This window comes from Oncorhynchus tshawytscha, linkage group LG03 (assembly GCF_018296145.1).
Source record: "Oncorhynchus tshawytscha isolate Ot180627B linkage group LG03, Otsh_v2.0, whole genome shotgun sequence".
Classification (NCBI taxonomy): domain Eukaryota; kingdom Metazoa; phylum Chordata; class Actinopteri; order Salmoniformes; family Salmonidae; genus Oncorhynchus; species Oncorhynchus tshawytscha.
The window spans coordinates 76,539,104-76,598,950 of NC_056431.1; the positions used below are offsets into that span (position 1 = coordinate 76,539,104).

General features: G+C 41.9%; 1 protein-coding gene across 3 annotated transcripts; it reads right to left on the minus strand.

Annotated features, from left to right (window-relative positions):
* Window positions 1-5,452: 5,452 nt before the first annotated feature.
* LOC112243504 (glycerol kinase-like) lies at window positions 5,453-31,703 on the minus strand. 3 transcript variants are annotated; one of them, XM_042320018.1, is made up of 20 exons: window positions 31,462-31,703; window positions 24,823-24,896; window positions 21,157-21,263; window positions 19,380-19,457; window positions 18,726-18,805; window positions 17,990-18,127; window positions 17,574-17,683; window positions 17,374-17,440; window positions 14,167-14,202; window positions 13,927-13,994; window positions 12,811-12,853; window positions 12,645-12,725; window positions 10,825-10,903; window positions 10,649-10,745; window positions 10,345-10,429; window positions 10,052-10,172; window positions 9,649-9,792; window positions 8,723-8,825; window positions 8,605-8,653; window positions 5,453-6,242 (listed from the first exon to the last, which is right to left on the minus strand). In XM_042320018.1, exons 1-20 carry the CDS (start codon window positions 31,546-31,548, stop codon window positions 6,201-6,203), a joined length of 1,689 nt encoding a protein of 562 aa, XP_042175952.1. In that variant the 5' UTR covers window positions 31,549-31,703; the 3' UTR covers window positions 5,453-6,200. The 3 variants fall into 3 exon arrangements, with proteins under 3 accessions (XP_042175952.1, XP_042175951.1, XP_042175953.1); XM_042320017.1 differs by having other exon boundaries at window positions 5,453-6,243; window positions 8,585-8,653; window positions 31,462-31,702; XM_042320019.1 differs by lacking the exon at window positions 8,605-8,653 and having other exon boundaries at window positions 8,737-8,825; window positions 31,462-31,702.
* Between the last annotated feature and the right edge of the window lie 28,144 nt (window positions 31,704-59,847).

Here is a 59,847-nt window from a genome sequence, read left to right on the forward strand (position 1 = left end):
GGGGCCCCCACCAGATGCATATGAATGTGTTAATTGGGTGCCCCCTGGAGGTGTCCCCTGACCCCTTTGGGAGAAATTATGTACATATATGGATAAACAAATATACTGTGGCGCAAGAGAGAGATACATTTATAGAAGTACATTTGCCATTCTGGTAAAAGGCATTGTCTATTGTATAGGACAGGAAGCCAGAGTGGGGCCTTGGGAGAGGGTCCCACATTGGGCGCCAGGATAGCTGGACATACAAAGGTCAGAGGGATATACAACGGAGGGGGTCAGCCAAATGACCAACTGATGGATTACAGACATAGTTCACATATTCTTAAGACATGGAGATGCTGAAGGAATGACAGGGGAGACACAGTCTGCTGATTCAAGATAAAGACAACACATTGAGCTAAGTGCAGGGACAAAGCAAGCCTATAGCATAGAGGAATGTATAGTATTTTTAGGACAGCTGGACACACTAAAACTAGGAGACACACAGTCTATTGATCCGAAATAAAGGCACACATACAAAGGAACAGATGGAGCTAGCTACAGGATCAAAGCCTATAGCATAGAGGAATGTATATTATCTTTAGGTCAAAGCAAGGGCCTTGTCACCGTTAGGATCTAATGGAAAGCAGATGGGGCGTTATTGGGCTGAACAAGCAGGATGCACGGATTGGGATGTAACTTCATTTGCATATGGGAGGGACTTATATGGTATGTGTATAACTCAGAGCGAGGGCTCTGAAAAAAGTGTGTGTGCTCCGCGGACCGCTCCGGCTTGCGATATCTTTTTATTAAAAGCCTACTGAATTTCACAGAGTTCTTGATTGTGTCATATTTGAACCAATTTTCCACGACACCCCCATGACAAAACCTGTAGGGAATTAGCTTTAAAATGTCCAAGTTGGCTTGCAACAAAATGTCCCCATGGGGACAATAAAGCAAACTATGTTAAATCCACTTCAATCAGTGTAGATGAAGGGGAGGGGACAGGTTAATAGAAGGGTTTTTAAGCCTTGCGACAATTTAGGATTTAAAAAAACAATTTTTTTTATCCCTTTATTTAACTCGGCAAATTCGTATTTACAATGACGGTACTACCCAATTGTGCGCCGCCCTATGGGACTCCCAATCACGGGGCGGATGTGATACAGCCTGGATATATGGATTGTGTATGTGTGCCATTCAGAGGCTGAATGGGCAAGACAAAAACATGTAAGTGCCTTTGACTGGGGTATGGTAGTAGGTGTCAGGGGTACCAGTTTGTGTCAAGAACTGCAACGCTGCTAGGTTTTTTACGCTCAACATTTTCCCTTGTTTATCAAGAATGGTCCACCACCCAAAAGACATCCAGTCAACTTGACACAACTGTGGGAAGCATTGGAGTCAACACGGGCCATCATCCCTGTGGAATGCTTTCGACACCTTGTAGAGTCCATACCCTGACGATTTGAGGCTGTTCCTAATGTTTGGTGTACTCAGTTGTGGAGTCTGTTGGTGAATGGGCAGGGACTGACCAAAAGTACCCAAAACATTCCTTAACAACCACAAACAGGTACCCAAAACAACCCAAAAGTACCCAAAACAACCACAAATGGTGTTTGGTGTAATCTCTCTCTTAGCATGTGGTGTAATCTCACTGTTAGCATGTGGTGTAATCTCTCTGTTAGCATGTGGTGTAATCTCTCTGTTAGCATGTGGTGTAATCTCTCTGTTAGCATGTGGTGTAATCTCTCTGTTAGCATGTGGTGTAATCTCTCCGTTAGCATGTGGTGTAATCTTTCCGTTAGCATGTGGTGTAATCTCTCCGTTAGCATGTGGTGTAATCTCTCCGTTAGCATGTGGTGTAATCTCTCCGTTAGCATGTGGTGTAATCTCTCCGTTAGCATGTGGTGTAATCTCTCCGTTAGCATGTGGTGTAATCTCTCCGTTAGCATGTGGTGTAATCTCCCATTAGCATGTGGTGTAATCTCCCGTTAGCATGTGGTGTAATCTCTCTGTTAGCATGTGGTGTAATCTCTCCGTTAGCATGTGGTGTAATCTCCCGTTAGCATGTGGTGTAATCTCTCCGTTAGCATGTGGTGTAATCTCTCCGTTAGCATGTGGTGTAATCTCTCCGTTAGCATGTGGTGTAATCTCCCGTTAGCATGTGGTGTAATCTCTCCGTTAGCATGTGGTGCAATCTCTCCGTTAGCATGTGGTGTAATCTCTCCGTTAGCATGTGGTGTAATCTCTCCGTTAGCATGTGGTGTAATCTCTCCGTTAGCATGTGGTGTAATCTCTCCGTTAGCATGTGGTGTAATCTCTCCGTTAGCATGTGGTGTAATCTCCCGTTAGCATGTGGTGCAATCTCCCGTTAGCATGTGGTGTAATCTCTCCGTTAGCATGTGGTGTAATCTCTCCGTTAGCATGTGGTGTAATCTCTCCGTTAGCATGTGGTGTAATCTCTCCGTTAGCATGTGGTGTAATCTCTCCGTTAGCATGTGGTGTAATCTCTCCGTTAGCATGTGGTGTAATCTCCCGTTAGCATGTGGTGTAATCTCTCCGTTAGCATGTGGTGTAATCTCTCCGTTAGCATGTGGTGTAATCTCTCCGTTAGCATGTGGTGTAATCTCTCCGTTAGCATGTGGTGTAATCTCCCGTTAGCATGTGGTGTAATCTCTCCGTTAGCATGTGGTGTAATCTCTCCGTTAGCATGTGGTGTAATCTCTCCGTTAGCATGTGGTGTAATCTCTCCGTTAGCATGTGGTGTAATCTCCCCGTTAGCATGTGGTGTAATCTCTCCGTTAGCATGTGGTGTAATCTCCCGTTAGCATGTGGTGTAATCTCTCCGTTAGCATGTGGTGTAATCTCTCCGTTAGCATGTGGTGTAATCTCTCCGTTAGCATGTGGTGTAATCTCCCGTTAGCATGTGGTGTAATCTCCCGTTAGCATGTGGTGTAATCTCTCCGTTAGCATGTGGTGTAATCTCTCCGTTAGCATGTGGTGTAATCTCTCCGTTAGCATGTGGTGTAATCTCTCCGTTAGCATGTGGTGTAATCTCTCCGTTAGCATGTGGTGTAATCTCCCCGTTAGCATGTGGTGTAATCTCTCCGTTAGCATGTGGTGTAATCTCTCCGTTAGCATGTGGTGTAATCTCTCCGTTAGCATGTGGTGTAATCTCCCGTTAGCATGTGGTGTAATCTCCCGTTAGCATGTGGTGTAATCTCTCCGTTAGCATGTGGTGTAATCTCTCCGTTAGCATGTGGTGTAATCTCTCCGTTAGCATGTGGTGTAATCTCCCCGTTAGCATGTGGTGTAATCTCCCCGTTAGCATGTGGTGTAATCTCCCCGTTAGCATTCTGTAATAAACATTACCTTTGTCTTTATATCATTGTTCAATCATCTCTTATTCTACACTTCACACCTGAAGCTGAAAATTCCCAATAAATGTTTTAGGGTGCCATTTTCAAGCAACGCACCGACCTTCATGTCCAGAACAACGATGCCTCGGAGAAGAAGTGCAAGGCCATTTCTGGAGAAGCTGTCTGCTACGATGGCTCAGGGGGTGAAGGATGGGATCTACGCCACACCAGGAAGCTTTTGCTCTTTACAAAAAGGAATATGGAAACATTATGGCACAGTACCGGGACGAGTTATTAAGGTACGAGCTTCGAGTAGAAACCAAACACGAGCAACAACAACAGTGCATTAATCATTAGTCACTAAAACATTAATCATTAGTCACTAAAACATTAATCATTAGTCACTAATAACCAATTAAGTATTTCAGTCAGCTGGTTACGGTTTAAATGAAAATTGAAAAGAATGTCTTATTCAGTACATTTAGTAATAACTTGCTTTTTTAAAGTCTAGCAACCATGCCAGCTAAGATAGTAAGACAAGCTTCTCCAATAGCGCATTTCCACACATGATTGACCCAAAAGCCTCCGACTTTTATTTGTCCATCTACGCGGGCCGGGACCTGCGTCTCACTGGGCCATGACTCCGGAGGACCTGCTCGGCTTTTATTTACATGACGATGGCTAACTGTCCACCACACCTTTTCACAAAGCAACGGTTTTGATTATGCCGAGGTTGTAGATTCAGCTCTTCACTGTCAGCCCTAAACTATAGAAACACAATTTCCCCCAGTATAACATAAGGGTGTAAACACTAGGTGTCACACTGGTGTTGCAGTCAAAAAAGCAGCATAACTTGATTGATAGCCTGAAAATGGTAGCTCGTTATGAGGTAAGGAGATGTGGAACCTATCTAGCTGGCTAGCTGAAAGCAAACTTCAAAAAAAATAGCTAGGAATAAAGTTGCAGATCTTGATAAAAATTCACACACCTACTGAAAAATCATGCCAGCACATCAACCGCTGTGTCTTTGCTCCACGGCGCACCTTGGAATAACCCGACAGGGGAGGGAAATCAGTCAGTTTATGATAAAACGTGGGTTCTAAAATGAAAAACCAATGTAATACACGGCCAATCTAAAAGGGGCACGTGCTCTTGTTCCCCCAATGGGCATAACACCGCTGGCCACTTTCATTGTGTGATCGATTCGCAAGCAAGACAGGTTTATTATAGCGTTCATCAATCCCTTATGGCACCTAATGGTGAAGGAAAAGCCAGACCCAGTTTTCAAACAGTAAAACTTTATTGCAATGTGCATTGTCACATTCTTCTTTGCACAACAGAATAGAGGCACCCAAACCCATTTTTCAGGAAAAGACAAAACAAGGACAAATCAAATAAAACATTGAATCATTACAACAAAAACAATTCAAATGAAATGTGTAGTTTAAAACATCTTTTAAACAACTTTAAGATAAGTGTCCTTTCCTTTCCATACACAGAGGGCTTTAGATTTCATAGACGTTACAGAAAATCTATAAGATCATTATACATAACAAGGTCCAAACCATGCTTCTCTGTATCAATGTCTGAAAAACAGCCATTTGGGATATGAAGCACATTGGACAGATTCATTTCCTCTTTACAACAATTTTACAGGTTGACATCTCAGTAAATTAATAACCAAAACAGATCATCTTGTACAGTTAACATTTAGATTCCTCTGTCACTTTGTTATTTCTGGCCATCACATTGATCCCCCCAATTCAGGCCTTCACATTGATCCCCCAATTTAGGCCTTCACATTGATCCCCCAATTCAGGCCTTCACATTGATCCCCCCCTTCAATTCAGGCCTTCACATTGATCCCCCCCCCAATTCATTATCAATTGATAATACATCTTGCAAAAAGCATTACTGTTAATTGACATTTACATTAGAGCATTGTACCCATACCATGAAGTCCACATGCAAATCAATCATTATAAAGTGCTGTAAGGACAAGACAATTCATGACCAAAAATTAATTAGAAAGTATATAAACTTCCACTTTTACAACTTCAGAAGTAAATGTGTTTCACCGACCTTTCATTATCCACTGATGATCCCCTTAAAGCTTTATCGGTATTTCATTATTTATTTATTTTAAATACAAAATGTCCCTTTAAAAATACAGAGCATCGTACTCATATCATGCACTCCACACGTAAATCAATCATTATAAAGTGCTGTAAGGACCCTGCGATGCTTTTCATACAGAGGTTCCTTCAAGTGGACCCACATATAACTAGGTACATCTACGATCATCAGAGTAGCAAACCATCTCTCAGCAGGTCTTCCATTCCACATTATAGATATGTAGCCTACAACATTCTCACAACACTGGTTCAATGGTGGCGCTATTACTAACCAGTGTAATTATTATTTTTTAAATTTTAAATGTACAGTGTCACCATTTGTTAAAATGACAAAATGCACAACATATGACAAACAAAAAACATTAAAATATCATCTGCTTAATAAATTCATAGAAAACAAGACACGATTGGATGTTTTTTTTTCCTTCCACAGGAGAATCAGTCTCTTCCATCACAGTTCAGACACACAGTCGACTTCCATCAGTTGATTCCATCTTTGGGCCATTCTTCCAAGATAAAGGTTCACAGGTAGGGCCCTTGTCCATGGGACTAAGAGAACGGGGCTGAGTACATGTACAGGAGGCAACAGGATGTGGACTAGGAATGCTCTCAGGAGGAAAGTCCACAGCATGCTCAAACAGCCATCAGATGTAGGTGCCATGTGGACCTATTGGAGGGACGGGTGTTACATTCTGTATGTTCCCCCTCTTCAACTCCATATGTATCCTCAACGGTTCCTAGTGTTGGCGCAGATCCTACCAGTGGTGTGCTGTGTGATGACAGAGAGATGAAGAGGATGACAAGGTTTAGATGAGAGAAAAAGGAGACAGCACATGTAATTTATAGTAGTAGCTTAAAAATATATGCATTACCATGGCATTAGTGGTACTTGGCACCATGTTGGTAGCATGTAACTAATTGTCTTTCTACATTACATTATCCCTGTGTCATCCTGTACCAGGGTCATCCTGTATGTTACAGTTGTTGCACATGTAAGAGACTCCTCATGTAAAAAGGGACTTTCTAGTTCAATTCAGGGTTTCAATCAAATCGTATTTTGGCTATGATAGTTTTAGAATGGAGAAGCATCTCCCTCAAGACAACATAAACCAACAACTCCCAGACCCTAGGGGGTCCGCCCAGACCCTAGGGGGTCCGCTCAGACATGGCCCAGACCCTAGGGGGTCCGCTCAGACATGGCCCAGACCCTAGGGGGTCCGCCCAGACCCTAGGGGGTCCGCTCAGACATGGCCCAGACCCTAGGGGGTCCGCCCAGACCCTAGGGGGCCCAGACCCTAGGGGGTCCGCCCAGACATGGCCCAGACCCTAGGGGGTCCGCCCGACCCTGAGAAGGCCCAGAGGGGGAACCCAGGGCCCAGACTGTTAACCTTCTGTCCCAACACTGCAGTTATACAGGATACAGAGAGGCCCTGAGGCTATTGCGGTCAGCCTCTATCCGCTCAGAGATGAGGCCCTGAGGCTAGACCCTAGCGGTCAGCCTCTATAGAGAGAGAGGCCCTGAGGCTATTGCGGTCAGCCTCTATAGAGAGAGAGAGACCCTGGGGACTGTTAACCTTCGGTCAGCCTCTATACAGGAGAGAGGCCCTGAGGCTATTGCGGTCAGCCTCTATAGAGAGAGAGGCCCTGAGGCTATTGCGGTCAGCCTCTATACAGAGAGAGGCCCTGAGGCTATTGCGGTCAGCCTCTATACAGAGAGAGGCCCTGAGGCTATTGCGGTCAGCCTCTATAGAGAGAGAGGCCCTGAGGCTATTGCGGTCAGCCTCTATAGAGAGAGAGGCCCTGAGGCTATTGCGGTCAGCCTCTATAGAGAGAGAGGCCCTGAGGCTATTGCGGTCAGCCTCTATAGAGAGAGAGGCCCTGAGGCTATTGCGGTCAGCCTCTATAGAGAGAGAGGCCCTGAGGCTATTGCGGTCAGCCTCTATAGAGAGAGAGGCCCTGAGGCTATTGCGGTCAGCCTCTATAGAGAGAGAGGCCCTGAGGCTATTGCGGTCAGCCTCTATAGAGAGAGAGGCCCTGAGGCTATTGCGGTCAGCCTCTATAGAGAGAGAGCCCTGAGGCTATTGCGGTCAGCCTCTATAGAGAGAGAGGCCCTGAGGCTATTGCGGTCAGCCTCTATACAGAGAGAGGCCCTGAGGCTATTGCGGTCAGCCTCTATAGAGAGAGAGGCCCTGAGGCTATTGCGGTCAGCCTCTATAGAGAGAGAGGCCCTGAGGCTATTGCGGTCAGCCTCTATAGAGAGAGAGGCCCTGAGGCTATTGCGGTCAGCCTCTATAGAGAGAGAGGCCCTGAGGCTATTGCGGTCAGCCTCTATAGAGAGAGAGGCCCTGAGGCTATTGCGGTCAGCCTCTATAGAGAGAGAGGCCCTGAGGCTATTGCGGTCAGCCTCTATAGAGAGAGAGGCCCTGAGGCTATTGCGGTCAGCCTCTATAGAGAGAGAGGCCCTGAGGCTATTGCGGTCAGCCTCTATAGAGAGAGAGGCCCTGAGGCTATTGCGGTCAGCCTCTATAGAGAGAGAGGCCCTGAGGCTATTGCGGTCAGCCTCTATAGAGAGAGAGGCCCTGAGGCTATTGCGGTCAGCCTCTATAGAGAGAGAGGCCCTGAGGCTATTGCGGTCAGCCTCTATAGAGAGAGAGGCCCTGAGGCTATTGCGGTCAGCCTCTATAGAGAGAGAGGCCCTGAGGCTATTGCGGTCAGCCTCTATAGAGAGAGGCCCTGAGGCTATTGCGGTCAGCCTCTATAGAGAGAGAGGCCCTGAGGCTATTGCGGTCAGCCTCTATAGAGAGAGAGGCCCTGAGGCTATTGCGGTCAGCCTCTATAGAGAGAGAGGCCCTGAGGCTATTGCGGTCAGCCTCTATAGAGAGAGAGGCCCTGAGGCTATTGCGGTCAGCCTCTATAGAGAGAGAGACCCTGAGGCTATTGCGGTCAGCCTCTATACAGAGAGAGGCCCTGAGGCTATTGCGGTCAGCCTCTATACAGAGAGAGGCCCTGAGGCTATTGCGGTCAGCCTCTATAGAGAGAGAGGCCCAGGGTATCAAATGGGTGTGCTTATTGCTCAATGCTCACCATTCCCATTGCTGACCGGGCCCCATTGGGCCGTTCCCATTGCTGACCGGGCCGTTCCCATTGCTGACCGGGCCGTTCCCATTGCTGACCGGGCCGACCGCTAGGCCGTTCCCATTGCTGGCCGTTCCCATTGCTGACCGGGCCGTTCCCATTGCTGACCGGGCGTTCCCATTGCTGACCGGGCCGTTCCCATTGCTGGGCTCCGTGGTCTCCCAATTCATGGCCTTCTGGACGGCCTTCTTCCATCGTGCGTACCGGAACTCACTCTCTACAGGAGAAAAAGGAGGGACAGTGAATTCCATTAGAGGCTCCTATCCTCAAGGTGACTGCAGTACATACATATAACCACTAGATGTCAGTGTTAAACTCACTACCAAAAAAAAAATGTAGAGAGTCTGTCATGTAAACCCTGACTTTAGGCAACACAGTGACTAGGGTCTGGTTTCAATGATGAACTCTTGGCCTGGAGGAACTATGTCACATCCTCAGTCGATACGGGAGGAAACATTTTCCGGGGACCCTGCCAACAAATCACAAGGCAGACATGCCAGAACGTCACGATTCAAAACTAAAGTTTCCATGCAAAACCTTGGCAGTGGTTTTTCCAGAGTGAAGGTGGTGGATGCAAATTAGCCACATGCGAAATGCACTCACTAAAAATAACCTCCGTGATGTCCATCTTGGCAGCTACTATTTAGTGTTTTATTCAAGGGGATAAGGCAGTGACCTAAAGCCTCTATTGCCCCCCCAAAAAAAAAAAAAGAGTTCATTAGTGAAACCAAACCCTAGTCACTGTTTAAGGTCGGGTTTGAGAATATTAACTGAACGGTTTTTAATGTAAGATACATTTAACCACCAGATGACACAAATATTGATACGGTTTCACAAATCATGGTGACAGGGTCAGGGGTCAATTCAGTTTTCCAAATAAGTCAATTCAAGAACTGGATTTTTTTAAATATATATATATATATATATATATTTACAAATCATTATTTTAATTTAATATATATATTTTTTTTAAATGGCATTTTCAAATCACTTTGACCCCGACCCTGGCTACTGATCAAGGTCTGACGCTGTTCTCTCACCCTCAGGATTGATCAGGGGTTGGTATTTGTCAGTGGGGATGGTTGTGAGGTTACCAGGGGTCAGACTCCAGACACCCACCCCCTCTGCTGCTCCTGCTGCCATGGCGGCGCCCAGCGCCGTGGTCTCCGACATGGACGGCTTCACTGAGGGAACACAACACAGAAATCCAATACTGCGCCGTCCTCGGGAATATGTGTATTTGGGTAAAAAAAAAGGTTCATGTTAGAGAGAGTGCACTGTGCAGCAGCTGTGTGTTTACAGAGTGCATGATGTCAACGTGTCTATGTTCTTGGAAGTAGACGTAAAATGTGTGTGGTTGAGTCAAAGTTTCAAATGAGAGATTACCGAGTGCGTGTTCTTTACCTCAATGCAGTGTGTACGGGTTGGTGCGTCCGTACTTACCCACGGGGATGCAGAGTACATCAGCTTGAAGCTGCATCAGTAGTCTGTTGGAGGTCATGCCTCCATCCACCTGGAGCTGGGTCAAAGGAACCCCATAATCCTGATTCATAGCCTCCAGGATCTGGTCAATAATAATAAATACAATTATAATAATATTAGGTTCATAGCAGAGTCTGCTGTTTGACATCTGTGATTTGAGTCTGAATGGAACTCAGAGCCATATTCTCTGAAAACAGACAGCCAGCGCAGCGAAGGCCTAGGTGAGATCTGTTAGTGAACTGAGTCTGGCTTACCTCTCTCGTCTGAAAACAGACAGCCTCCAGCGCAGCGAAGGCCAGGTGAGATCTGTTAGTGAACTGAGTCAGGCCACAGATGATACTGTCGAAACGAGAGAGAGAGAGAGATGAAATCAGTATGGAAATAAAAAATAAAATAAAAAACTGGCAGCTCTGTTGAAATGGACAGAATACACACGTTAACTAAAAAAAAAAAAAAACATCTCAAATCTAGTGACATTTTGTCACATAAAAAACCCAAGTGAAATTAATGACGTCTGAAGCGCAAGGATTGTGTCACAATGAGGTGCAAGTGGCCTACCCTCGTGCACTGGGCTCCCAGTAGGGGGCGTACAGCCCGGAGAAGGCAGGAACAAAGTAACATCCATAGGATGAGCCCACATCACCTGCCAGCTTCTCTGTGAGAGGAAGAGGATGACGACAGTCAAGTAAATATGACCATCAACCTAAAAACGTACAGTGTGTTGCAGAGCTCACCGATCTCTGCGGAGGATTGGATGATTCCCAGGTTATCTTTCAGCCAGCGTACCACCGCGCCAGCTATGGCCACCGACCCCTGGAATAGACCAATCACAGGTCAGCACCAGCATAGAGGAGCCAATCAGAACCTGACAAACATACTGCATGGCTATATTTCAGACAGGGCACAACAAGACTAGCACAGCGGCTTGCAAAAGTATTCACCCCCTTGGCATTTTTCCTATTTTGTTGCCTAAAAACCTGGAATTAAATTAGATTTTTGGGGAGTTTGTATGATTTGATTTACACAACATGCCTACCACTTCGAAGATGCAAAAATATTTATGAAAAAAACAAGAAATAAGACAAACCAAAAAAAACTGCGCGTGCATAACTATTCACCCCCCAAAGTCAAAACTTTGTAGAGACACCTTTTGCAGCAATTACACCTACAAGTCTCTTGGAGTATGTCTCTATAAAACTTGGCACATCTAGCCACTGGGAGTTTTGCCCATTCTTCAAGGAAAAACTGCTCCAGCTCCTTCAAGTTTAATGGGTTCTGCTGGTGTACAGCAATATTTAAGTCATTCCACAGATTGGATTGAGGTCTGGGCTTTGACGAGGCCATTCCAAGACATTTAAAATGTTTCCCCTTAAACCACTCGAGTGTTGCTTTAGCAGTATGCCTAGGGTCGTTGTCCTGCTAGAAGGTGAACCTCCGTCCCCATCTCAAATCTCTGGAAGACTGAAACAGGTTTCCCTCAAGAATTTCCCTGTATTTAGTGCCATCCATCATTCCTTCAATTCTGACCAGTTTCCCAGTCCTGCCGATAAAAAACATCCTCACAGCATGATGCTGCCGCCACGCTTCACTTTGGGGATGGTGTTCTCGGGGTGATGAGGTGTTGGGTTTGCACCAGAAATAGCATTTTCCTTGATGGCCAATAATCTCAATTTTAGTCTCATCTGACCAAAGTACATTCTTCCATATGTTTGGGAGTATCCCACATGCCTTTTGGCAAACACCAAACGTCTTTGCTTATTTTTTCATTAAGAAATTGCTTTTTTTTTCTGGCCACTCTTCCATTATGCCCAGCTCTGTGGAGTGTACAGCTTAAAGTGGTCCTATGGACAAGTAATCCAATCTCCATTGTGGAGCTTTGCTGCTCCTTCAGGGTTATCTTTGGTCTCTTTGTTGCCTCTAATTAACGCCCACCTTGCCTGGTCTGTGAGTTTTGGTGGGCGGCCCTCTCCTGGCAGGTTTGTTGTGGTGCCATATTCTTTCCATTTTTTAATAATGGATTTAAAAATGGTGCTCTGTGGGATGTTCAAAGTGTCAGATATTTATTTTATAACACAACCCTGATCTGTACTTCCCACAACTTTGTCCCTGACCTGTTTGGTCTTCATGGTGCTGCTTGCTTGGTGGGGTTACAGACTCTGGGGCCTTTCAGAACAGGTTTATATATACACTGAGATCATGTGAAACTTAAATAAAGTCCACCTGTGTGCAATCTAACTAATTATGTGACTTCTGAAGGTAATTGGTTTCTCCAGATCTTATTTAGGGGCTTCATAGCAAAAGGGTTAAATACATATGCACAACTTTTCCTTTTAAATCTTTTTAAACAAGTATTTTTTTTTATTCATTTCACTTCACCAATTTGGACTATTTTTGTGTTCATTACATGGAATCTAAATAAAACTCTATTTAAAATTACAGGTTGTAATGCAACAAAATAGGAAAACCGCCAATTGGGAATGAATACTTTTGCAAGGCCCTGTATAACAGTACTACAGGACCGTGCGCTACAGGACTACAGGACCTAGCCGTGTACCTCGAGAGCGTAGTGGGCTGGTGAGTCCTTCCCCAGTTTGTAGGCCAGTGTGGTCAGGAGGCCGTGATCTGATATCACTGGCTGAGACGAAAGAGAGGGTGTCATTTTAGAGCAACAGACACCATTTTGGAGAAAAAAAAATTAAAAACATTTAAGTCCATTTTACCTTGATCCCTGTGTTTCTCAGCAGGAAGCAGCCAGTTCCGTACCTTTTAAATAGAAACAAGGGCCGGTTTTAAAAGGGAGATGAGTCGGACCATAAAAATACAATCTCTATGAGAAGAACAGAGGAAGACTTGGGGACATCTCTGAAAATCGAATCAAACTTTGTCACATGCGCCAAATACAACAAGTGTAGACCGTGAAATGCTTACAAGCCCTTAACCAACAATGCAATTCAAGAAAGAGTTAGTTTTTTTTTAATTAAAAAATAAAGTAAAATAATTATAAAAATTGACACAATAACAATGAGGCTATATACAGGGGGTACAGGTACCGAGGCAGTGTGCAGGGGTACAGGTTAGTCGAGGTAATATGTACATGTAGGTAGGGGTGAAGTGACTATACATAGATAAAACAGTGAGTAGCAGCAGTAATCAATGTAATAGTCCAGTGGCCATTTGATTAATAAAGAAGTCTTAAGGCTGGGAGGGGGGGGTAGAAGCTGTTAAGGAGCTTATACCCTCCCAAATCACTTGGTGATCCGTTTACTGTGTTCATATAAAATCAAATCTCAAAAGTATTTTAGAAATCCCTTTTTTCACAAAGTGTTTTACAGCTTAAAAACCAAAGAGCAAAGTAGGAGGCAGAAGAAGCACAGTGGCTAGGACACTCACTAAAAAAAGGTCAGGAACCTAGGAAGAAACCTAGAGGGGAGCCAGGCTCGTACATAACATTCTATGAACTAATATATTCTGAAAATGGCTGTGTTTCTGAGTGATGACGACCTAAACCAGCACGTCCAGTTCCACAGAGAAGGACCATGTCTGCTAGGTCATAAACCCGTCCAAAACAGCTATACCATAGCTGTGAACACAACAAGCAGGCCACAGCCAGAATGCAGAGCTACAGAACTGTGTGGTAGGCTCCCAAACAAATGGCAGAGTCAAAGGCCACCCTCTCCTTTCATTACAACTGAAGGAATACATGGACAGTCTAAGGATAAAATGTTTACACACACAAGCACCTTTAAGTGATACGGACCTCTGAATAAAATTATATGAATATCACGGTCAGTTTTTTTTCCCAAGTAAGGAGAGAAGACCAGTCTTGGAGAACTTACGTGTTTTTAGCCTGTCCATCCTGGAAGCACATCTGACCAACCAGAGCAGCGGATTGGTCCCCGAGACACTGCGACAGCAAGAACCACAACAGCATTTAGTCATCACACACACACACACACACACACACACACACAAACTAACCTCTGTCAGTCATTACTGTCAAAGCTAGGTCATTGATTCACTCCAACACACACACACATATTATTTTGATGCAATAACAACGAGGGAAAACTCCTTACCCCGGAGATGGGAACTCCTGCCAGAGAACCAGAGTTCTAGAAGAGGATGAAATTAACAGACATGGAGTGAAGTCACTGATCCAGGACCTGTGTCAAATCTCAACAAAGTCCATAAAAAAGTCCTAAAAAATACAATTTAAAAAAAGCCACCTTTATCAAATCAGAACTAATAGTAGCAGCAACAGGATCGGGTCAACCAGGTCGTATTAAAAACACACCATCTGTCCAAATCATCTCTACAGCCAAACCAAAAATCAGCTGTTAAGGCAGTCACGAGACGCTCCTGTCCAAATAACTGGCATAGCTATAGCCACACACACTCTACGGACGCCACAGGAGTCGCGAGCATCTCAATGGTGTAATGGAAAAGAAAGGGGGGGGCCAAAGGCCTGGCATTCTCTCCACGGACCTTACCAAACCTCCATTTGGTGGATGTGAGAGAGTGAGAACATTTTGGGGACGACGGGCAGCCATTTTAGGTGACAGTGGCAGATAAGAACACATCAGAAGTAGGAGGAGCAATCAGCTCAATGAATGACCTCTGGACACCAAGGTAGTTGACAGCAGTGCAGCAAACATGACACAGTGACATGAGATAAAACAAAAACAGACAGACACTTCACGTTCTATTCATTAGAGAGTACGTAGTTCTGAATTTGACCCATTTAAATCTTCCCTCATTACAAAGACAACTGTCACAAGATGAGCGTCATTTCTCTGTATCAAAGTCATATACAGTGCAAAGGTAAAGTATTCAGACCCCTTGACTTTTTTCCACTTTTTGCTAAAATGGATGAAATAAAAATTTTCCCCCCTCATTTCAGACCTTTTGCTATGAGACTCGAAATTGAGCTCAGGTGCATCCTGTTTCCATTGATCACCCTTGAGATGTTTCTACAACTTGATTGGAGTCCACCTGTGGTAAATTCATTTGATTGTACATGATTTGGAAAAAGACACCCGTCTATATAAGGTCCCACAGTTGACAGTGCAAGTCAGAGCAAAAACCAAGCCATGAGGTCCAAGGAATTGTCCGTAGAGCTCCGAGACAGGATTGTGTCGAGGCACAGATCTGAGGAAGGGTACCAAAAACATGTCTGCCGCATTGAAGGTCCCCAAGAATACAGTGGCCTCCATCCTTCTTAAATGGAAGAAGCTTGGAACCACCGAGACTCTTCCTAGAGCTGGCCACCCGGCCAAACTGAGCAATCAGGGGAGAAGAACCTTGGGTCAGGGAGGTGACCAAGAACCCAATGGTCACGGACAGAGCTCCTCTGTGGAAATGGGAGAACCTTCCAGAAGGACAACCATCTATGCAGCAATCCACCAATCAGGCCTTTATGGTTGAGTTTGCCTGAGAAGTCACTCTTCAGTAAAAAATACATGACAGCCCGCTTGGAGTTTGCCTAAAGGCACCTAAAGGACTCAGATCATGAGAAACCAGATTCTCTGGTCTGAAAAAAAAACTAGATTGGCCTGAAAGGCAAGCGTCACGTCTGGAAGAAACCCTACTGTGAAGCATGGTGGCGGCATCAAGCTGTGGGGATATTTTTGGGAGACTAGTCAGGATCGAGAGAAAGATGAACAGAGCAAAGTAGAGATCCTTGATGAAAACCTGCTTCAGAGCAATCAGAATCTCAGACTGGGGCGAAGGTTCACCTTCCAACAGTACAACAACCCTAAGCACACAGCCAAGACAACGCAGGAGTGGCTTCGGGACAAGTCTCTGAATGTCCGAGTGCCCCAGCCAGAACCCGGACTTGAACCTGATCGAACATCTCTGGAGAGATCTGAAAATAGCAGTGCAGCAATGTTCCCTAGCCAACCTGACCGAGCTTGAGAGGATCTGCAGAGAAGAATAGAAGAAACTCCCCAAATACAGGTGTGCCAAGCTTGTTGCGTCATCCCCAAGAAGACTCGAGGCTGTAATCGCTGCCAATGGTGATTCAACAAAGTACTGAGTAAACGGTCTGAATACTTATGTAAATGCGATATTTCCGGGGGGATTACACTTGCAAAATTTTCTGAAAACCTGTTTTTGCTTTGTCATTATGGGGTATTGTGTGTAGATTGATGAGGGGGAGAAACAAAACAATTTAATCAATTTTAGAATAAGGTTGTAACCTAACAAAATGTGGAAAAAGTCAAGGGGTCTGAATACTTTCCGTGGGCACTATACATTGACCTTTAAAGTAATATCGATAATAAATAGCTGGGGTTTTGTTGTTTTCCAAATAGAAAAAGTATGAATTGTGTAAAACTACAGTAAATGAGCTTTAACTTCCAGAAAATTCCTGCCAAAAGGTGCGTCAACAAAGTACGGAATCAAAAAGAAAGGAGGACCAAGGCACTCTTCATACAATTGATTAAAATGCCTTTATTCGTATGGCATGTTCAATAAAAAAAATAAAAATAAAATAAAAACTTTTTCTAAACAGGCGCGGTTCGGCCGCATGGCCTTCGTCAGGGAGTACAAAAAAATAAAGAGGAATACAAGGTCCTCTTTTGAACAGCTTATCAATTAGCCCTAATTGGAAGAGGGAGTGGTTACACAATTGATGGGACACACCTAGTAAGCAATACTATACACATTAAAATACTGTAGCTACGCGATCATAAAAATACAACTCCAACCTAGAAGTATCAGAACATTTAGAAAGGTAGTTCTAACCTTAAATATGACTGGGAGAAGTGTCAAGAATAAGAAAGCTAAAGTACTGAATACTTATGTAAATGTGATATTAATTTTGCAAAAAATATCCAAAAACCTGTTTTTGTTTTGTCATTGTGTGTAGATTGAAACTTTTTTTTAAATATATATAATCTATTTTAGAATAAGGCTGTGACGTAACAATGTGGAAAAAGTCAAGGCGTCTGAATACTTTCTGAAAAGAAAAAAACACACTGCATCAAGTGTCTGGGGAACAAACCAAGAAAACAATATTTAGCCCTGTAACCTTGACTATTATAGTCTAATGACTCAACTGGAATCTTATCAGGTCAGCTTTGACTCAGTTGGAACTAAACACTAGTCATAAAAACCAAATGACCCGCTTCGATTGGTCACTTAAAATCACACATTTGATCATAAACATCTATGGCTACCTTCTACTGAAAAATGATAAGGACTTAACCTGGATAGGTGGGTTAATGTTTAAAACATTGGTCGGTAAGCGTTTCAAAAACATTACGCAAACATTGACTCACCATTGAACCGTATATTTCTGAGGAGCTCTTCACTTGGGGTAGAATTTCCATTGGGACATCAAAATATCTACAAAATATATTCAAAATAATGCTGGAAATACATCGTAAATTTTGTACAAATTTTTTTTTTTTTAACTCATGCAGATATGTCTATGCAAACATGTTCAACTGTGTGTGTGTGTGTGTGTGTGTGTTCCTACTTGCAGAGCTCGGGGTCCCAGTCCAGGGTGTGTATATTGAAGAGCATGGTGCGACTTGCATTGGTCACATCTGTGACATGCACCCCTCCACTCTTCCCCCCTGTCAGACACTGGGGTAGAGAGGACCACACCGCCACAGAAGATAATGAATAATAAACATGTCGATTCAGAACCACAATGGAAATAAGTCTTGATTTTAAGTCACCCCTGACAAGTTAAAAAAAAAATAATGTAGATCCTCTGTCATTTTTAAATCAATCATCTGGATGATTAATCATTTATCACAGAAACGATCTGAACAGGAACTGATCACCAACTCCGATCCAGAGTAACTGTGCAGGTTTTTGTACCAGCCCAGTATTAAAAACTAAAACCTATCACCCAGCCTGTAGCGTTCGGGTTGGGCCCAGTCTTACCCAGATAAGCCAGGAGTCCACGGTGCCGAACATGGCTCTGTGTGTCAGGACAGCCTCGGCGACCTCCTCCACGTTGTCCATGAGCCAACGCAGCTTCACAGCACTGAAGTATGTACTGATGGGCAGACCGGTCTTGTGCTGGGGAGAGAGAGAGAGAGAGATAGAGGCTGTATCACTTCCGGCCGTGATTGGGTGGCGCACAATTGGCCCAGTGTCGTCCGGGTTTGGCGGGGGGGCGTCATTTGTAAATAAGGATTTGGTTAAATAAAAAGGTTAAAATGTAAAAATGTTAACAAATAAAAAAGGGAGATGTATAGAGAGAAAGAATCAAATGTAAGGGTGAGGAGTCAAGGGGGTTGACGTCACCCATCAGAGAGTATGGTAAAGATGTGTCAATCAGATTGTTCACATCTAATATCTAATCTTCTCATCCCCACAGGTGCCTATAGACTAGGATCCATGGTGGGGTAGGGGCTATGAAGTAGGGTCTAGGGCAGGGGTGAGTAATTCCAGTCCTCGGGGGCCTGATAGCTGGGGCAAAACTGTGACACCTAACTCCAATAATCACCTAATCATGATCCTCAGTTTAGATTATTATTACTTTAAAGATTAGATTACAATTACTTTAAAGTCAGCTGTGTTTGCTACGGATGGAGGAAAAGTGTGACTCCAATGAGGGCCTGGAGGAGCCCACCACTGGTTTAGGGGTTGGTTTGGGACAGGGCTCTCCTCTTACCTTCAGATGGTTCTTGTCCTTTCCCAGGGTGCTGTTGATCAGCCTCTCCACTGTGGACTGTGTACGAAGGTCCAGCCAAACTACAGGGTTAACCAGCACACAAGGAGTTAAAAATAAAAAAATATTTAAAAAACAAAAACTTCAATTGAATAAAATCACCCAGAGATTATGATATATATATATATATATATATACACACACACACACACACACACTATCTTACAATGTTCAACAATAGACAGTGGTTGAACTGGCAGAATGAAAAGCACGACTGTTAGTATGACATCACACAGTACTTCCTGGAGCTGGGGGAGGGTGTAATGGTATTGCAACAATGCTATTGGATGATGTTATGCAATCTGGCCATGTGCTGTGTGGTTTGTCACATGACACAAGTTTAGGACATATACTAAGTTGAGTTACGGTAAGGATCTGTGTGGAGGTTTGAGGGAGAGACTGGGGGGGGCTGAGGGAGAAAAAAAAAAAAAGTGCCTCAAAGCCAATGAATTGGACTGGTTCCTAAAACCACTACTGAATTATAACTCTGATCCCCCCCCAAAAAAAGTGAACAGGCTGTTCCTTCTACTGGGGACGGTGACCCTGTACTTTCTGGCACATACGTTTGTGACTACCAATGAGCTTGGTAATACCCACCAATGGCATTGTAGAGCGGTTCCCCCGTCTCTTTGTCCCAAACCAGCGTAGTCTCTCTCTGATTGGTCACGCCGACAGCTGGGTAAATAAACAACAATGGTAAACGAACACCACAACCCCCTGCTGCATTCAATGGAATCCTGAGTGCCACTGTAGGTACAGAGTATTCACACCCCTTGACTTGTTACACATTTTGCTGTGTTACAGCCTGAATTCAAAATGGATTAAATAGATTTCTTAACACACACTCAAATCCCATAACGACAAAGTGAAAACATGTTTTTTTTTAGAAATGTTTCAATTTTTTGGAAAAAGAAAAACACATAAAATAGCTAATTCAGATAAGTAGTCACACCCGTGACTCAATTCATTGTAGAAGTATCTTTGGCTGTGATTACAGCCGTGAGGCTTTCTGGGTAAGTCTAAGAACTTTCCACACCTGGATTGTTCAACATTTGCCCATTATTATTTTCAAAATTCTTCAAAGTCTGTCAAATTGGTAGATGATCATTGCTAGACAGCCATTTACATCTTGCCATTGAGTTTCAAGCTTATTTAGTTCAAACTGTAACTCAGACATTCAGGAAGATTCACTGTCTTCTTGGTAAACAACACCAGTGTAGATTTGTCCTTGTGTTTTAGGTTATTGTCCTGCTGAAAAGTGAATGTATCTCCCAGTGGCTGGTGGAAAGCAGACTGAACCAGGTTTTCACCCGTGTTGAGCTCCATTCGGTTTATTTTAATCCTACAAGAACTCCCCAGTCCTTATCGATTACAAGCATACCCATAACATGATGCAGCCACCACTATGCTTGGACATATGCGAGAGAGGTACTCAGTAATGTGTTGTATTTTCCCCAAACATAACACATCGCATTCAGGACAAATAGCGCATTGCTTTACCACTTTTTTTGCAGTTTTACTTTAGTGCCTTGTTGGAAACAGGAAGCATGTTTTGTAATACTATGTATTCTGTACTTCCTTCTTTTCACTCTGTCAATTAGGTTAGTATTGCGGAGTAACTACAATGTTGTTGATCCATCCTCAGTGTTCTCCTATCACAGCCATTCAACTCTGTAATTGTTTTTTTTTAAGTCACCAAATTGGCCTGAGTGGTTTCCTTCCTTTTCCGGCAACAGAGTTAGAAGGGTCTTTGGATGGTGTATCAATATACCCAGTCACTACAATGTGTAATTAATAACTTTAACATGCTCAAAGGGATATTCAATGTCTGCTTTATTTGTTTAACCAATAGAGGCCCTTAATTGTGAGGCATTGGGAAAACCTCCCTTGTCTTTGTGGTTGAATCGGTGTTTGAAATTCACTGCTCAACTGAGGGACCTTAGAGATCATTTATTATTTGTGGGGAACAGAGATGAGGCAGTCATTCAAACATCATGCTATAAACTATTATTGCACACAGAGTGAATCCATGCAACTTATTACGTGACTTGTTTAAGCACATTTTTACTCCTGAACTTATTTAGGCTCCTTGCCATAACAAAGGGGTTGAATACTTAGACTCAATACATTTCAGCTTTTCATTTTTAATTAATTATGTAAACATTTTGAAAAATATAATTCCACTGACATTATAGGGTATCGTGTGTGGGCCAGTGACAAAAAGAATACACTTAAAATGTAATCCATTTTAAAATCAGGCTGTAACACAACTAAATGTGGACAAAGTCAAGGAGTGTGAATACTTTCTGAAGGAACTAATACACATACACATATATATATATATATACACACACACATACACACACCACTGTACCTTTAATGTTGGATATGTCTATGTTGAGCTGGCCGAGCTTCTCACAGGTCCTCTCCATACACTCATAAACTGACTGAAGAATCTCCTTAGGGTCCTCTTCTACCCAGCTGACAGACACACACACACACACACACACACACACACACACACACAGAGTTCAACTAAGTGTTGGAAACGGTTTTACCAGTATTAGAAAGTAGCAGTTCAGAGAACGAACATGGTGAAATGCCAAGTGTCATATTTCAGCTTAGTGTTGTACAGTGATCAGGAATAAAACACACAACAGGTACTGACACTTAAGTCTTTCAGTCATATGTGGTCCAATTCCCCTCTTTTCTACTGGTCCTCATCAGGGTCAAAGACAATTGTTTGTTTTTTTTAAATAAAAAAGTTCTGACTCGGTCAAAGAGTCTTTCCAAAAGAACCCAGGCCCATAGTGAATAGCAGCTTCTCTGTATACAGGGCGTTCAGAAAGTGTTCAGACCCCTTCTCTACATTGTTACATTCCAACCTTAGTATTGAATCAATTTTAGAATATAAAAAAAATAATCTACACACAATACCCGATAATGACAAAGCAAAAGCAGGTTTAAGAATTTTGGGCAAATGTATTGAAAAATAAAAAAATCATTCAGAAATACCTTATTTACATAAGTATTCAGACCCTTTGCTATGAGACTCCAAATTGAGCTCAGGTGCATCCTGTTTCCATTGATCATCCTTGAGATGTTTCTACAACTTGGAGTCCAGCTGTGGTAAATTCAATTGATTGGACATGATTTGGAAAAGACACACCTGTCTATCTATATAAAAAAGGTCTGACAGTTGACAGTGGATGTCAGAGCAAAAACCAAGCCATGAGGTCAAAGGAATTGTCCATAGAGCCCTGAGAAAGGATTGTGTCGAGGAACAGATCTGGGGAAGGGTACCAAAAAAAATGTCTACAGCATTAAAAGTCTCCAAGAACACAGTGGCCTCAATTCTTAAATGGAAGAAGTTGGGAACCACCAAGACTCTCCCTAGAGCTGACCGCCCGGCCAAACTGAGCAACCGGGGGAGGAGGGCCTTGGTCAGGGAGGTGACCAAATACCTGATGGTCACTCTGACAGAGCTCCAGAGTTCCTCTATGGAGATGGGAGAACCTTCCAGAAGGAAAACCCATCTCTGCAGCACTCCACCAATCAGGCCTTTATGGTAGAGTGGCCAGAGAGAAGCCACACCTCAGTAAAAAAGGCACATGACAGCCCGCTTGGAGTTTGTCAAAAGTCACCTAAGGAACTTGGACCATGAGAAACAAGATTCTCTGGTCTGATGAAACCAAGATTGAACTCTTTGGCCTGAATGCCAAGCGTCACATCTGGAGGAAACCTGGCACCATCCCTACGGTGAAGCATGGTGGTGGCAGCATAATGCTGTGGGGATGTTTTTCAGCGGCAGGGACTGGGAGACTAGTCAGGATCTAGGCAAAGATGAACAGATCAAAGTACAGAGAGATCCTTGATGAAAACCTGCTCCAGAGAGCTCTGGAGCTCAGACTGGGGTGAAGGTTCACCTTCCAACAGGACAACAAACATAAGCACACAGCCAAAACAATGCAGGAGTAGCTTTGGGACAAGCCTGAATGTCCTTGAGTGGCTCAGCCAGAGCCTGGATTTGAACCTGATCGAACATCTCTGGAGAGACCTGAAAAAGCTGTGCAGAAACGCTCCCCATCCAACTTGACAGAGCTTGAGAGGACCTGTAAAGAAGAATGGGAGAAACTCCCCAAATACAGGTGTGCCAAGCGAGTAGCATCATACCCCACAAAAGGCTTGAGGCTGTAATTGCTGCCGAAGGTGCTTCAACAAAGTACTGAGTAAAGGGTCTGAATACTTATGGTAACGTGATACCATTGTTTTGTTTTTTTTGCAAAAATGTCAAAATCTGTTTTTGCTCTGTCATTACGGAGGTATTGTGTGTAGATTGTTGGGGAGAGGGGACGATTTAATCTATTTTAGAATAAGGCTGTAACGTAACTTTCCGAATGCACTGTAAGTTCCCAAAATAAGGCTTTAGTAGCCCACAGAACCCCAGTCTGCCTAGCCCACAGTCTGCCTGGCCCACAGAACCCCACAGTCTGCCTGGCCAATAGAACACCAATAGTCTGTCTAACGTAAATAAGCCCTGGACATTGGACTCTGACAGCTCATGCATTCAGCTAAAGGGGGAAAAAACCTAGGGATCTTCATTAAAGTGTAATCTCAGTTCTTAGTACTCAGTGTTGATTCAACCCAGGGAGGGGATTTGGTAAATGTTGACATACTCATAAAGATCCTCCTTCCATATTTCCCCTCTTTCCATTCTTCCTGTCATCACTGACCAATCCTGGATCAGAATTCACCCCAGAAGGGTGGAGCCAGGTAGCCTAGTGGTTAGAGCATTGGACTAGTAACTGAAAGGTTGCAAGATCGAATTCCCCGAGCTGACCAGGTAAAAATCTGTTGTTCTTCCCCTGAACAAGGCAGTAACCCCACTGTTCCTAGACCAGTTAACCCCACTGTTCCTAGACCAGTTAACCCCACTGTTCCTAGACCAGTTAACCCCACTGTTCCTAGACCAGTTAAACCCACTGTTCCTAGACCAGTTAAACCCACTGTTCCTAGACCAGTTAAACCCACTGTTCCTAGACCAGTTAAACCCACTGTTCCTAGACCAGTTAAACCCACTGTTCCTAGACCAGTTACACCCACTGTTCCTAACCAGTTACACCCACTGTTCCTAGACCAGTTACACCCACTGTTCCTAGACCAGTTAAACCCACTGTTCCTAGACCAGTTACACCCACTGTTCCTAGACCAGTTAACCCACTGTTCCTAGACCAGTTACACCCACTGTTCCTAGACCAGTTACACCCACTGTTCCTAGACCAGTTACACCCACTGTTCCTAGACCAGTTACACCCACTGTTCCTAGACCAGTTACACCCACTGTTCCTAGACCAGTTACACCCACTGTTCCTAGACCAGTTAACCCCACTGTTCCTAGACCAGTTTAACCCACTGTTCCTAGACCAGTTAACCCACTGTTCCCAGGCCGTCATTGTAAATAAGAATTTGTTCTTAATTGACTTACCTGGTAAAATAAAAGGTTAAAAGAAATAAAAATGGGAGGAGAATAGAAGGCTCATAAAAGTATTGTTACTGGGCCTTGCAAGCAGACTGTATTTGTCACGCCCTGGTCAAAGTATTTTGTGTTTATCTTTATGTATTTGGTCAGGCCAGGGTGTGGCATGGGGTTTTTGTAATTGTGGTGTGTTTGTCTTGGGGTTTTGGTGGTGGTATTGGGATTGTAGCTTAGTGGGTTATCTAGCAAAGTCTATGGCTGTCTGGAGTGGTTCTCAATCAGAGGCAGATGCTTATCGTTGTCTGATTGGGAACCATATTTAGGCAGCCATATTCTTTGAGTTTGTGGTGGGTGATTGTCCTTAGTGTCCTATGTGTACTCTCGGTTAGTTTGCACTAGATAGGCTGTTTCGGTTTCGATTACGTTTATTGTTTTGTGTAGTGTTCGTGTTTCTTCGTTTGATTAAACATGAATCTAAATCGACACGCTGCAGTTTGGTCCGACTCTCCTTCATCACCACTAGAAAACCGTAACAGTATTGCAGTGTAAGGTGTGGGCACTCACCCCTCTTTAGGGAAACTCTGCTTTATCCCAACCTGGTGGTGACTAAGCAGCTCTGCCGTTTTAGAATTGAACACCTGAGGAGAGGAGTGACAAGAGTTAGAGTTGTTCCCACTGTGCAAGTGATCTTAAAAATCAGATTATACTGAACAAAAATATATTTTTGAAGTGACCTGCAACAATTTCAAATGATTTTACAGTTCATAAGGAAAAACAGTCAATTAAAATTAATTCTTTAGACCCTAATCTATGGATTTCACGACTGGGAATACAGATATGAATCGGTTGGTCACTTTTTTTTAATCAAAAAAAGGTTGGGCCGTGGATCAGAAAACCAGTCAGTATCTGGTGTGACCACAATTTGCCTCATGCAGCATGACACAGTTGATGAGGGCTCTTTGTGGCCTGTGGAATGTTGTCCCCACTCCTCTTCAATGGCTGCGCAACGTTGCTAGATATTGGAGGGAACTGGAACACGCGGTCCTACACGTCGATCCAGAGCATCCCAAACATGCTCAATGGGTGACATGTCTGGTGTGTATACAGGCCATGGCAGAACAGGGACATTTTCAGCTTCTAGGAATTGTGTAGAGATCTTTGCGACATGGGGCCGTGCATTATCATGAACCATGAGGTGATGGAGGCGGATGAATGGCACGACAATGGGCCTCAGGATTTCATCACGGTCTCTCTGTGCATTCAAATTGCTATCGATAAAATGCAATTGTGTCCAATGTCCGTAGCTTATGCCTTCCCATACCCATTCCTCTCCAGGACTATTCACATATTGTTAATGAACACTTATCAAAAAAATATAAATGCATTTTTAAAAAAAACAGTACTGCCATGTATGAGAAAAGCATGTAAACATATATTTTGCATGATAATCTTAGACATCATTTTCAAGAGCTTCTGTAACAGTCTGAAGAAATAACACTGTGGGACAGCTGTGAATGAAGAAACAAGCTCTGAGTTTTCAAAAAGCCATGAATATGATGGACTTGTCATAAGTGTAAAAACACTAAGTTGACTGTGCCTTTAAACAGCTTGGAAAATTCCAGAAAATTATGTCATGGCTTTAGAAGCTTCTGATAGGCTAATTGACATAATTTGAGTCAATTGGAGGTGTACCTGCGGATGTATTTCAAGGCCTACCTTCAAACTCAGTGCCTCTTTGCTTGACATCATGGGAAAATCAAAAGAAATCAGCCAAGACTCCAGAAAAACATTTTTTGTAGACCTCTACAAGTCTGGTTCATCCTTGGGAGCAACTTCCAAATTCCTGAAGGTACCGCGTTCATCTGTACAAACAATAGTACGCAAGTATAAACACCATGGGACCACGCAGCAGTCATACCGCTCAGGAAGGAAACGCGTTCTGTCTCCTAGAGATGAACATACTCTGCTGCAAAAAGTGCAAATCAATCCCAGAACAAAGGATCTTGTGAAGATGGAGGAAACAGGTACACAAGTATCTATAGCCACAGTAAAACGAGTCCTATATCGACATAACCTGAAAAGCCGCTCAGCTAGGAAGAAGCCACTGCTCCAAAACAGCCAGACTACGGTTTGCAACTGCACATGGGGAGAAAGATCGTACTTTGTCCTCTTATCTGATGAAACAAAAATAGAACTGTTTGGCCATAATGACCATCGTTATGTTTGGAGGAAAAAGGGGGATGCTTGCAAGCCGAAGAACACCATCCCAACCGTGAAGCACGGGGTGGCAGCATCATGTTGTGGGGGTGCTTTGCTGCAGGAGGGACTGGTGCACTTCACAAAATAGATGGCATCATGAGGGAGGACAATTAGGTGGATATATTGAAGCAACATCTCAAGACATCAGTCAGGAAGTTAAAGCTTGGTCGCAAAATGGGTCTTCCAAATGGACAATGACCCCAAACATACTTCCAACGTTGTGGCAAAATGGCCTAAGGACAACAAAGTCAAGGTATTGGAGTGGCCATCACAAAGCCCTGACCTCAATCTTATAGATAATTTGTTGGCAGAACTGAAAAAGCATGTGCGAGCAAGGAGGCCTACAAACCTGACTCAGTTAAACCAGCTCTGTCAGGAGGAATGGGACAAAATTCACCCAACTTATTGTGGGACGCTTGTGGAAGGCTACCTGAAATTTTTGACCCAAGTTAAACAAATTAATGGCAATGCTACCAAATACAAATTGAGTGCATGTAAACTTCTGACCCACTGGGAATGTGATGAAAGAAATAAAAGCTGAAATAATTCTCACTACTATTAATCTGACATTTCACACACTTTTTTTTAAAATATACTCTGATCATGCCAAGCAAGAATGTTGACAGATAAACAATGTCTGCTTTGTTTTGGCACGACTGTCAGGTGTTACATAACTACCTGAGAGATGGATGACCGTCCTCAGCAGTAGATACCATGGAATTTACAGGAATAATAAAAGAGTGTGTAAAAAGTGATGCTCATTTGAAATAATCACTAAAGCAAATCAAAAATGTATTGGTCACACAGACGTGATTAGGAAGATGTTATTGCGGGTGTAAATTAAACGCTTGTGTTTCTAGCTCCGACAGTGCAGTAATAAACAAATTACACAACATATGTAGTTTGCATTGTTTTACAGTTCCAGATACTGAAGGTGTGTTTTGTTCAATTATTCATTAACGTGTTATTTCATTGTTTTTACATGTTAAATAGCCAGGGACCAGCTGGACTCCTGTCCTCTATGACCATTTGAAAAAAAGGAGTGCTTGACCTCTCACCCATAGGATAGTAGTTAATGTGTAGACTACACGTTACACACATTTTGACGAGAGTTAGAAACATTGTCCAAGACTGGATGTCCAGAATGTCACGTCGCTTGGAACATATTTACATCACAACAGGACGAGTCAAAAAAAAATACAATGCCTTCTACAAAAATGGACAGCTTCTTGTTTAACCAAGACAAGTGAAACAGTAGCTCTTCACAGTTTATTCAGGTAGAGGTATAAAGAAGCAGGGATGGGGGGGGTGTTATCCCAGTGCTGCCACCAATGTAGTGATCAAGGGTGAGAGATCAGAGACCCTCTTAAAAGAATGACTATCTACATCAACCCTGCTTACAGTGGCACTAGGGTCAGACAAAGTCAGACTTGCCCTTTACATTACACACTTGTTCCATTATATTACACACAAGTCATCAGATGAGGGAGTCTTCTGTGGTGTGTGGGGGGTTTGTTAAGAGCTGCGACACTTGAAAGCTATGATCCCTTATGGAGACCACCTTCAAATCAGTGTAGATGAAGGAGAGGAGACGGGCTAAAGAAGGATTTTTTTTTTTATAGTTGAGACAATTGAGACATGGATTGTGTGTGTGCCATTTAGAGGATGAATTGACAAGACAAAATATTTTAAGTGCCATTGAACGAGGTAGGACAGTAGGTGTCAGGCACATCGGTTTGAGGGCGTCAAGAACACTAACACTGCTGGATCTTTCACGCTCAACAGTTTCCCGTGTGTATGAAGAATGGTCCACCACCCAAAGGACATCCAGCCAACTTGACACAACTGTGGGAAGCATTGCAGTAAACATCCCTGTAGAACGCTTTCGACACCTTAAATGTTTTTGCACGCGCTCAGTGTATTTCCATGTTACTACAGCTCTTGTTTACAGAAAACAGACGAATGAGAGTGGACTACCTGTGTTAATTAGCTATCTGAGTCTCTGAACACGCGTGTAAATTGGAAGACAAAACACCACAAATGTGTTGTCGCTGAAAAATACTGGTCAGCTGCAACCTACAGTAACCTGTTTAAAAAACAGTCAGCATAAAAGTGTGCTTTTTTTTTGTTGCTTTGGTGAAAATATTTTGGGACGCGATATGAAAGTAGAGGGGTTTTGTTTCTAGAACAGTACTGAAATTGAGAATCGATTCACGTTTAGAGATGGAGGATTTGGCTTCCAGACCCAATTCACCTTTAACAGAACATGTAAGGCCCTTGGACGATAAGGAGTAACTTTAGGCTTCTATAGTCCAATATTGGGCTAGGGGTCGGACAGTCTTCCTGTGTAGACACCACGGAGCAAGATATGGCTCAGAAAACAAACCTCAAGCCAAGGATGAGAAATGTGTTGTACTCTGAATTGTCCCATTATCTCAAATCAAATCAAATTTTATTTGTCACATACACATGGTTAGCAGATGTTAATGCGAGTGTAGCGAAATGCTTGTGCTTCTAGTTCCGACAATGCAGTAATAAAAAGCAAGTAATCTAACTAACAATTCCAAAAAAAAACTACTGTCTTATACACAGTGTAAGGGGATAAAGAATATGTACATAAGGATATATGAATGAGTGATGGTACAGAGCAGCATAGGCAAGATACAGTAGATGATATCGAGTACAGTATATACATATGAGATGAGTATGTAAACCAAGTGGCATAGTTAAAGTGGCTAGTGATACATGTATTACATAAGGATGCAGTCGATGATAGAGTACAGTATCAACGTATGCATATGAGATGAACAATGTAGGGTAAGTAACATTATATAAGGTAGCATTGTTTAAAGTGGCTAGTGATACATTTACATCATTTCCCATCAATTCCCATGATTAAAGTGGCTGGAGTAGAGTCAGTGTCATTGACAGTGTGTTGGCAGTAGCCACTCAATGTTAGTGGTGGCTGTTTAACAGTCTGATGGCCTTGAGATAGAAGCTGTTTTTCAGTCTCTCGGTCCCAGCTTTGATGCACCTGTACTGACCTCGCCTTCTGGATGACAGCGGGGTGAACAGGCAGTGGCTCGGGTGGTTGATGTCCTTGATGATCTTTATGGCCTTCCTGTAGCATCGGGTGGTGTAGGTGTCCTGGAGGGCAGGTAGTTTGCCCCCGGTGATGCGTTGTGCAGACCTCACTACCCTCTGGAGAGCCTTACGGTTGAGGGCGGTGCAGTTGCCATACCAGGCGGTGATACAGCCCGCCAGGATGCTCTCGATTGTGCATCTGTAGAAGTTTGTGAGTGCTTTTGGTGACAAGCCGAATTTCTTCAGCCTCCTGAGGTTGAAGAGGCGCTGCTGCGCCTTCCTCACGATGCTGTCTGTGTGAGTGGACCAATTCAGTTTGTCTGTGATGTGTATGCCGAGGAACTTAAAACTTGCTACCCTCTCCACTACTGTTCCATCGATGTGGATAGGGGGGTGTTCTCTCTGCTGTTTCCTGAAGTCCACAATCATCTCCTTAGTTTTGTTGACGTTGAGTGTGAGGTTATTTTCCTGACACCACACTCCGAGGGCCCTCACCTCCTCCCTGTAGGCCGTCTCGTCGTTGTTGGTAATCAAGCCTACCACTGTTGTGTCGTCCGCAAACTTGATGATTGAGTTGGAGGCGTGCGTGGCCACGCAGTCGTGGGTGAACAGGGAGTACAGGAGAGGGCTCAGAACGCGAGGGCTCTCAACTGTTACACAAAGAACAGTGAACTGCTGCTAGTTCTCTCCCAGTAAACTGCTGTTTTCATCCTCATGCCAGGTACCAGAAGCCACAGCAGCCATTTTAGAACGGCAGTGTCAGCCAATCAGCTCCTTTGTTGTTCAACGTGACATTCCATTATGGCTGCTGTGGCTACTGCTAGCTAGCATGAGGATGAAACCAGCGGTTTACTTTAAAAACCTAGATGTAAAGTCACCTGTGTTGTTCTGATACCGGTTTCAGATCGACATTTTCACTTCTAAATTGATCTGTGGACACCGTAGATGGAAATGGCTTGCATTGAGTAATAGCCCTGGTTCCCAAGGATACAGTAGTATATTTGTTGCTCTCCTGTCTGAACCCCCTACTTCACAGCCACTGACAAAGCACATGCCTGAAACCCTTATCGTAGCACAGCAGGAAATAGTGGTTTCATCACTATAGTACAGTCAGAGATCAATTTATAGCCATTAAATCAACAAAAAAAAAATATATATATATATATATATATATAGATTTGAAACAAAAACACTTTTTGGGGGGAGTTCAGGAAGCCACTCCAGAGCTCTGTGTGATGTTCACATTGGTGGGGGCAGATGTTTTGATCAAGAGATTTCAGACCTTCAGAAAATTTGCACATTTTTCTATAACACTAAAACATGTATTTTACAGTTGTAAGGAAGGTGAAATGTTACAGTTTGTAGTTTTATAATTTCATTATACTATATTTAGAAAGAATACAAGTAATTCCAAACCTTATTCATACAGTGTTTAAATAGGGAATACGTCATAAAATATTTAATTTAAAATTAAAATAAATCATATTTGTACTGGTGTCTTCAAAAGTGACTGAACAATTTATTTTAAAAAATTTTTTTTACAGAAAGAGATGCGGCAGGTAGCCTAGTTAGAACGTTGAGCCAGTAACCGAAAGGTTGCAAGATCGAATCCCCGAGCTGACAAGGTTTTTACCGGTCGGTCTGCCCCTGAACAAAGCCGTAATTGTAAATAAGAAATTTGTTCTTAACTGAACTGTTATATATATATATATATATATTTTAATCACTAGTTATTGATGGGTCTCATGATAAATAATTACTTTCGGGGATTACACGAAGTTACATTTAAGAGGTTTTTGAAAAACAGGAGAACGCAACCCAATCAGAAGTCAGAGGCTTGCTGTGACTTTGCCAACTTACCAGAAACCTCGTCGAGCTTGTGCCTTGATCGATAGCTGCGACCAGGGGCTCCATTGTGATCCTCTCCGAGTAAGACGCTGTGGACATCCTTCTATTCGTATCCGTGGTGATCAAGTTCTACAAACGCCGGTGAACCCGTGGTCGGCTTTATATTACCCACTACAGGCAGTCCTGTTGAGACCATGCGAGAATCCTTCCAGTCACGTTGACAAAATCCTATCGGTTGTGGCTAATTTATGTTTGACGAGCCGTCAGAAGGCGTTGGCCTCGTGCTGCCCAATCAAATCCGGGGGCACGTCCAAAATAAAAAATAAAAAAGGTTCAATGAGTTTAAATCACCGGGATAAATGCCGCATTCAAAACAAGTCAGTCCATTGAAGACAACTGGGAACACGAGAGAAAAAAAAGAGCACCAATGGGGAAAAATATTTTTAATCGTCATCCCAACTCGGAATTGGAAGTCGGAAACTCGGATGTCTTTCTAGACTTCCGACCTGAAGATCGCTGAAGTCATGACCCCCCCCCCCTCTCCCGAACTCCCAGTTGTCCTAAAAGCATCCAAAGTCACACCCTTCATTTTACAGCAGTGATTTGGACATAAACACATCCAATCATCAATCACTAAAACTGATATTTGAGTTCATCTGTATCTTATCTTAGGCTATAACTCTGCAAACTAACAGATGAGCACAGCTTCATCCTACTCAACATTTATTTACACTCTCCATCCCCTTTTCAGAAGAAAAAAACAACTTTTATTCTGTAGTTGTCTGTGTGGATCAGACTAATTGAACGTCATCATAGATCAGACTGCATATTCTTGTGTCTGTCATTCTCCTTGTGATAAAGAGGACAACCGGAGTCCTAAAATAGACCACAGCTTTTATATTTGGTCTGTCAGGAATCTTCTGCCTCTCGGCTTCTGATGTGCAGTGGCAACTAATTTGCGATTCACTTAAAAGTCCAACGCGACTGTTTTCATCTCAATATCAAATCACTTCTGGGTAACCATTAAGTAAGTACCTTACTGGGATTGTTTTCGATTAACATGATGATGTCATCAGGCAGGCCAAAAGTCCATCCCACAGGCTGAAATCTTTTCAAACAGCTCTTATACTAAAAGGGTATTATCATCATTTTCAAAATGTCACCGTATTATCCCAACCTCATAGTGTGGAATTATATATAACGTATTTATTATTTGAAAATCGATCAGAGTGGTTGAGTGTTTGAATAATCCACAGCTTGCAAGGAAGGGTGTTAATTGAAATTCTCATCTGAACTACTGTGATCCAGTAGACCTAGGTCACCATGACACTCAGAGTTCTGTGGAAACAGTGGGAGTTGATCAGATGTGCTGTAACACAATATAGAATCATGTGATGCCAGTGATAGTCTCGGTTATGTGTAATGGTCAGGAGTATCTTGGATAATAATTATGTAATAAGAGAAACCAAGAGGTCAAGAGTCCAAGAGGTGCAAGGAACACCTCTCTCTCTACCAGACCATACCCCCTCTCTCTCTACCAGAAAACACCATCTCTCTCTCTACCAGACCACAACCCCTCTCTCTACCAGACCACACCCCCTCTCTCTACCAGACCACAACCCCTCTCTCTCCACCAGACCACACCCCCTCTCTCCACCAAACCACACCCCCTCTCTCTCCACCAGACCACACCCCCTCTCTCTCCACCAGACCACACCCCTCTCTCTCCACCAGACCACACCCCCTCTCTCTACCAGACCACACCCCCTCTCTCTCCACCAGACCACACCCCCTCTCTCTCCACCAGACCACAACCCCTCTCTCTACCAGACCAGTGAGAAGGAGTGGTGTTTTTATGTTACATTCTCATCTCCTTCTCTACCAATTGGACAACACTTGGGCTTATTTACAACAAATCCCCAAATAACCAACAGAGATCTGGATGAAAGACAGAGGGAGGAAGACGGAGGGCCATCACAGAGCCTACAAACTGAAAAAAACACATGTCTAGTTCACAACTGGTGACATTTGGGGATACAAATTAAATTGTATTGGGCTACGTACATATATTATGCAAATGTTATCACGGTGTTGTGAAATGCTTATGTTCCTTGTTCCAACAGCGCAGTAATACCTAACAATACAAAACAATAAACACACATCTCCAAAATAAAAATAAAAGGAAGAAATTAAGAAAGAGATATTTGAACGAGCAACGTCAGAGTCCTGAAAATAAATGTATATGTATAGGATGGTGTGTATAGACAGTAGTTATATAGGATGGTGTGTATAGACAGTAGTTATATAGGATGGTGTGTATAGACAGTATAGACAGTAGTTATATAGGATGGTGTGTATAGACAGTGGTTATATAGGATGGTGTGTATAGACAGTAGTTATATAGGATGGTGTGTATAGACAGTGGTTATATAGGATGGTGTGTATAGACAGTGGTTATATAGGATGGTGTGTATAGACAGTGGTTATATACAGGATGGTGTGTATAGACAGTATAGACAGTAGTTATATAGGATGGTGTGTATAGACAGTAGTTATATAGGATGGTGTGTATAGACAGTAGTTATATAGGATGGTGTGTATAGACAGCAGTTATATAGGATGGTGTGTATAGACAGTAGTTATATAGGATGGTGTGTATAGACAGTAGTTATATAGGATGGTGTGTATAGACAGTAGTTATATAGGATGGTGTGTATAGACAGTAGTTATATAGGATGGTGTGTATAGACAGTAGTTCTATAGGATGGTGTGTATAGACAGTAGTTCTGTAGGATGGTGTGTATAGACAGTAGTTATATAGGATGGTGTGTATAGACAGTAGTTATATAGGATGGTGTGTATAGACAGTAGTTATATAGGATGGTGTGTATAGACAGTAGTTATATAGGATGGTGTGTATAGACAGTAGTTCTATAGGATGGTGTGTATAAACAGTAGTTATATAGGATGGTGTATATAGACAGTAGTTATATAGGATGGTGTGTATAGACAGTAGTTGTATAGGATGGTGTGTATAGACAGTAGTTCTATAGGATGGTGTGTATAGACAGTAGTTATATAGGATGGTGTGTATAGACAGTAGTTCTATAGGATGGTGTGTATAGACAGTAGTTATATAGGATGGTGTGTATAGACAGTAGTTATATAGGATGGTGTGTATAGACAGTAGTTATATAGGATGGTGTGTATAGACAGTAGTTCTGTAGGATGGTGTGTATAGACAGTAGTTATATAGGATGGTGTGTATAGACAGTAGTTCTGTAGGATGGTGTGTATAGACAGTAGTTCTGTAGGATGGTGTGTATAGACAGTAGTTCTATAGGATGGTGTGTATAGACAGTAGTTCTATAGGATGGTGTGTATAAACAGTAGTTCTATAGGATGGTGTATATAGACAGTAAATACAGTAGTTATATAGGATGGTGTGTATAGACAGTAGTTATATAGGATGGTGTGTATAGACAGTAGTTATATAGGATGGTGTGTATAGACAGTAGTTCTATAGGATGGTGTATATAGACAGTAGTTATATAGGATGGTGTGTATAGACAGTAGTTATATAGGATGGTGTATATAGACAGTAGTTATATAGGATGGTGTGTATAAACAGTAGTTATATAGGATGGTGTGTATAAACAGTAGTTATATAGGATGGTGTGTATAGACAGTAGTTATATAGGATGGTGTGTATAAACAGTAGTTATATAGGATGGTGTGTATAGACAGTAGTTATATAGGATGGTGTGTATAGACAGTAGTTCTATAGGATGGTGTGTATAGACAGTAGTTATATAGGATGGTGTGTATAAACAGTAGTTATATAGGATGGTGTGTATAGACATTATAGACAGTAGTTATATAGGATGGTGTGTATAGACAGTAGTTATATAGGATGGTGTATATAGACAGTAGTTATATAGGATGGTGTGTATAAACAGTAGTTATATAGGATGGTGTGTATAGACAGTAGTTATATAGGATGGTGTGTATAGACAGTAGTTATATAGGATGGTGTGTATAAACAGTAGTTATATAGGATGGTGTGTATAGACAGTAGTTATATAGGATGGTGTGTACAGACAGTAGTTATATAGGATGGTGTGTATAGACAGTATAGACAGTAGTTCTATAGGATGGTGTGTATAGACAGTAGTTATATAGGATGGTGTGTGTAGACAGTAGTTCTATAGGATGGTGTGTATAGACAGTAGTTCTATAGGATGGTGTGTATAGACAGTAGTTATATAGGATGGTGTGTATAGACAGTAGTTATATAGGATGGTGTGTATAAACAGTAGTTATATAGGATGGTGTGTATAGACAGTAGTTATATAGGATGGTGTGTACAGACAGTAGTTATATAGGATGGTGTGTATAGACAGTATAGACAGTAGTTATTATAGGATGGTGTGTATAGACAGTAGTTATATAGGATGGTGTGTATAGACAGTAGTTATATAGAATGGTGTGTATAGACAGTAGTTATATAGGATGGTGTGTATAGACAGTAGTTATATAGAATGGTGTGTATAGACAGTAGTTATATAGGATGGTGTGTATAAACAGTAGTTATATAGGATGGTGTGTATAGACAGTAGTTATATAGGATGGTGTGTATAGACAGTAGTTATATAGGAGGGTGTGTATAGACAGTAGTTATATAGGAGGTTGTGTATAGACAGTAGTTATATAGGAGGGTGTGTATAGACAGTAGTTATATAGGATGGTGTGTATAGACAGTAGTTATATAGGGTGGTGTGTATAGACAGTAGTTATAAAGGGTGGTGTGTATAGACAGTAGTTAAATAGGATGGTGTGTATAGACAGTATAGACAGTAGTTATATAGGATGATGTGTATAGACAGTAGTTATATAGGATGGTGTGTATAGACAGTAATTATATAGGATGGTGTGTATAGACAGTAGGTATATAGGATGGTGTGTATAGACAGTAGTTATATAGGATGGTGTGTATAGACAGTAGTTATATAGGATGGTGTGTATAGACAGTAGTTATATAGGATGGTGTGTATAGACAGTATAGACAGTAGTTATATAGGATGATGTGTATAGACAGTAGTTATATAGGATGGTGTGTATAGACAGTAATTATATAGGATGGTGTGTATAGACAGTAGGTATATAGGATGGTGTGTATAGACAGTAGTTATATAGGGTGGTGTGTATAGACAGTAGTTATATAGGATGGTGTGTGTATAGACAGTAGTTATATAGGATAGTAGTTATATAGGATGGTGTGTATAGATAGTAATTATATAGGATGGTGTGTCTATAGACAGTAGTTATATAGGATGGTGTGTATAGACAGTAGTTATATAGGATGGTGTGTATAGACAGTGGTTATATAGGATGGTGTGTATAGACAGTAGTTATATAGGATGGTGTGTATAGACAGTGGTTATATAGGATGGTGTGTATAGACAGTAGTTATATAGGATGGTGTGTATAAACAGTAGTTATATAGGATGGTGTGTATAAACAGTAGTTATATAGGATGGTGTGTATAAACAGTAGTTATATAGGATGGTGTGTATAAACAGTAGTTATATAGGATGGTGTATATAGACAGTAGTTATATAGGATGGTGTATATAGACAGTAGTTATATAGGATGGTGTATATAGACAGTAGTTATATAGGATGGTGTATATAGACAGTAGTTATATAGGATGGTGTGTATAGAGAGTAGTTATAATAGGATGGTGTGTATAGAGAGTAGTTATATAGGGTGGTGGGTATAGACAGTAGTTATATAGGATGGTGTGTATAGAGAGTAGTTATATAGGGTGGTGGGTATAGACAGTAGTTATATAGGATGGTGTGTATAGACAGTACAGACAGTGGTTATAAAGGATGGTGTGTATAGACAGTAGTTATATAGGATGGTGTGTATAGACAGTAGTTATATAGGATGGTGTATGTAGACAGTATAGACAGTAGTTATATAGGATGGTGTGTATAGACAGTAGTTATATAGGATGGTGTGTATAGACAGTAGTTATTATAGGATGGTGTGTATAGACAGTAGTTTTATAGGATGGTGTGTATAGACAGTAGTTATATAGGATGGTGTGTATAGACAGTAGTTTTATAGGATGGTGTGTATAGACAGTAGTTATTATAGGATGGTGTGTATAGACAGTATAGACAGTAGTTATATAGGATGGTGTGTATAGACAGTAGTTATATAGGATGGTGTGTATAGACAGTAGTTTTATAGGATGGTGTGTATAGACAGTAGTTATATAGGATGGTGTGTATAGACAGTAGTTATGTAGGATGGTGTGTATAGACAGTAGTTATTATAGGATGGTGGGTATAGACAGCACAGACAGTAGTTATATAGGATGGTGTGTATAGACAGTAATTATATAACATGGTGTGTATAGACAGTAGTTATTATAGGATGGTGTGTATAGACAGTAGTTATATAGGATGGTGTGTATAGAGAGTAGTTATGTAGGATGGTGTGTATAGACAGTAGTTATATAACATGGTGTGTATAGACAGTAGTTATATAGGATGGTGTGTATAGACAGTAGTTATGTAGGATGGTGTGTATAGACAGTATAGACAGTAGTTTTATAGGATGGTGTGTATAGACAGTAGTTATATAGGATGGTGTGTATAGAGAGTAGTTATGTAGGATGGTGTTTATAGACAGTAGTTATATAACATGGTGTGTATAGACAGTAGTTATATAGGATGGTGTGTATAGACAGTAGTTATGTAGGATGGTGTGTATAGACAGTATAGACAGTAGTTATAGAGGATGGTGTGTGTAGACAGTAGTTATATAGGATGGTGTGTATAGACAGTATAGACAGTAGTTATATATAGGATGGTGTGTATAGACAGTAGTTATACAGGATGGTGTGTATAGACAGTAGTTATATAGGATGGTGTGTATACACAGTAGTTATATAGGATGGTGTGTATAGACTGTAGTTATATAGGATTGTGTGTGTAGACAGTAGTTATATAGGATGGTGTGTATAGACAGTATAGACAGTAGTTATATAGGCTGGTGTGTATAGACAGTAAATACAGTAGTTATATAGGATTGTGTGTGTAGACAGTAGTTATATAGGATGGTGTGTATAGACAGTAGTTATATAGGATGGTGTGTATAGACAGTAGTTATATAGGATTGTGTGTGTAGACAGTAGTTATATAGGATGGTGTGTATAGACAGTATAGACAGTAGTTATATAGGATGGTGTGTATAGACAGTATAGACAGTAGTTATATAGGCTGGTGTGTATAGAAGGTAAATACAGTAGTTATATAGGATTGTGTGTGTAGACAGTAGTTATATAGGATGGTGTGTATAGACAGTAATTATATAGGATGGTGTGTATAAACAGTAGTTATATAGGATTGTGTGTGTAGACAGTAGTTATATAGGATGGTGTTTATAGACAGTATAGACAGTAATTATATAGGATGGTGTGTATAGACAGTAGTTATATAGGATGGTGTTTACAGACAGTAGTTATATAGGATGGAGTGTATAGATATTAGTTATATAGGATGGTGTGTATAGACAGTATAGACAGTAGCTATATAGGATGGTGTGTATAGACAGTATAGACAGTAGCTATATAGGATGGTGTGTATAGACAGTATAGACAGTAGCTATATAGGATGGTGTGTATAGACATTATAGACAGTAGTTATATAGGCTGGTGTGTATAGACAGTAAATACAGTAGTTATATAGGATTGTGTGTGTAGACAGTAGTTATATAGGATGGTGTGTATAGACAGTAGTTATATAGGATGGTGTATATAGACAGTAGTTATATAGGATGGTGTGTATAGACAGTAGTTATATAGGATTGTGTGTATAGACAGTAGTTATATAGGATGGTGTGTATAAACAGTAGTTATATAGGATGATGTGTATAAACAGTAGTTATATAGGATGGTGTATATAGACAGTAGTTATATAGGATGGTGTGTATAGACAGTAGTTATATAGGATGGTGTATATAGACAGTAGTTATATAGGATGGTGTGTATAGACAGTAGTTATATAGGATGGTGTGTATAGACAGTAGTTATATAGGATGGTGTGTATAGACAGTAGTTATATAGGATGGTGTGTATAGACAGTAGTTATATAGGATGGTGTGTATAGACAGTAGTTATATAGGATGGTGTGTATAGACAGTATAGACAGTAGTTATATAGGATGGTGTGTATAGACAGTAGTTATATATAGGATGGTGTGTATAGACAGTAGTTATATAGGATGGTGTATGTAGACAGTATAGACAGTAGTTATATAGGATGGTGTGTATAGACAGTAGTTATATAGGATGGTGTGTATAGACAGTAGTTATTATAGGATGGTGTGTATAGACAGTAGTTTTATAGGATGGTGTGTATAGACAGTAGTTATATAGGATGGTGTGTATAGACAGTAGTTTTATAGGATGGTGTGTATAGACAGTAGTTATTATAGGATGGTGTGTATAGACAGTATAGACAGTAGTTATATAGGATGGTGTGTATAGACAGTAGTTATATAGGATGGTGTGTATAGACAGTAGTTTTATAGGATGGTGTGTATAGACAGTAGTTATATAGGATGGTGTGTATAGACAGTAGTTATGTAGGATGGTGTGTATAGACAGTAGTTATTATAGGATGGTGGGTATAGACAGCACAGACAGTAGTTATATAGGATGGTGTGTATAGACAGTAATTATATAACATGGTGTGTATAGACAGTAGTTATTATAGGATGGTGTGTATAGACAGTAGTTATATAGGATGGTGTGTATAGAGAGTAGTTATGTAGGATGGTGTGTATAGACATTAGTTATATAACATGGTGTGTATAGACAGTAGTTATATAGGATGGTGTGTATAGACAGTAGTTATGTAGGATGGTGTGTATAGACAGTATAGACAGTAGTTTTATAGGATGGTGTGTATAGACAGTAGTTATATAGGATGGTGTGTATAGAGAGTAGTTATGTAGGATGGTGTTTATAGACAGTAGTTATATAACATGGTGTGTATAGACAGTAGTTATATAGGATGGTGTGTATAGACAGTAGTTATGTAGGATGGTGTGTATAGACAGTATAGACAGTAGTTATAGAGGATGGTGTGTGTAGACAGTAGTTATATAGGATGGTGTGTATAGACAGTATAGACAGTAGTTATATATAGGATGGTGTGTATAGACAGTAGTTATACAGGATGGTGTGTATAGACAGTAGTTATATAGGATGGTGTGTATACACAGTAGTTATATAGGATGGTGTGTATAGACTGTAGTTATATAGGATTGTGTGTGTAGACAGTAGTTATATAGGATGGTGTGTATAGACAGTATAGACAGTAGTTATATAGGCTGGTGTGTATAGACAGTAAATACAGTAGTTATATAGGATTGTGTGTGTAGACAGTAGTTATATAGGATGGTGTGTATAGACAGTAGTTATATAGGATGGTGTGTATAGACAGTAGTTATATAGGATTGTGTGTGTAGACAGTAGTTATATAGGATGGTGTGTATAGACAGTATAGACAGTAGTTATATAGGATGGTGTGTATAGACAGTATAGACAGTAGTTATATAGGCTGGTGTGTATAGAAGGTAAATACAGTAGTTATATAGGATTGTGTGTGTAGACAGTAGTTATATAGGATGGTGTGTATAGACAGTAATTATATAGGATGGTGTGTATAAACAGTAGTTATATAGGATTGTGTGTGTAGACAGTAGTTATATAGGATGGTGTTTATAGACAGTATAGACAGTAATTATATAGGATGGTGTGTATAGACAGTAGTTATATAGGATGGTGTGTATAGACAGTAGTTATATAGGATGGCGTGTATAGATATTAGTTATATAGGATGGTGTGTATAGACAGTATAGACAGTAGCTATATAGGATGGTGTGTATATACAGTATAGACAGTAGCTATATAGGATGGTGTGTATAGACAGTATAGACAGTAGCTATATAGGATGGTGTGTATAGACATTATAGACAGTAGTTATATAGGCTGGTGTGTATAGACAGTAAATACAGTAGTTATATAGGATTGTGTGTGTAGACAGTAGTTATATAGGATGGTGTGTATAGACAGTAGTTATATAGGATGGTGTATATAGACAGTAGTTATATAGGATGGTGTGTATAGACAGTAGTTATATAGGATTGTGTGTATAGACAGTAGTTATATAGGATTGTGTGTGTAGACAGTAGTTATATAGGATGGTGTGTATAGACAGTATAGACAGTAGTTATATAGGCTGGTGTGTATAGACAGTATAGACAGTAGTTATATAGGATGGTGTGTATAGACAGTAGTTATATAGGATGGTGTGTATAGACAGTAGTTATATAGGATGGTGTGTATAGACAGTAGTTATATAGGATGGTGTGTATAGACAGTAGTTATAGAGGATGGTGTGTATAGACAGTATTTATATAGGATGGTGTGTATAGACAGTATAGACAGTAGTTCTATAGGATGGTGTGTATAGACAGTAATTATATAGGATGGTGTGTATAGACAGTAGTTATATAGGATGGTGTGTATAGACAGTAGTTATATAGGATGGTGTATATAGACAGTAGTTATATAGGATGGTGTGTATAGACATTAGTTATATAGGATGGTGTGTATAGACAGTATAGACAGTAGCTATATAGGATGGTGTGTATAGACATTATAGACAGTAGTTATATAGGCTGGTGTGTATAGACAGTATAGACAGTAGTTATATAGGATTGTGTGTGTAGACAGTAGTTATATAGGATGGTGTGTATAGACAGTATAGACAGTAGTTATATAGGCTGGTGTGTATAGACAGTAAATACAGTAGTTATATAGGATTGTGTGTGTAGACAGTGGTTATATAGGATGGTGTGTATAGACAGTAGTTATATAGGATGGTGTATATAGACAGTAGTTATATAGGATGGTGTGTATAGACAGTAGTTATATAGGATGGTGTGTATAGACAGTAGTTATATAGGATTGTGTGTGTAGACAGTAGCTATATAAGATGGTGTGTATAGACATTATAGACAGTAGTTATATAGGCTGGTGTGTATAGACAGTAGTTATATAGTATGGTGTATATAGACAGTAGTTATATTGGATGGTGTATATAGACAGTAGTTATATAGGATGGTGTATATAGACAGTAGTTATATAGGATGGTGTGTATAGACAGTAGTTATATAGGATGGTGTGTATAGACAGTAGTTATATAGGATGGTGTGTATAGACATTAGTTATATAGGATGGTGTGTATAGACAGTATAGACAGTAGCTATATAGTATGGTGTGTATAGACATTATAGACAGTAGTTATATAGGCTGGTGTGTATAGACAGTATAGACAGTAGTTATATAGGATTGTGTGTGTAGACAGTAGTTATATAGGATGGTGTGTATAGACAGTATAGACAGTAGTTCTATAGGATGGTGTGTAAAGACAGTAATTATATAGGATGGTGTGTATAGACAGTAGTTATATAGGATGGTGTGTATAGACAGTAGTTATATAGGATGGTGTGTATAGACAGTAGTTATATAGGATGGTGTGTATAGACAGTAGTTATTATAGGATGGTGTGTATAGACAGTAGTTTTATAGGATGGTGTGTATAGACAGTAGTTATATAGGATGGTGTGTATAGACAGTAGTTTTATAGGATGGTGTGTATAGACAGTAGTTATTATAGGATGGTGTGTATAGACAGTATAGACAGTAGTTATATAGGATGGTGTGTATAGACAGTAGTTATATAGGATGGTGTGTATAGACAGTAGTTTTATAGGATGGTGTGTATAGACAGTAGTTATATAGGATGGTGTGTATAGACAGTAGTTATGTAGGATGGTGTGTATAGACAGTAGTTATATAGGATGGTGGGTATAGACAGCACAGACAGTAGTTATATAGGATGGTGTGTATAGACAGTAATTATATAACATGGTGTGTATAGACAGTAGTTATTATAGGATGGTGTGTATAGACAGTAGTTATATAGGATGGTGTGTATAGAGAGTAGTTATGTAGGATGGTGTGTATAGACATTAGTTATATAACATGGTGTGTATAGACAGTAGTTATATAGGATGGTGTGTATAGACAGTAGTTATGTAGGATGGTGTGTATAGACAGTATAGACAGTAGTTTTATAGGATGGTGTGTATAGACAGTAGTTATATAGGATGGTGTGTATAGAGAGTAGTTATGTAGGATGGTGTTTATAGACAGTAGTTATATAACATGGTGTGTATAGACAGTAGTTATATAGGATGGTGTGTATAGACAGTAGTTATGTAGGATGGTGTGTATAGACAGTATAGACAGTAGTTATAGAGGATGGTGTGTGTAGACAGTAGTTATATAGGATGGTGTGTATAGACAGTATAGACAGTAGTTATATATAGGATGGTGTGTATAGACAGTAGTTATACAGGATGGTGTGTATAGACAGTAGTTATATAGGATGGTGTGTATACACAGTAGTTATATAGGATGGTGTGTATAGACTGTAGTTATATAGGATTGTGTGTGTAGACAGTAGTTATATAGGATGGTGTGTATAGACAGTATAGACAGTAGTTATATAGGCTGGTGTGTATAGACAGTAAATACAGTAGTTATATAGGATTGTGTGTGTAGACAGTAGTTATATAGGATGGTGTGTATAGACAGTAGTTATATAGGATGGTGTGTATAGACAGTAGTTATATAGGATTGTGTGTGTAGACAGTAGTTATATAGGATGGTGTGTATAGACAGTATAGACAGTAGTTATATAGGATGGTGTGTATAGACAGTAGTTAAATAGGATGGTGTGTATAGACAGTATAGACAGTAGTTATATAGGCTGGTGTGTATAGAAGGTAAATACAGTAGTTATATAGGATTGTGTGTGTAGACAGTAGTTATATAGGATGGTGTGTATAGACAGTAATTATATAGGATGGTGTGTATAAACAGTAGTTATATAGGATTGTGTGTGTAGACAGTAGTTATATAGGATGGTGTTTATAGACAGTATAGACAGTAATTATATAGGATGGTGTGTATAGACAGTAGTTATATAGGATGGTGTGTACAGACAGTAGTTATATAGGATGGCGTGTATAGATATTAGTTATATAGGATGGTGTGTATAGACAGTATAGACAGTAGCTATATAGGATGGTGTGTATAGACAGTATAGACAGTAGCTATATAGGATGGTGTGTATAGACAGTATAGACAGTAGCTATATAGGATGGTGTGTATAGACATTATAGACAGTAGTTATATAGGCTGGTGTGTATAGACAGTAAATACAGTAGTTATATAGGATTGTGTGTGTAGACAGTAGTTATATAGGATGGTGTGTATAGACAGTAGTTATATAGGATGGTGTATATAGACAGTAGTTATATAGGATGGTGTGTATAGACAGTAGTTATATAGGATTGTGTGTATAGACAGTAGTTATATAGGATTGTGTGTGTAGACAGTAGTTATATAGGATGGTGTGTATAGACAGTATAGACAGTAGTTATATAGGCTGGTGTGTATAGACAGTATAGACAGTAGTTATATAGGATGGTGTGTATAGACAGTCGTTATACAGGATGGTGTGTATAGACAGTAGTTATATAGGATGGTGTGTATAGACAGTAGTTATATAGGATGGTGTGTATAGACAGTAGTTATAGAGGATGGTGTGTATAGACAGTAATTATATAGGATGGTGTGTATAGACAGTATAGACAGTAGTTCTATAGGATGGTGTGTATAGACAGTAATTATATAGGATGGTGTGTATAGACAGTAGTTATATAGGCGGGTGTGTATAGACAGTAGTTCTATAGGATGGTGTGTATAGACAGTAATTATATAGGATGGTGTGTATAGACAGTAGTTATATAGGATGGTGTGTATAGACAGTATAGACAGTAGCTATATAGGATGGTGTGTATAGACATTATAGACAGTAGTTATATAGGCTGGTGTGTATAGACAGTATAGACAGTAGTTATATAGGATTGTGTGTGTAGACAGTAGTTATATAGGATGGTGTGTATAGACAGTATAGACAGTAGTTATATAGGCTGGTGTGTATAGACAGTAAATACAGTAGTTATATAGGATTGTGTGTGTAGACAGTGGTTATATAGGATGGTGTGTATAGACAGTAGTTATATAGGATGGTGTATATAGACAGTAGTTATATAGGATGGTGTATATAGACAGTAGTTATATAGGATGGTGTGTATAGACAGTAGTTATATAGGATTGTGTGTGTAGACAGTAGCTATATAAGATGGTGTGTATAGACATTATAGACAGTAGTTATATAGGCTGGTGTGTATAGACAGTAGTTATATAGGATGGTGTATATAGACAGTAGTTATATTGGATGGTGTATATAGACAGTAGTTATATAGGATGGTGTATATAGACAGTAGTTATATAGGATGGTGTGTATAGACAGTAGTTATATAGGATGGTGTGTATAGACAGTAGTTATATAGGATGGTGTGTATAGACATTAGTTATATAGGATGGTGTGTATAGACAGTATAGACAGTAGCTATATAGTATGGTGTGTATAGACATTATAGACAGTAGTTATATAGGCTGGTGTGTATAGACAGTATAGACAGTAGTTATATAGGATTGTGTGTGTAGACAGTAGTTATATAGGATGGTGTTTATAGACAGTATAGACAGTAATTATATAGGATGGTGTGTATAGACAGTAGTTATATAGGATGGTGTGTACAGACAGTAGTTATATAGGATGGCGTGTATAGATATTAGTTATATAGGATGGTGTGTATAGACAGTATAGACAGTAGCTATATAGGATGGTGTGTATATACAGTATAGACAGTAGCTATATAGGATGGTGTGTATAGACAGTATAGACAGTAGCTATATAGGATGGTGTGTATAGACATTATAGACAGTAGTTATATAGGCTGGTGTGTATAGACAGTAAATACAGTAGTTATATAGGATTGTGTGTGTAGACAGTAGTTATATAGGATGGTGTGTATAGACAGTAGTTATATAGGATGGTGTATATAGACAGTAGTTATATAGGATGGTGTGTATAGACAGTAGTTATATAGGATTGTGTGTATAGACAGTAGTTATATAGGATTGTGTGTGTAGACAGTAGTTATATAGGATGGTGTGTATAGACAGTATAGACAGTAGTTATATAGGCTGGTGTGTATAGACAGTATAGACAGTAGTTATATAGGATGGTGTGTATAGACAGTAGTTATATAGGATGGTGTGTATAGACAGTAGTTATATAGGCTGGTGTGTATAGACAGTAGTTATATAGGATGGTGTGTATAGACAGTAGTTATAGAGGATGGTGTGTATAGACAGTAATTATATAGGATGGTGTGTATAGACAGTATAGACAGTAGTTCTATAGGATGGTGTGTATAGACAGTAATTATATAGGATGGTGTGTATAGACAGTAGTTATATAGGATGGTGTGTATAGACAGTAGTTATATAGGATGGTGTGTATAGACAGTAGTTATATAGGATGGTGTGTATAGACATTAGTTATATAGGATGGTGTGTATAGACAGTATAGACAGTAGCTATATAGTATGGTGTGTATAGACATTATAGACAGTAGTTATATAGGCTGGTGTGTATAGACAGTATAGACAGTAGTTATATAGGATTGTGTGTGTAGACAGTAGTTATATAGGATGGTGTGTATAGACAGTATAGACAGTAGTTATATAGGCTGGTGTGTATAGACAGTAAATACAGTAGTTATATAGGATTGTGTGTGTAGACAGTGGTTATATAGGATGGTGTGTATAGACAGTAGTTATATAGGATGGTGTATATAGACAGTAGTTATATAGGATGGTGTATATAGACAGTAGTTATATAGGATGGTGTGTATAGACAGTAGTTATATAGGATTGTGTGTGTAGACAGTAGCTATATAAGATGGTGTGTATAGACATTATAGACAGTAGTTATATAGGCTGGTGTGTATAGACAGTAGTTATATAGTATGGTGTATATAGACAGTAGTTATATTGGATGGTGTATATAGACAGTAGTTATATAGGATGGTGTATATAGACAGTAGTTATATAGGATGGTGTGTATAGACAGTAGTTATATAGGATGGTGTGTATAGACAGTAGTTATATAGGATGGTGTGTATAGACATTAGTTATATAGGATGGTGTGTATAGACAGTATAGACAGTAGCTATATAGTATGGTGTGTATAGACATTATAGACAGTAGTTATATAGGCTGGTGTGTATAGACAGTATAGACAGTAGTTATATAGGATTGTGTGTGTAGACAGTAGTTATATAGGATGGTGTGTATAGACAGTATAGACAGTAGTTATATAGGCTGGTGTGTATAGACAGTAAATACAGTAGTTATATAGGATTGTGTGTGTAGACAGTGGTTATATAGGATGGTGTGTATAGACAGTAGTTATATAGGATGGTGTATATAGACAGTAGTTATATAGGATGGTGTGTATAGACAGTAGTTATATAGGATGGTGTGTATAGACAGTAGTTATATAGGATTGTGTGTGTAGACAGTAGCTATATAAGATGGTGTGTATAGACATTATAGACAGTAGTTATATAGGCTGGTGTGTATAGACAGTAGTTATATAGTATGGTGTATATAGACAGTAGTTATATTGGATGGTGTATATAGACAGTAGTTATATAGGATGGTGTATATAGACAGTAGTTATATAGGATGGTGTGTATAGACAGTAGGTATATAGGATGGTGTATATAGACAATAGTTATATAGGATGGTGTGTCTAGACAGTAGTTATATGGGATGGTGTGTATAGACATTATAGACAGTAGTTATATAGGATGGTGTGTATAGACAGTATAGACAGTAGTTATATAGGATGGTGTGAACCATGACTAGAATACAGTATATACATATGAAGTGGACAGCAGTAGTTATATAGGATGAACCATGACTAGAATACAGTATATACATATGAAGTGGACAGCAGGATGAACCATGACTAGAATACAGTATATACATATGAAGTGGACAGCAGTAGTTATATAGGATGAACTAGAATACAGTATATACATATGAAGTGGACAGCAGTAGTTATATAGGATGAACTAGAATACAGTATATACATATGAAGTGGACAGCAGTAGTTATATAGGATGAACTAGAACACAGTATATACATATGAAGTAGGTAAAACAGTGTTAAAGTGACCGGTTTTCCATATTTATGTACATAGGGCAGCAGTCTCTAAGGCGCAGGGCAGAGTACCCAGTGGTAGGCGGCTAGTAACAGTGACTAAAGTTCAGGGTAGGGTACTGGGCGGAGTCCGGCTAGTGGTAAATGTTTAACAGTCTGATGGCCTTGAGATAGAAGCTGTTTATCAGCCTCTCTGACCCAGCTTTGCAACACCTGTACTGCCTTCGCCTTCTGGATCGTAGCGGGGTGAACAGGCAGTGGCTCAAGTGGCTGATGTCATTAATGATCTTCTGGATGGTAGCGGGGTGAACAGACCGTGGCTCAAGTGGCTGATGTCCTTATTGATCTTCTGGATGGTAGCAGGGTGAACATGCCGTGACTCGGGTGGCTGAGGTCCCTGATGATCTTCTAGATGGTAGCAGGGTGAACATGCCGTGTCTCGGGTGGCTGAGGTCCTTGATGATCTTCTGGATGGTAGCGGGGTGAACAGGCCGTGGCTCAGGTGGCTGAGGTCCTTGATGATCTTCTGGATCGTAGCGGGGTGAACAGGCCGTGGCTCAGGTGGCTGAGGTCCTTGATGATCTTCTGGATGGTAGCGGGGTGAACAGGCCGTGGCTCAGGTGGCTGAGGTCCTTGATGATCTTCTGGATGGTAGCGGGGTGAACAGGCCGTGGCTCAGGTGGCTGAGGTCCTTGATGATCTTCTGGATGGTAGCGGGGTGAACAGGCCGTGGCTCAGGTGGCTGAGGTCCTTGATGATCTTCTGGATGGTAGCGGGGTGAACAGGCCGTGGCTCAGGTGGCTGAGGTCCTTGATGATCTTCTGGATCGTAGCGGGGTGAACAGGCCGTGTCTCGGGTGGCTGAGGTCCTTGATGATCTTCTGGATGGTAGCGGGGTGAACAGGCCGTGGCTCAGGTGGCTGAGGTCCTTGACGATCTTCTGGATGGTAGCGGGGTGAACAGGCCGTGGCTCGGGTGACAGAGGTCCTTGATGATCTTCTAGATGGTAACGGGGTGAACAGGCCGTGGCTCGGGTGGCAGAGGTCCTTGATGATCTTCTAGATGGTAGCGGGGTGAATAGGCCGTGGCTCGGTGGCTGAGGTCCTTAATGATCTTCTTGACCTTCCTGTAACACCGGCGGCTGTAGATGTCCTGGAGGGCAGGCAGTTTGCCCCCGGTGATGCATTGGCCTGACCGCACCACCCTCTGGAGAGCTCTGCAGTTGCCGGCGGTGCAGTTGCCGTACCAGGCAGTGATACAGCTGTCAATGGTGCATCTGTAAAAATTTATGAGGTCTTAAAGGTTAAGCCAACACCATTGCTGAGAGTTGTGAATGGAATTATTGTGTATATTGTTTTAGGTGTCTAAAAACATGAAACTCTCATTGTACAATGTAATAGAACGTGTCATCACACAATCTAGCCTACCATTGTATCAAAAGTCGGTATGGCAGTACCTCCCTGTACCACATGGGGGCAACAAAAGCAAGCATTTGCTCAAGGAGTTTTAGAGAAGGTTGTTCTGCTGTATACTGCCTCTCTTGTCCCAAACTAAATTATATGTTAGAAGTGAATATGTTCTATTGGTTCTAAGAGGAAATCAAATGTTCCACTTATTGGGGAGTTTAGATTTCCTTTATGTGATGAAAGAGTACTCCTCCCCGGGCACTGACCTTGAACCAGTCCAGAGCGTTTTGCTAACAGAGCAATTAGATTCAGGGTTTAGGCTCAGGCTGACTTGGGATTGGTGATATAGGGATATTGTTGTGATTGAAACACATGAGCTTTTTTTAAAACATCGAGGAAATAATTATATATACAAAACCCATTTGTGATGTCGTCAGAGCAGCTTCTGTCATCAAAGTCATGTTGAACTCTACCTGATGGAAGCATACCCACTCCCTACCAGTCACACACACACACACACACACACATGGCTCTAAAGTGAAACAATTTAGAAATGTGTTGTTTGGTCTGTTCAGTCCAAATTTGAGATTTTTGGTTCCAACCGCAGTGTCTTTATGAGATGCAGAGTAGGTGAACGGATGATCTCTGCATGTGTTGTTCCCACCGTGAAGCATGGAGGAGGAGGTGTGATGATGTGGAAGTGCTTTGCTGGTGACACTGTCAGTGATTTATTTAGAATTCAAGGCACACTTAATCAGCATGGCTACCACAGCATTCTGTAGCAATACGCCATCCCATCTGGTTTGCTCTTAGTGGGTGTATCATTTGTTTTCAGCAGGACAATGACCCAATGACCTCCAGGCTGTGTAAGGGCTGTTTTACCCAGAAGGAGAGTGATGGAGTGCTGCATCAGATGACCTGGCCTCCACAATCACCCGACCTCAATCCAGTTGAGATTTGTTATTTTTATTTATTTTATTTCACCTTTATTTAACCAGGTCAGCTAGTTGAGAACACCTTTATTTAACCAGGTAGGCTAGTTGAGAACACCTTTATTTAACCAGGTAGGCTAGTTGAGAACACCTTTATTTAACCAGGTAGACTAGTTGAGAACACCTTTATTTAACCAGGTAGGCTAGTTGAGAACACCTTTATTTAACCAGGTCGGCAAGTTGAGAACAAGTTCTCATTTGCAACTGCGACCTGGCCAAGATAAAGCAAAGCAGTTCGACACAATCAACAACACAGAGTTACACATGGAATAAACAAACATACATTCAATAATACAGTAGAAAAGTCTATATACAGTGTGTGCAAATGAGGTAAGATAAGGGAGGTAAGGCAATAAATAGGCCATAGTGGCGAAGTAATTACAATATAGCAATAAAACACTGGAATGGTAGAATGTGCAGAAGGTGAATGTGCAAGTAGAGATACTGGGGTGGAAAGGAGCAAGATATGTAAATAAATACAGTATGGGGATGAGGGTAGTTGGATGGGCTATTTACAGATAGGCTTGGATTGAGGTGGTTTGGGATGAGTTGGACTGCATAGTGAAGTAAAAGCAGCCACCAAGTGCTCAGCATATGTGGGAACTTCTTCAACACTGTTTGAAAAGCATTCCAGGTGAAACTGGTTGAGAGAATGCCAAAAGTGTGCAAAGCTGTCATCAAGGCAAAGAGTGGCTACTTTGATGAATATATCATATCAAATATTTGTTGATTTGTTGAACAATTTTTTGGTTACTACATGATTCCATGTATGTTTTTTAATAGTTTTGATGTCTTCACTACTTTTATACAACGTAGAAAATAGTAAAAATTAAGAAAAACCCTTAAATGAGTGGGTGTGTCAACTTTTGACTAGTACTGTATGTTTCCCAGTTTCTTGAAGTACTTTGCAAATGCAATTTATTTCTATGTGAAAACTGAAATGGTCTATTAATTTCTTTTCCCTAGACGCTCTTGTCCAGAGCAACTTACAGTAGAGTGTACTCATTTTCATACAGGTCCCCCCGCAGGAATCGAACCCACAACCTTCGCATTGCAAGCGACTGCTCCTCTCCCCCACCCGCAGACCCAGCCATGACCCGCAGACCCAGCCATGACTCTGTCCGGCAGCATTTGGCCGGTGGCCTGCCTCCTACAGGACAGGCGCAACTCGTCCCACTCCTGGACCCTGCCTCTGCCCTAGACCCACAGCAGGTCCAGCCAGACCTCCCAGACCTCCCTGCCCCTGGCCTGTGAGGAGGAGAAGGAGATGGAGGCTGGCTCTAAAGCCTGGTGGACTGGTCGAACCCGCTCCATGTTGTCCTTGCCCAGTCTGGCAGGGTTTGGTGGCTCTCGCTCCCGCTCTGCCTGCTCCTCCCCTGGCACATCCCCAAGCCCCACCCTCCACGGAAGCCACTCCCACTCCCTCAGCTCCTCCCTGATCCCGCCTTTTCGCCTCAATGTGGACGCTCTGATTGGTGCAGAGGAGGCGGACATGGACACAGGGATAAAGATAGATATGGGAAGCAGTATTGTGGACCTGTCGGTAGTGTGTCTGTGTACTCAAAGAGCTACAGACCCTCGCCACCCCGCCAACGTCAGGCCCAAGGTGTCAACGTTAGGCCGGCCCCCTGTTCCCATGAGAACCAACAGCCTAACCTCCCATAACATGCCTTCAGCCCTGCAGTGGCCACGTCCCAACAGCGCTAGCCTGCCCCTGAGTGGCCCCGGGCCAATTGGACAGCTCTAACAGCATTAATGAGGTGGTGACTCCATCCAGGGGAGGAGGACCAGGAGTTCCACATGTAAACCTGCTGGTGGCGCTAGAGACAAACACACAGGCTAGCAGGCAGGGACAAGGACAGGGACAGGGACAGGGACAGGGGTAGGGGTAGGGACAGGGGTAGGGACAGGGACAGGGACAGGGGCAGGGACAGGGACAGGGTTAGGGACAGGGACAGGGACAGGGACAGGGACAGGGACAGGGACAGGGACAGGGACAGGGACAGGGACAGGGACAGGGACAGGGACAGGGACAGGGACATGGACAGGGAAGGGACAGGGGTAGGGACAGGGACAGGGGTATGGACAGGGACAGGGACAGGGACAGGGACAGGGACAGGGACAGGGACAGGGACAGGGACATGGACAGGGAGAGGGACAGGGGTAGGGACAGGGACATGGGGGGCCAGGGACAGGGACAGGGACAGGGAATAGGACATGGACAGGGGGTAGGGACATGGACAGGGACAGGGACAGGGACAGGGACAGGGACAGGGACAGGGACAGGGACAGGGACAGGGACAGGGACAGGGACAGGGACAGGGACAGGGATAGGGACAGGGACAGGGACAGGGACAGGGACAGGGACAGGGACAGGGACAGGGACAGGGACAGGGACAGGGACATGGAATGACAACACAGCTCTGCTATGCCACCTGAAGGGTAGTGGAGTCAGTTCAGAGGACTATGGCAGTACAGTGGGTGGGAGACAGACGCTTCATTCAGCTTGTTCATTACATCCTGAAATGTCTATATATTTTGTAACTAGATGTTTATGGTGTACGGTTTAGAACACGTGCTGTTTGTTATTTAATCAGGTAGTGGTATAAATGTGTAGCGCTTACTGAGACAGCTTAAAATCCCATTGCAGAGTCATGCTACTCATATCTTGAGTGTACAAAACATTAGGAACAGCTTCCTAATATTGAGTTGCACCCCCTTTTGCCCTCAGAACGGTGTCAATTCGTCGGGGCATGGACTCTATAAATTGTGTCGAAAGCGTCCCACAGGGATGCTGGCCCATTTTGACTCCAATGCTTCCCACAGTTGTGTCAAGTTGTCTGGATGTCCTTTGGATGGTGGACCATTCTTGATACACACAGGAAACTGTAGAGTGTGAAAAAGCCAGCTGCGTTGCAGTTCTTGACACACTCAAACCGATGCGCCTGACACCTACTACCATACTCCGTTCAAAGGCACTTAAATATTTTGTCTTGCCCATTCACCCTCTGAATGGCACATATACACAATCCATGTCTCAATATATTTTTTTACCTGTCTATTCCACTTCATCTACATCAATAAGGGTCCTTCCGGCGCCGACAGAGATGGCCGCCTCGCTTCGCGTTCCTAGGAAACTATGCAGTTTTTTGTTTTTTACGTGTTATTTCTTACATTAGTACCCCAGGTCATCTTAGGTTTCATTACATACAGTCGAGAAGAACTACTCGATACCATCTACTGCATCTTGCCTATGCCGCTCTGTACCATCACTCATTCATATATCTTTATGTACATATTCTTTATCCCTTTACACTTGTTTGTATAAGGCAGTAGTTTTGGAATTAGTTAGTTAGATTACTTGTTTGTTATTACTGCATTGTCGGAACTAGAAGCACAAGCATTTCGCTACACTCACATTAACATCTGCTAACCATGTGTATGTGATAAATACATTTGATTTGATAAGGGATCATAGCTTTCACCTGCATTCACCTGCTCAGTCTATGTCATGGAGAGTGAAGGTGTACCTAATGTTTAGTACACTTATTGTAGATCCGAGTCTTGAGCTTAAAAGGGTTAAAAACTTCTTCAGGATTGGTGGGTCCCCTGCGGGATGGTTGAGTTAATGTAGGCTAATGCGATTAGCATGAGGTTGTAAGTAACAAGAACATTTCCCAGGGCATAGACATATCTGATATTGGCAGAAAGCTTAAATTCTTGTTAATCGAACTGCACTGTCCAATTTACAGTAGCTATTACAGGGGAAGAATACCATGCTATTGTTTGAGAAGAGTGCACAATTTTGAACATGAAGAATTATTAATAAACAAATTATTTGGCACATTTGGGCAGTCTTGATACAAAATTGATACAGAAATGCAATGGTTCATTGGATCAGTCTGAAATGCTGCACATACACTGCTGCCATCTAATGGTCAAAATCTAAATTGCACCTGGGCTGGAATAATACATTATGGCCTTTCTCTTGCATTTCAAAGATGATGGTACAAAACAAACTGTTATCTTTTACCAGATCTAATGTGTTATATTCTCCTACATTAATTTCACATTTCCACAAACTTCAAAGTGTTTAATTTCAAATGGCAAGAATATGTATATCCTTGCTTTAGGTCCTGAGCTACAGGCAGTTAGATTTGGGTATGTCATTTTAGGCGAAAATTGAAAAAAAAAGCCTTATTAAATGACAGTGGAGTCAGAGGTCCAATCCCAAATGAACCACTAGACCCCACATCCTATGGAGATTATTTTGATTTGTGTAAGCAATATGGTGAAACTTCCATCAAGCCAATCAGAGGGCAATGGGTGGAGCTATTACCATAGTGCTTGGATCTGTCAAATAGTCTCAGATCTTCACAAGTTCATAGGGTAGGGTTCCCCAACTGGAGGCCCGAGGTTAAAATATATATATATATATATTCTATTTTTGGGAGGGCATAAGACTAAAAACACCAATAAATCAGCTCTAAATTATTTTAATTTGGGATATCTGCCCCCAAGTATTCCCACGTATAATAGAGATAGGTGATGATTGTGAACACCTGGTGATTTGAAATGATTACGTTTTTGGCGAATATTATATCTGTTTGGGATTCTTTCTGCGGCCAATTTTCAGTCTACAAATTGTTTGTAATTATGTTCTGGCCTGCCGATTATCCACTCAAGAAAAAAAATTGGCCTGCGGCTGAATCTTTGTAATGATCCCTTGGGTAGGGTTTAGGCTTAGGGGGAAAATTGAGATTCAGTCTTTGAATCAGGACACTTTTGGTGCAGTGGCTCCCTCTAGTGGTATTTAAAAAAAAATTGACATCTAAACTAAATCTGGTGTTAAAGAACAGACATCGATTCACCTGAGGTCAATACTTTTAAAAAACAGACCAGACACAGGTACAAGGTGGGGATTCCATAATATATATATGTTTTTAAATATTGACCTCGTGCGAAACGATGTTGTCTGAGCTAGATTGCACAAAGCCTGGTCTTGGCTCCACTCCGTCGATTACGTTCTTCATGAAATTCCTTCACCATGGAGGGAAGTTTAGTCCACTAGGTTAAGATAGATAAAACAATCAATCACACAAAAAAAAAACAGCTCAACTCCTCCAAATCAGTTGGCAGATTGTCTGGCACTGAAGAGATACTTAGAAAATGTCTTCCTTGACATGAATCACTGATCGGAATAATAACTAGATATACGATAGGTGTGGTGAGGATTTTTATATTTTATTTAACCTTAAGTTACCTAGGCAGGTCAGTTGAGAACATATTCTGATTTACAGCAACGACGGCCTACCTCGGCCAAACCCTAACCCGGACGACGCTGGGCCAATAGTGCACCGCGTTATGGGACTCACAACCGGTTGTGATACAGCATGTAATCAAACCAGGGTCTGTAGTGACGCCTCTAGCACTGAGATGTAATCGAACCAGGGTCTGTAGTGACGCCTCTAGCACTGAGATGTAATCAAACCAGGGTCTGTAGTGACGCCTCTAGCACTGAGATGTAATCAAACCAGGGTCTGTAGTGACGCCTCTAGCACTGAGATGTACCAGGGTCTGTAGTGACGCCTCTAGCACTGAGATGTAATCGAACCAGGGTCTGTAGTGACACCTCTAGCACTGAGATGTAATCGAACCAGGGTCTGTAGTGACGCATCTAGCACTGAGATGTAATCGAACCAGGGTGTGTAGTGATGCCTCTAGCACTGAGATGTAATCGAACCAGGGTCTGTAGTGACGCCTATAGCACTGAGATGTAATCAAACCAGGATCTCTGGTGACGCCTCGAGGCCTTAGGCCGCAGCGCCACTCTGGAGCTATATATTCACTATATTCTATATATTCTCAGTAGAGGAGTGAGTCAGTCAGGCAGTTACTGCTGACACCCAGCTGTGTGACTCAGTGGAGGAGTCAGTCAGTCAGTTAGTTACTGCTGACATTCAGCTGTGTGACTCAGTGGAGGAGTCAGTCAGACAGTTAGTTAGTGCTGACATCCAGCTGTGTGACTCAGTGGAGGAGTCAGTCAGGCAGTTAGTTACCGCTGACACCCAGCTGTGTGACTCAGTGGAGGCGTCAGTCAGGCAGTTAGTTACTGCTGACACTCAGCTGTGTGACTCAGTGGAGGAGTCAGTCAGTCAGTTAGTTACTGCTGACACTCAGCTGTGTGACTCAGTGGAGGAGTCAGTCAGGCAGTTAGTTACTGCTGACACCCAGCTGTGTGACTCAGTGGAGGAGTCAGTCAGGCAGTTAGTTACTGCTGACACTCAGCTGTGTGACTCAGTGGAGGCGTCAGTCAGTGTGACTCAGTGGAGGAGTCAGTCGGGCAGTTAGTTACTGCTGACACTCAGCTGTGTGACTCAGTGGAGGAGTCAGTCAGACAGTTAGTTAGTGCTGACATCCAGCTGTTTGACTCAGTGGAGGAGTCAGTCAGGCAGTTAGTTACCACTGACACCCAGCTGTGTGACTCAGTGGAGGCGTCAGTCAGGCAGTTAGTTACTGCTGACACTCAGCTGTGTGACTCAGTGGAGGAGTCAGTCAGACAGTTAGTTAGTGCTGACATCCAGCTGTGTGACTCAGTGGAGGAGTCAGTCAGTCAGTTAGTTACTGCTGACACCCAGCTGTGTGACTCAGTGTAGGAGTCAGTAGGCAGTTAGTTACTGCTGACACCCAGCTGTGTGACTCAGTGGAGGAGTCAGTCAGGCAGTTAGTTACTGCTGACACCCAGCTGTGTGACTCAGTGGAGGAGTCAGTCAGTCAGTTAGTTACTGCTGACACTCAGCTGTGTGACTCAGTGGAGGCGTCAGAAATTTGTTTTCATTCATTTTAAATTATATTGCCGATGTTGACGAGGTGTCTGTGTTGACAAACGGAAACCTCCCAGATACCACAGCTAGCCTCTATGACAGAACAAGGGGTGGCCAACCCTACTCCTGGGGAGATACCCTCCTGCTTGTTGTAGCCCGTCTCTAACACACCTGATTATACTCATCTCCTGGGGACCTTGACTAGCTGAATCACATGTCTTATAGGAAGTAGTAAAAAACGTGCATACTCAATGGATGCAAACGTGGTCTACAAAACGAAATACCCACTACCCTCACTATTCTCTACCTGGTCTAAAAAATATGTTACACATCTATTACAAAATACATACATTACATTTCTAGATGGGAGACACCCTCTTAAAATACTGGCCTGTGTCCCTCCCTGTGTCTCCGGGCGGGGTGACCCGGTGACTGGCGGGGTATTTAAATGAAAAATAAATAAAAATTGTGCACCGCCCTACGGGACTCCAAATCACAGCCAGATGTGATACAGCCGGGATTCGAACCAGGGTCTGTAGTGACGCCTCTTGCGCTGAAACGCAGTGCCTTAAGACCGCCGTGCCATTCGGGAGGCCTAAGTATACACCGTGTGGGATGCGTCCCCTCACGTTCCCTCTCTCAGCGCCAGCTCCTCTGGGCTCTAATCCCTGCCGCGTACCTGGCAGATCACCGCGGCGACGCCGGCTCACAGCGCTGCCTCACTCCGGCCCACCATCACCACGGCGACGCCGGCTCACAGCGCTGCCTCACTCCGGTCCACCATCACCACGGCGACGCCGGCTCACAGCGCTGCCTCAGTCCGGCCCACCATCACCACGGTGACGCCGGCTCACAGCGCTGCCTCACTCCGGCCCACCACGGCAGATAATCTGTCCTGAAGGCCCCGGGGCCATGGAAATCAGGAGGGGAGTCATAACAAGTGACTCAGACACAGGAGGGGAGTCATAACAAGTGACTCAGACACGGGAGGGGAGTCATAACAAGTCACTCAGACACAGGAGGGAGTCACACTCAGACACGGAGGGGAGTCAGTCACTAGACAAGGAGGGGAGTCATAACTCAGACAGACACGGGAGGGGAGTCATGACAAGTGACTCAGACACAGGAGGGGAGTCATACCAAGTCACTCAGACACAGGAGGGGAGTCATAACAAGTCACTCAGACACAGGAGGGAGTCATAACAAGTCACTCAGACACAGGAGGGGAGTCATAACAAGTGACTCAGACACGGGAGGGGAGTCATGACAAGTCACTCAGACACAGGAGGGGAGTCATAACAAGTCACTCAGACACAGGAGGGAGTCATAACAAGTCACTCAGACACAGGGGAGTCATAACAAGTCACTCAGACACAGGAGGGGAGTCACTCAGACACAGGAGGGGAGTCATAACAAGTCACTCAGACACAGGAGGGGAGTCATAACAAGTGACTCAGACACGGGAGGGGAGTCATAACAAGTCACTCAGACACAGGAGGGGAGTCATAACAAGTCACTCAGACACAGGAGGGGAGTCATAACAAGTCACTCAGACACAGGAGGGGAGTCATAACAAGTCACTCAGACACAGGAGGGGAGTCATAACAAGTCACTCAGACACAGCGGGCTGCTCTGTTCTCACGTCTTCAGGCCATATTTTCTGTCTTTAGTCTGTATAGGCTATGGTAGATGTTTTGACTCCCTATAGGCTACGGTAGATGTTTTGACTCTCTGTAGGCTACGGTAGATGTTTTGACTCTCTGTAGGCTATGGTGGATGTTTTGACTCTCTGTAGGCTATGATAGACGTTTGACTCCCTCTAGGCTATGGTAGATGTTTTGACTCCCTGTAGGCTATGGTAGATGTTTTGACTCCCT

Coding starts and splice junctions, on each gene's coding strand:
- LOC112243504 (XM_042320017.1), bottom strand. CDS start 31,548: ATGTCCACAGCGTCTTACTCGGAGAGGATCACAATGGAGCCCCTGGTC. Junction 24,897..31,461: donor CAAGCTCGACGAGGTTTCTG/GTAAGTTGGCAA, acceptor TCCTCTCCTCAG/GTGTTCAATTCTAAAACGGC. Junction 18,128..18,725: donor AGGACAAGAACCATCTGAAG/GTAAGAGGAGAG, acceptor CTCTCTCCCCAG/CACAAGACCGGTCTGCCCAT.